Raw genomic sequence first — 60,948 nt, forward strand, 5'->3', positions numbered from 1 at the left:
GAGAAAGATACCGTATGTTTTCACTCATATGTGGATCTTGAGAAACTTAACAGAAGACCTTGTGTAAGGGTTAAATTGTAGTGTAGGGCTAACCTGTAGCCTTAAGAAATAACAGCTTTGTTTTAACACTGTAGATTAAGAGATAACAACCTTGTCCTATCAATCAAGGGAACAAAAGTTCAAGCAAAATCAACTGGATTAGTGTTTGATTGGATTGGGGCTGTTTCCACCCCCATCTGGGAACTATTTCTTTGTTCTGTTACCAGGTGATGATAAGACGATGTGGTCGGCTATAAAAACTCTGTACCCCGGCTGTTCGAGACCGCACTCTGGTCAAGAGTGTCGGGTCCCAATCGGTTGGCCTTGCCTCTCATTGCAATAAACTTTGTTGTGACTGTCACTGGTGCCCATAGCATTGGGAAAAATGCTATGAGAGGAAGGGAAAAAAAAGTTACAGAAAGGGAGGGAGGCAAACCATAAGAGACTCTTGGATACTGAGAACAAACTGAGGGTTGAGGGGGGTGGGGGAGTGGGGAAAGTGGGTGATGGGCATTGAGGAGGGCACTTGGGATGAGCACTAGGTATTGTATGGAAACCAATTTGACAGTAAATTATATTATTTAAAAAAAAGACAGCTTTTCAGGCACAGAGGTTAAAGCTTCTCTGTCTTATCCCTACTTTTAATAAAAAATAAAACAAAAAAAACCTCTTCCCTTTATGGAACTAAAGTCTGCCTCACATTGTCCTGGAGTTACACAACACTTTCCATAAGACAGGAGGGAACTAAGCCTTACATGCCTGAATTGAGCCTGTCTACAGCTCTTCAGGCAGTGGAATGTGCATTCAGCAGTGGGTTCTTCAGCCAATTTACCTTGGGTGCAGTGACCTTGGGTAAGTCCTTTCACTTCCCTGAGACTCAGATACCTATAAATATCTGGTACCTATATGACCTCGATTTTGAGCTCTGCACCTAAATGTACAACTGCTTTCCTAGATACCTCCACTTGTGTCTTCTACTGACCCCTCAAGATCAATGTAAGCAAAACAAGGTCCCTCCTGTGAACAGGACCAACTGATACTAAGAATAAAGGCAAAAGAAATGTAGAAAAAACTAAATCTCCTTACAATTTGCAGTCTATTGACAAGTACTTGGGACAGGCAGAGTAACCTTCCTCCAGGAACTCAACTGCCTAGATGTTAATATTTCACTAGAGACAGAGGCAACCTTAGCTTGACATTAGCTGACCTCCAGGATCCTGTAAGTCTTCTTTAACATATGAAAATCCCCTTGGAAACTTCCTTTATCTCTAACCACCCAAGATACAGGTTAGCAATCATCCTCCAAGCCCACTGATTACCTCTGAAGGGTCTCATGACTTAAGAGTTTACTAGACAGTAGTAAATGACCTTACTTAATAGCAGCTAGCCCCTCAAGGTGCTGGAAGCTTTGCTTCCGAATTCCTTAGAGACTTACACTATCCCTAACTCCTAGTAACTAAAAAGTATATAATCAGTCACTCCTCACAATCCCAGTGCAGCTCTTTCTACCCATGGGTCCTGTCCCCATGCTTTAATAAAAAAACCTTTTTTGTACCAAAGATGTCTCAAGAATTCTTTACTGACTGTTCACTCCTGACCCCCATAACATCACATCACCAGCTACATGATTTATCAGGGGCAGTGTGAAATGAAAATGCAGGGTGCCTTGTTAAAAAATTGTTAAGAATTTCAAGACAGTGGGACTACCGGGTGGCTCAATCAGTTGATTGTCCAACTCTTGATTTCAGCTCAGGTCATGATCCCAGGGTCGTGGGATCAAGCTCAGTGTCAGGCTCTGTGCTGAGCATGGAGCCTGCTTAAGAATTTCTCTTTCTCCCTCTGCCCTTCTCCCCCACTCGCATGCTCTCTCTCAAAAAGAGAGAGAGAAGATTTCAAGATAGCAATGGAGAGAGTACTGGATCAAGCACAGGGCCAGGAACAACTGCCCAGGTCACATGTCTCATACAGGTCTCACTCCCATCTTCCTTTTAGGAACCAGCCACTACTGACCTCTTGTGTCCATCATCTCCTTTTGTCCAGTCACACCCTCCAGGCTCCAGTCATAATGGACTTCTGCAATCTGTCATTCTTCAAATCACCCAAACTTTTGCCTCTGGCCTGGGCAGTCTCTTTCTCCTTCATCCTTGCTCCACTCCTATTGTCCTCATATTCTTTGTGAAACACTCCTCAGTCTTCTGCTGTTAACATCACATGCCCCTGGTTTTCCTCACACTTCTCTCTGGCAAGTTTCTTCAAAGTCTTTGCCAGCACACTCTGCCCTACCTGGTTTTTATTTCATTTTTCATTGTTTGTGAAATTGCTGGATCTTTATTTTAGCTTTAGTTTAAGGTCGATAATAGACTTCACATAGTTCAAAACAAGCATCAGCCAGTGTTTAACGTCTGTCTCTACCTCTAAAGGATGAACTCTGTGACCATGACTTTGGGCTAGGTCAGATTCACAAAAGCATCAAAGTTAAACTTTCAAGGCAATATCTAAATGGGAGTTTGGAGGCCTTAAAATTTTTATCTACTTCCCAAGACCACACTGATGTGGAGAAAAAAGGCAAAAGGAAAAAAAATTAAATTTCCTTATAATTTAGAGCCCATTGACAAGTACATGGGACAGGCAGAGTGACCTTCCTCCAGGAACTCAACTGCCTTAATGTTTTGCTAGAGGCCAAAGGCAAACTTAGCTTGACATTAGTCCAACCTCCAGGATCCTATAAGTCTTTTTTAACATATAAAAATCCCTATGGAAACTTCCTTTATCTCTACCACTCCTCCCAAGATATATGTTAGCAATCATCCTCCAAGCATATGGCCCACTGATATATATCTGAAGTGTCTCATGACTAAGGGTTTACTAGACAGTAGTAAATGACCTTACTTAACAACAGCTAGCCCCTCAAGGTCCTGGAAACCTTGCTTCCAAACTCCTTAGAGACATACACTATCCCTAACTGCCTCCCAACTTGAAAGTATGTAATCAGTCACTCCTCACAAACCCAGTGCAGCCCTTTCTGCCCATGAGTCCTGTCCACATGCTTTAATAAAACCACCTTTTTGCACTAAAAATATCTCAAGAATTCTTTCTTGACCATTTGCTCCCAGACCCCAACATTTCACATCTTTCAGGGCCCAACGTGGGGCCTGAGTCTTCTCATCTGGACTCTGAGAGTAGGTGCAAGATTCATGAGTATCTCCTCTTCTATTCCTTTACTTTCATTCCAGGAGCTTTTCAAGGAGTATGGTCTTATCGGAACACTTTCATGTCAATTGTTCAGGCTGCAATGCTCTAGCCCCTGGCTGCTTTATGGGGAGGAATTAAAAGCCTGCCTTTTGACTCGAAGTTAGTACCATGGCCAGAATGATAATAAGACCCAGAAACTTGTTCCCCTCTCTTCATTCATGTCCTTATACAAAGGTGTCTGTCTTGGGCACAGGACAGCCACCTAAGTCACAAGGACAGCTGCAAATCTTGACTCCCATGTGAGGTTTCCTCCTAATTGGTCTAATGTGATCCCCTCCACATCTCTGGTTTAGCCACTTCTGGCCACAAGACCTCCACTCGGAGCCAGCCCAAACTAGTACCCAATTGAATTAAAACCCAACCAGGAACCATTTCTTAGGGAACGTGGCTTTAAGGATTACATGTGTTAGAAAGTTTTTCAGACCATAATGGATTTCTACCTTTACTGTTTCCCATCAATGCTCCCTATTAACTACTTAAATTACAAAATTGGGTAATTTCCCCTTTTAAAACTTTTCTAGTGTTTTCCATGGGTTAAAAAGGGTAGGTTCTTTAAGGCATGGCATGGCATGGCATGGTGCAGTGTGTCACAGTATCTCGGCCCATACACCAGCACCCATTTGTAGTCTAGAATGCAATAGGGAAGCAGGGGACTGCTGGCATCCCTCCTACAGGTCAGGGCACTGATCATAGTGATTTCATTTGAGGGACACCTCAGGTCACTTTGACACCAGGAACTTCTGACATATCCTGCATGGGATGCCACCTGGGAGTTGGAGGTGATTTTTTGGGTAATGGACCTTCTCTACTTTTCTAGGATCTTCTTCAGTTCCCAAGGACTCTTCCTTTTAATGCACTGGAAACAATTCAGATTGCAAAATTTAAGAAAAGCCTGATCTTCTTCTGTAACATTAGATGGCTTTAACACTCCTTAGGAGACAAGGAAAAATGGTTCATTAAAGGAACATTAAGCTTCAATAAATCAGTTAGATTTCTTCTGCAGGAAATAGAGTAAATGGATGGAATGTACTCTATGTCCAGCCCTGCATGGCCCCAAATCAGAACCCTGATCTAAGGGCATTTTGCAGAATGTGTTTGGCCACTAACCAGGCTGGTAAACTCCCTCCTGACAATGGATAATAACTATCCAAATAGGTTTCCTCCTAAACCCAGGTTGCTGGAGGAAACACAGACCATCCCTAACGAAGAGGATGCTGACCCTCTCTCACTGTTCATCCTAGTAGATGTGGGAGCTTCTTCTTCATTCATTTCCTGGGTTAATGGCTATGATCATTGGAGCCAACTGTGGTTAGTCTACCTTGGGATGGGGACTTTAAAGAATATTCCCAAGCAGCTGCTAAAACTCCTTGTAACAGGGAAGTTTTCTGTTTTCTCTGGTCTGACATAGACTGCCTACTTTTACTTGTTGGAAGAAAAAACATGGCATCTGCTCATCTGTCTGAGATGATAAGCTTTAGAACCAGGAGTCCTCTTTCTAGCCCTCAGGCAGCCCCTCACTTCTTCTGCCTCCCTCTCCCCCTCTTCCTGTTTCTGTACCACGTTGGGTGTAGTCTGCATCACTGGCTCCTGTACCATTCTGCGTGCCTCTGGCACCATGGGCTCCTCCTCCTACCCTCACTGTCAAGGAGTGAAGAGCACCCCCTTGAAGTGGGTGAACTCCACCCACTTCAGATTTCCCCACTGGTGCCCCAGGTAAAATTGACATTGGGGAACAAATTGACTGACTTTTAAGGAGACCCAGGTGGAACATATTTGGTATTTAAACTAATTTAAGTTTGTTGGTTTAATTAATATAGACATGTCTTTGGAGTTATCAGCATTAAATTTGAAACTTTTATTCTACCCTGGTTTACTGAAGGTCAAATTAGCTCATGTTACCTGTTGCAATTTGTCAGCAAAACAGTGACTTAAAATGGTTAATTTTGTCTGTCTCAATGTTTTCATGGGTAATTAAGATAGTCTTTGGCAACCTGAAACTTTAAAGTTTTCCTTGGATGATAAATTGGATTGAATTCATTGGACATCTAGACCTTTTCCAAATAGGAGGGAGTGCTAAAGCACTGATTCCTGCATGTAGGTTTGTGCTTTTGGCTTCTTATTGCAAAGAAACTAAGGATATTTGGGTCTGTTGGAAAACATGCTTTGTGCTTAAATGTATTCATAAATTTGCTCTCTAAAGAATTCTGGCACAACAGACAGTTCACAATTGATTAGTACTTAGTTTTCACTGGAGACTAAGATTTCTAAGAGTTAAAATTCTGCTAAATGTAATTAAGACTGATAGATATAAGGGAAGCAACTCTGTATGTAGGGAAAGTAGGAGATGTATGAGAAAGATATAAGGAACAGGAATACATTTTTGTTGAAGGAAAAAGAAAGTAATTTTGTCCTAAAATGAGACTGGCTGTTTGGAGAGAAATGGATTGGGGCAAAATCTGAATACAAAAGCAACTTGTAGAAGGTTTGTGAAGGCAAACCTTTGGAAAGGAATTTTATGTGTGGTCAGGATGGACTAGATTGAAATGAATGGATTTAAAAAACAATTTTTTTAAATCTTTATTTACCTTTGAGAGAGAGAGAGAGAGAGAGCGCAAGAGGGGGAGGAACAGAGAGAGAGGGAGACACAGAATCCAAAGCAGGCTCCAGGCTGTCATCACAGAGCCCAACACGGGGCTTGAACCCACAAACCGGGAGATCATGACCTGAGCCAAAGTTGGACATCCAACGGACTGAGCCACCCAGGCTCCCCTGAAATGAATGGATTTTAAAAGTACACTTGTATAAGACTGAAAATCTGCTTTCTCCTGTTAAAAAGACAAGGTTTTCTTGGATTGCTGATCTGCTCTTGGCAAGAAAATGTAAACAAAGTTGTTTTTTCTTTGGCTGCCCAGAAAAACCAGTTTCTATGTTTTGTTTTTATCAGGTCTTTGATGATTCCTAATCCTACTTAGGCTTGTGCTTTAAAACTTTCTGAGATTTTTAAACAAACTTCCCCAAGATTTAAATCTTAAGCTCAGTCTCTGACTAATTAGGCTTGTTTATTTGGTATGTTATGTTCTGGTATAAGGTCAGCACTTGATATTCTGATTATTGAAGTGTTATGTGTCACAGAAATAACTGAATTTCCTTGTCAATTGCATTATAGCCCTTTTGTCATTTGTGAAACGTGTTTAATCTCCAAGGAGATTCATAAAAAGGTCTTTTGACAAATACAGGTATTTGGTATCTTTACAATCCTAAAACTGAAGTGGGGAATAATTTCCAGAACTAACTAAAAAGCTGCATTCAAACTGAACAAGAATTAGTAACATGGGACTAAATGAATTGAGGAAGAGGATTACAGTTGTTGTGACTCTTGTTTGAAACACTGCTGGTTCTCTAATGTTGGCTCCTCCTGATTAAGGAAACTTTCTCTTAACTATGACTTACAAAAATGTAATGAAAGTATTCATTTGTGAACAAATGGAAGCATTTTTTCTCCCTACCTGAACCCTCTGAAATTCAAAAAGTCTCAGTATTTTTCCCCCATGGCAATTATAATCCTTTGCATAAGTTCAGTAAGAAGCTGTTCTCCTTGTAACAAGACACCACTGGAAACACTGTTTTGTTGTTGTTGTTGTTGTTGTTGTTGTTGTTGTTGTTGTTGTTCTTCTTCTTCTTGTTTTTATACCAAGACTTTGACTGAAATGTCATATTTGAGAGAGACATGCATAGACTCAGATATGACCAGATGGCTTTAAGGAATTAAGGTTGGCTTTATGGAGTCAATAAAGCCCTTAGAAATGTTGGCCTGATACCTTGCTTATAGAGTTCCCAGCAGACTTACCAGGTAAGTAAAGAATGTCACTTCCTGGCAGGTACAGAAACCTCAGGATATTGTGGGGATCTTGAGAAGAGGAATTTGCCCAAATCTACAGCTCTTTCAAGTATGTCTGATGGCAAGTGTTTGACTTGGCTATTGGCCTAGAGGGGCTACTAAAAGTTTAATCTAGATTCCTTATTAAAGCTCCAGCCAGGGGCGCCTGGGTGGCTCAGTTGGTTAAGTGTCTGACTTCAGCTCAGGTCATGATCTCATAGTTCATGAGTTTGAGCCCCATGTTGGGCTCACTGCTGTCAGCACAGAGCCTTCTTTGGATCCTCTGTCCCTCTCTCTCTCTCTGCCCCTTCCCTGCTCATGCACGCACTGTCACTCTCTCTCAAAAATAAATATACTGTAAAAAATAGAAAATAAGAAACGTTGATTAATAAAAAAAAGGAAAAAAAGAAAAAGAAAAAAAGTTCCAGCCAAACGGATTTTGAAAGATCTGTACGATCAATCACTATTCTTGCCGAACTTATGTAAACAATTAGGCCAAGTTGGTTAAAATTGCTCTTGTTTTACAAACAAATTAGTCTTGATTTGGCTATCTCTGGAAACAAGGGTGAATTTAAAGAAAAATTATGTTTCAGGAACACACCTTTGCAGATGTTAAATTCTAGTTTTGATTGTCTTTGAATATTTGTTAGTTGTCTAAGGTAGACAACTTGAGGTAAACTTCCAAAAAATTGCCACAATAGCTCATGTATAGACAATCTTCATGTTTGTTATTCTGTGGGGATAATCACAGGACCCCGTGGGCATATGATTATTTGAATAGCCAGAAAATGGGAGGGATTCCTCAACAATTGTATAACTCAACTATCATCTTGACCAATTCTGTGTGGCTGGGATGAAAAAATCACTTCTTAAAAGCTGTTGTAGACTCTGGGTCTAAAATTCTCTCTTGTCTAGCAAGAGAGCAGAACACAGGATTAAAAGTGAGAGATGGCTAATGTCCTGGAAAAGACAAGAGCCCCAAATAAGGGTCCTTGTCCTCTATTTATTAAGATCAAAAGGCTTACAAACGTGATGGATGTGCACAAAGAGACAAAGAAACTAGGAACATTAACTTGGGGATGTGAGGGGAAAGGGGGTTTTGAAGATATATGGTGTTTGGGGGTTGGGTCAATATAAAACAAAATCCTGGCACCAGGCAGATGGGCAGATTGTTGTTAACAGCAGACAGGAGGCACCCTGTCTGTTTATCTTAGTTAGCCTAGGGGATAAGGCAGATAGGGGTAATAACCTGAGGGTTAACAAGACAACTTTTCTTTTGTTAACTATTTCCACTCTGGGCTGCTTCACCTGCAGTGCAGAGGTCTGTAGCTCAATTTATCAGTTTACCTAACTTCGTCCTTTCCTCCTGTGAAAGCAGCTTTTTGCTATAGTACTAAATTGGGGGATGCTTCCACCCTGAACACCTAATCTTGTTTACCTCATATACCTTTGTATTGGGTGCCTTTGTGCCCCTCCCTCTCTATTCTGGGGGCTCTGTACCTCCTCTATTTGGGGGTGCCTTTGCACCTCCCTATTCCAGGTTGCCAATCTTATTTACCCAAACTCGGGTGTAAGCATCCTATGGCTTTGTATTTCTTTATGCCTTGTTAACCTACTGGTGAAGCCCAGGGGATTCCTATGTTTATTCCCCACAAAAAGCCAGAGTGCACCTCACTCCATGGGGTTAACTATGGACTTGTGGAGATAATGGATGGCCCCACTTTCCTTATGACTGTATTGGATATTGCACTTGGGGATGCCCATATCCCCAGACAAGTTTTCTCCTACTTGCCAGTGATTCCTCATAATTAGGATATTGTTAAAGTTAGACATCAAAGAGGGTTTCTTGATGATTTTATCCCTTAGCCATATTTGTCTCAGGAGTTGCCTCTAATGATATAAAATTGCAAGTAGAGGCTTCAGCCAAGCATACAACAGCTGCCTTTAACCAGACCCAACTCATTGTCAACCACAAATTCAAAAGGTGGCCCTCTAAAACCGAATGACCCTTGATATCCTGACTGCATCCCAAGGAGGCCCAGAATTAGATGGCTGGCTCCTAATGAGACCCAATGTCTATGCAGCTCTAACCTGTGGTCATGGTTTCCCCCAAGCTGGATAGATTGCTGTACTCTGGGTTTTGCCTGGATGCACAGATGCACTATTAACACCATTACCAACCCAGCCAACCTTCCAAATTAAAAACAACCATGGACACATTCTGTGGCAACAAAAATGTTACCGGGTTTCTAACTGGCATGAATACTCAAATGGTCACTTTATTATTTTTTAAGTTTATTTTGAGAGAGAGCAAGCACGTGCCCAGAAAAGGGGCAGAGAGAGGAAGAGAGAATTTCCTTTCAGTGCAGAGCCGGATGTGGGGCTCAGAGTCACACTGAGATTGTGACCTGAGCTGAAATCAAGAGCCAGATGTTCAACCAGCTAAGCTACCCAGATGCCCCTCAAATGGGCACTTACAAATGATCCCTCTCTTTCCTTTAATGATTGGTTAAACTCCTAGACTGGAGATGATTTTTGTCAACTACCAAAGGACTCTTATTTGGGCTTCTTCTTCTTTTTGTTATTCTAATCATATTTTGCTGTTTTCTCCCATACCGCCCACCTGGTGACCAGACTCCTTCACTGCCATATCGTCAAGTTGGCAGATGATCCCTTCCACTCAGGGAGATCCATATATGCAGTCTCCCTTAGATTCAGCTGTCTCTACTTTTCGTAACTCCTATATATATGTCTCCAAGTGACCATAGGTAGGGACATCTCTACACCCCTATTCAGCAAGAAGTTACAGAAGATAAGACCTTCCAACCTCAGCAACCTTAAAGATTTTAGGGTCAAGATTATTCGGAGGGGCTGGGCAATGATTTGGAGAACAAAGGCAAAAGAAAAAAAATTAAACTTCCTTATGACTTACAGCCTACTGACAAGTACTTGAGACAGGCAGAGTGACCATTCTCCAGGAACTCAACTGCCTCGATGTTAATACTTTGCTAGAGGCAAAAGGCAACCTTATCTTAACATTAGCCCAAAATCTCCAGGATCCTGTAAGTCTTCTTTAATATGTAAACATCTCTATGGAAACTGCCTTTTTCTCTACCCTCTCCCCCAAGATATATGTTAGCAATCATCCTCCAAGCATATGGCCCACTGATACACATCTGAAGGGTCTCATGACTAAGGGTTTACTAGACAGTAGTAAATGACCTTGTCTTAACAGCAGCTAGCCCCTCAAAGTCCTAGAAACCTTGCATCCAAATTCCTTAGAGACTTACACTATCCCTGCCTCCAACTTGAAAGTATATAATCAGTCACTCCTCACAAACCCAGTGCAGCTCTTTCTGCCCATGGGTCCTAGCCCAGTGCTTTAATAAAACCACCTATTTGCACCAGAGACATCTCAAGAATTCTTTCTTGACTGTTGGCTCCCAGATCCCAACATTTCACATCACACACCATCTGAAGGTGGTGTGAATATTTGTATAAACCTTGTAATTATCCTTTGAGGAACACATACGGAAGACATATGTACATTTAAAAAGCTCAAATGTGCTGAATGTACATTTAAAATACCACAAGTTCCATAACTCTACTTGGCCTTTTGTCATTTTTCAATCCACCACTAAGGCTCGGTATATATGAGTGGCTTCTCAAGTCACTATACTTCTGTGAGGAAAAGTCTGCTTTTGATCTACTTTATCCCCACTAAGAGCCAAAGAACCAAAGGAAAACCCACACAGGCCAGCGGGGAACAGAGTCCAGCTTCACTCAGCGCCCCTGGCGGTGGTTTTTCCTCCACAGAGGCCAAATTCCCAAGTTCCCACGACGCCTAGCAACCGTTACCGGGACAACGCCACTGCCGCTCACGCACCTCAGAGTGTAGCCGTCCTTGGAATCCCAGAAGGTACTGCGCTGCAGCCGCAGGGCCTTCCGCCTCCCTCCATCCCAACATGCAACGGGGCTCATAAAGTCAAGCCATCGTCATCAGGATGTCTATAGAAACGCCTGAAAATCTGCGTTCGCTGAAACATTAAAACTGTCTAAAATAGGTCCACAGATGGAAAAGAACTCTAAAGAGAGGTCTCAGTGAATTTTTTTTCCAGAAAGTTCAGTAGTAAATTTCGAGGAGGAAAGTCAAATAATTCCCCAGACTCGCTCAGGCACCTCATCGGGCAGCCCGCGCAGACCCGCGGCGTAGGGGCCTCGGGACCCTAAGCGGGCACGTTGCGGGAGGAAGTGGCGCCGTCTGCCCACGGGGCGCTAGTAGACCCTTCAACGTGGAGCCATGGGAGGCCTAGAGAAGAAGAAGGTAAGTGGGGCATATGACCGGACGGGGTGGCGCTGGGGGGGGGGGGGTCGGAGGTGGGAGCGACGGAGCCAGGGGACTGCGCCTTTCCCGGCCTCAGCCCTTCATGCGTACAGAAACGGCTGGGATCAGTGCAGTGAGAAACAGCCACGAGATGGGGTCCGAGAATGGGCGAGGACGGCTATTCGTCCGATGAAGTTCAGGAAAGAACCTTGGAGTAGGGCTGTAAAACAAAGTTGGGGTTGCCAAGCAAAGCTTCACCCCAAGTGCAGCCCCAGTCGAAAGGCAACTGTTTACTGAAACAGTAATAAACATTATGAGAAGTTTATCGTTAGGTCAAGTTTATCATTTCCAAAACTTGTTATTCTCTTTTCTGTTAGACTTGCCCTTGACATTGGAGAGGGAAACGTAAACAAATGGATGTGGACACCTAACAAAACGATCACAGATTGTTAAATGTGATGTGAAAGATAAGGCTGGTGGATAGAAAAAGCTAATTACTTCAGTTGGTGTTGTCTTGGAAGGTCTCTCCTATTCAACATTTAAGCCGCAATCAGAAAGTTCAGAAGATCTCACATGGGTTCTGGGCCATGGGAGTGCTTAGCGAGCAAACCTGGCAGGGGAAACTCAGTGCCAAGACCCTCAGGTGGGAAAAGCTTTCTGTGCGCGAGGAATTAAGACATCAAGATGGCTTAGGGTATAGTAAACCAAGGGAAGGGAAGAATGGCATTTGGTGAGGTTGAGGTTAGACAGGGACCAGATGTATAAGGCCTGTGAGCCACAGTGAGGAGCTTGGATTTTATTCCAAGTGCAGTACAACTCAGCTAAAGGGAAAGTACCACGATACAGTTTTTCAAGGGTTTCTTGTTGCCGTATGGAGAATCACCTTAGTGGTATGAAAAGATGGGGGAAGGGATGAAGGTGAGGAAGATGTAGTTGTCTTGTGTTTTCTTCAGATTGAAAGTTTCTGTTGCCAGTTTATATTTAACCCAATACACTGTTGAACAACCAGTAAGTGCTAGTGTTTAGAATCACAAAGATTTAAGATAGAAAATTTTTACTTGCAGCACAGGTGCAGATATGTAAACAAGTCACGACAGTTGTTAAAGCTGGGTTTCACAACCATTTTGAGCCACATAATGCTTTGTTGTAGAAAGACCTGTCCTGTGCATTGTAGGATGTTTAGTATCATCCTGACTTCTTACACACTAGATGCCAGTGCCACTCAACAACCCAAAATGCCTAATTCCCTTCCCTCCATCTCACACACACCCAGGGAGTAAAATCATCCCAGTTGAGAACTATTTATCCACTTGCTATTTAAAAGGATAAGCATAATGACAGACATATATGTAATGGAAAACACTTTTAAACCCAACTTTCTGAGACAGTCTGAAGCTCATCTTTGTATCCCCCGTGGACAATGTCTGGAAAGAATAAATGAAGGTGTGTTTTATGATGGGGGGTGATCATAAACCTCTTGAGGGGCTATAGGTTTATCTCTTTAGAGCTGGACCTGGCCGTCAGGTCCCTGCTGTTTTACTGCAGAGGATGATCTTGTTTGGAAAGGACACGCTTGGTACCTTGAACTGCTACTCTTTATCAGGAATACAGAGATATGAGCATGAGGCAGCATCTTGGCACTACAGACATCCACATGATTGCATCAGACAGTATGCTCCTTAGGGGCAGGTAGAGACCAGGCCTTTTTTGTCTTCCTTGCCCTCATAGCATCTTGCTTAATATTTGGAACATAGTAGAGATCCTCTTATTTTCTGTTAAGTGAGTGAATGATGGAGGGGAGAGGTTTTTTGGCTTAGGGCATGCATTTTCAACCAGATATCACCCCCAAAGGAACAAAAATTAGTTGAAGGGATCTTAGATATTTCCATGGTTTGTGGCCCTCTAAAAGACCACATTAAACAGATCTTTGGTATGTCTGTAGTATTAACATTTCGTGGGGCTGTGAGAGGGGATGATTAAGGGGGAGGTCTAAAAAACCTTCTGGTGGTAAGGGTTGGTTATAGTGAAAAAGTTAAAAAAACCAGTTTAGGGGATTAGGCACTGAGGCTCAGGACTCAGACCTACATTTGAATTCTAGCCCTTAAAAATCTGTGTGACCTGGACACAAGCCATGGTTGTTGTGAGGATTAAATAAAATAATTGCTGATCAAAGTAGCCAATACTTAGAGCCACTACTAAGTGCTTTTGGTATAGCACCTGATCCATAACAACCTCATGGTCCCCAGCATCATGCAGATGTGTGTGTCCTTTATGCTGAGTACTGCAAGGACAGTACAGGAGAGCTTGTTCAGGTAGGTGGACTCCCTCCCTATAGCATTTCCTGTCCCAGAAGCCTATCAGCTGGTTATGCACAGTGATAGTTGCCCCTAGCATGAGGCATGCCCAGAGATTGATGCCATCACTGCAATCATTGCTAATGGTCACTTGGGTTTTTTTCTCCCCAAGTATGAACGAGGCTCTGCCACCAACTACATCACCCGAAACAAGGCCCGGAAGAAGCTGCAGCTGAGCCTGGCCGACTTCAGGTGAGGTTGGAGAGGAGTGGCATAAGGGGGCCACGGGGGGTCCTGAGCAATGAATCATGCTCAGTAACGGTGAAAACTCAGCCACATCCCTATCTTCCCTGTGCCACCACAAACTCTGTACAGAATTCTGAAATTTCTCATTCTCTTCCTCATCTGGCTTTGCTGTAAGTGAGCTGTGCTTTGCCAGGTGTGGTCTCTAGGGAAGCTGGAGAATGGGTCATGCCACCCTTAATCATCAGAATAGGTCCACTGGTACAAGGCATTGCTACTCTCTGACTGGGTCTTTGTCACCCATTCCCTCCATTCTGGCAGAAGAGACCCCTGATCCTGCAGCTAGGGGTTCTCAACTCCTCATAGAGTCAAATCATATCTTTCCACAGCCTGGGGGCCCTGCCACATGGCCCACTTTTAGTCACACAGCACTTTTCGCTCCTACAGCCTCTGTCCTTCCTAGGATGCCTTTCCCTCTACCTTTTATATGGCTGAAGTGTGAGTTTCTCAGCAAGGCCTTTCCTGACTCCCTTTGTGAAAAAAGGATACCTGCCATCTGGCCCCTGTTAGCATTCTGATTGTTTCCTTTCTGGTGCTTGTGACAGTCTACGTTAGGTGGTTTTGGGGGAACTTGGGATTGTCAGATCCTGCACTAAGATGTGAATTCTCTAAGGGCAAGGCCCCCATTTTCATTGTTCACTGCTGTTTTGCTGGCCTGATGTGGCCAGTGCTTAGTACATTTACCTACAGAAGGAATAATTTTTATCTTCCAGGCGGCTGTGCATCCTGAAGGGCATTTATCCCCATGAACCCAAACATAAGAAGAAGGTTAACAAGGGCTCCACAGCAGCCCGAACTTTTTACCTTCTCAAAGACATCAAGTTCCTCCTCCACGAACCTATTGTCAACAAGTTCCGGGAGTACAAGGTAAGGCCTAGGCTCTAGTGTCTGGATGGGGTCCATCGCTGCTCTGTGACCCACCACCCGTGACCTTGGGCAGATTGTTTAACCTCTCTGAGCAAGCCTATGGAAGGGTGAAGTAATTCTACCTCAAAGGAATGTCTTGAGGATTAACCAAATGAGATCACATGGGTGGAAATCATTTGCACAGAACCTGGCAAATGATTAATGCTTTACCTGTTGTACCTTTCCCCTGGGTCTTTTGGAAGAATAAATTTATTGCCTTTGAAGCAAAGGTGGTACTATTTGAGGGGCTTTTTTGTGTATTCTTTGCCCAAAGAAACCACTGCTTTTTGAATTCGTTCTGGAATTGCTCCCAGGAGACCAAACTTTTTATTTCACGAATAGAAACTATTAAATGCTTAAATACCACAGGGAAAGTAGAACCCTCATAGACCAAATGGAGGTAATTGAGAGTAGACTACTGTTACTGAAGCCTTCACTGAGCTGCAGGGCCAGGCTGAGGCCCTGTGCTAGGAAGGGTGAGGCGCCGCCTGGTGGCCACAGGAGACTGGCCAGCGCCTGCTGCTGGCCCTCTTGTGGAAAATGGCTGTCTTGGAGCTGCTGTTCACGACACTAGCAGAGGCAGCTTTAGAGCCTTTGAAGAGCACCAAGGGCAGGCCTGACCAAAAGTACTTATAGGGAAGAAATCAGTTGGCTTGGAGGACCTTCTGGGCCCATGCCTGGCCTCAAGTGCATTTTCCTGTGTGACCTAGCCCCATATGTGGGCCCGTGGCTTGCTTCATGCCTGTGCAGACTGGTGCTGAGAATGAAGGCCAGCCTTCCTGGCCCTGGGCTGCTTTGCTGGCGAGTCACTTGGCCTCAGTTGGAAAATAGAGCTGAAAACATGTTTTCATGTAAATGTGAGGAGTCAGCCTTCTAAGTGGTTATCTCTGGTCATCCATCATGGGTGCAGAAAGCTGGCTCTGATTATCAGTGTGGGTCAGTTTTGATGTTTTTTGGAGTTTGCTGTTTTATACATCCTGGGCTTGAGGGGGTCAGATGGCACAATCAGACAGCTGTGGTCAGCTTCAGAAGGCCTTGAGAGTCCTTCTGCCCCATGTATCCCTCTTCGATGAAAGAGGGGTCTCTAGGAGCCTTTGGTCCCAGCATCAGTGATCTTCTCTCACCCAGGTGTTCGTCCGGAAGCTCCGGAAGGCCTATGGGAAGAGTGAGTGGAACACGGTAGAGCGTCTGAAGGACAACAAACCAAACTACAAACTTGATCACATTGTCAAGGAGCGGTGAGTTGGGGACTCAGTCTAAGCACTGGGATTAAGATGAGGACCCTACTTATGTTGCTGGCATCCTTTTGGAGGAAGCCGACCAAAAAAAAAAAAACCAAACAAATTGCTATAATGATTGCAAGTCACAGCAAGAGCCATGTGGGATGCTAACAGTGTAAAGGGATCTGGGGGACATATGTTAGTTACAGGTTTGTCAGATAAGTCTTTGGGGGCAGACGTTTCAGCCAGCCAAAGGAAAGCCTGGTCAAAGCAGAGGAAACAGCAGGTGTATAGGCCCTATGGTGATTGAGAGCCAGAGTTCTGGGAGTGCACACCAGGCACATGGTCACACCTGGCAGACATGGCTGGCTGCCTCTGATCTTAAGTGTTTTTTGCCCAGCCTACTCAGCAGTCCCACTCATCCATTGGCAAAGTCAGTGGTTCTTAACCAAGCAGTTTGGGCCCCTAGGAGACATTTGGCAATGTCTGGAGGCACTTGTGGTTCTTGTGACTTGGGCTTGGGGGGCGGGGGAGGAGTCTTACTGGTGTTTAATGGGTAAAGGTCAGGGATGCTGCTAAACAGTCCCCACCACACAGAACAACCTGGCCCAAATTGTCAGTAGTGGTAAGGTTCTGAAATTCTGGGCTAGTGAATGTCTGCTTTCTCTTGGGGGCTGATGGCCTGGGAACACTTAGTTCCAGGCCGGATGGACTTGGCTCATTGAGTTAGGCCAGCCATGGGCTAGCATGGGAAGAGCCCTGGTTTAGGAGCCCGACATGTGTCCTCACCATAGCTCTGCAGCCTGGGTAGCCTGAGAACAGTTCCTGCTCTAAGCAAGTTCTCTCAGAGAGAGACGATAGCTCCTATCCTGCCTGTGACACACAGCTGTTGTGTGGAGCAAATGTAAAATTACACACAAAAAAAATCAAGTGTCTGGATTCATGCCCACACCAGGTGGCTGTGTGGTTGTGGTGTTCCAAGTGTGTGTCACCCCCATTTCCTTAGCCATCCGTTTAAAAAAAAAAAAAGCAGGTGGCTCAGGTGCTATTTCTACAAAGGCCCTGGATTGGTGGGTTTGTCAATGAGGTATAGAGAGGAAAACTTTGAGGCACCAGAGGGGTCAGTTGAGGTTCCCACCTCCACACAAGAAAACCAGATGCCTCTCTTCCTGTTGTCTTTGGAGAGGCCCCTGCAGCCTTTCTTCCATCTTGGTATGGTTCGAAGACTGGCAGGTTCCTCCTGAGGCATTGCAAGGAGTGTTGCCCTGGAAGGACTATGGCCACCTCTGGTCTCGTGGCTTTCAGAGTTCCTTTTTGAAGCAGCAGAACCCTTTCTTCAAAAGAAAACTTCCTGGAAGGCAGTTAGGGTGCCAGAGGCCCTGACAACCACTCTGGCTGGGGGAGGGAGACCTGAGGCCCTGTCTGTCCACTTGTCCCCAAGTGTTTCCAGGGAGCTGCAGGAGCCCAGTTTTAAACCAATAGTCTGTTCCAACAATGTCATTTTCCAAATGATATCACTAGGGTTGGGTGAGGCAAAGTGACCCATTCTGGGTCACAGCTGGGGCGAATCCAGGTGTCCTTACATGTACTCCAGTGTCCTCTCCATGACCCAGGCCCCCATCCCTGAGCAGGGCAGATGTGCAGTAGTGGATCCTCCACCGCCATGGATGGCTCATTCTCGTCAGCTTCCTAATTTACCACAGGATTCCTGGAGGCACTTTCTTGCTCTGACTTTTCCTGCCCCAGGACTGAAAAAATTCCAGCATTTTTATCATCTGGTTCTAATTGGTTCTGCAAACTTAGAGGTCTGGGTGGTGAGGCACAAGACATAACCCACTCTGGTGACCTGTGGCTGGGCCAAGCTGTAAGTGCTGCTGAGTGTGGGCAGGCCCCACCCTCCCCCTTGGTCCACTAGGTCAGCATCACATTTTTCTGCTTTCTGTTTTGGACATCCAGATATATTTGCTTTGAACTGCAGTTTCCACCTTGAAAAAGAGTTAGCGAGCCACTGACTCGGTCTACCCTCTTTGGCCACAAATAGAAATGGGTCCAGGCGGAGACTGGTGAGCAGTGGGTGTCTTCAGAACCTTCATTGGGATTTCTCTGATCCTCAGAACTAAGTGGGCATTTCCTCATTCCATGGTTCCTCCCAAGGCTATAGGGAAGCTGGCACTGCCAGGCCCCTGGGCTTTGCCCAACTTTGTGGTCAGGAGATGAGAGTGGCAAAGCCTGATTGGGAATGGGGCCTCTGGGGTGACTAACAGGGTGGGCAAGGGATTCAGGGTCCCCCTTGAAACCCAGACTGACCAAGCCTCTGGGCACTGTCCTCTTGGTCCTGCAGGTACCCCACATTCATAGACGCTCTACGGGACCTGGACGACGCCCTCTCCATGTGCTTCCTCTTCTCCACCTTCCCACGTACTGGCAAGTGCCACGTGCAGACCATTCATCTGTGCCGCCGGCTCACTGTGGAGTTTATGCACTATGTCATTGCTGCCCGTGCCCTGCGCAAGGTAAGCCCAGGGCCTCCTGGGGAAGGGGGGGACCGCCCAGCTCCCTCCTTTGCCTGCCCTTTTCACCACACTGTCTCTCCCCATAGGTCTTCCTGTCCATCAAGGGCATTTACTACCAGGCTGAAGTGCTGGGGCAGCCCATCGTGTGGATCACCCCGTATGCCTTCTCCCATGACGTGAGTATGCTCATGGGGAAGGCAGGGGCCTGTGCTGGGCCATTGCTCCTTCTCTGGCTCCTACACAGAGATGAGGACTTGGGCAGAGTGGGGGATTTTGTTGTCCTGCATAGTCCAGCATGTGCTGGGTTCCTGCGTGTGGCCGGGGCTAGGATATGGGGTGAGGAGTGTACTGCACAGCATCATAGTAAGAACTGGAGTCAGCCTGTCTCCAGCATCCTCCAGCTGGGTGACCTTGGACATGTTCTTGCACCTCTCTGTGCCTCAGTTGATGTGCTTCCACTTTCTAAGCCTTGTCCTGAGGATTTAAGAAAAAATAAAATCTTTCAAAGTGCCTGGTGCCTGGCCCTTTGGGGTTGCTGAGTGAACAGTGAGCAACTGCCAAGGCTTGGATGAGCCTAACCCTACCCTCAGACCCATGGGGTCATCATCTCACTCTGCCGCTAGTGGCTGCCAGACCTTGGCCAGGCTGCTTTGCGTAACTCCTCAGCTTCCCCTGACCGCTACCCAGGGCTGGGGGGACTGGGAGAGATGGAGGAGGATGAGCACATGAGAAGGTTTTAGCACATGATACTACTTATTTATTTTGGTTTAAACTGGGAATTTTTGGCAGGGATCCACAGAGAGAAATCCTGGTTTTGCCTCCTCGTGGGACAGCATTAGCCTCTATTCCCCTCCACAGTCTCGGCCAGGCTGTCCCTCTGCCTGACTTGTCATCTTGTGGGCCTGCATTTGACCCAGTTTCCTGCCTGTGCCTTGAGCAGCAAATGCACCAGCCTGGCTGGACAGTGTGTTCACCCGCCAAGTTATCGGGTGCTCCAGGTTGAGCTGGGGGTCTGGGCCCCTCCCCTTTTCTCTGGGTTGGCAGGGGTCCGAGGCCAGAACCCATTCTGACCACAGGGCAGTGGAGGTGTTTGGGGGTAGGCTGCAGTCTGTGGGTAAGAGGTAGCTTGGTCCTCAGCAATCCCCTCTTCCCACTCTTCAAGGCACTTGTGTGCCAAAGCCTTTGGCCCTTCCCTCTTCCTTGTTCCTTCCCTTCTGTCCTCCTCCTTCCTTCCTGTCTTCCTGCCATGCTTCCTTCCTCTCTGGCCCTCTCTCTCCTTCCTTCTCTCTGATGTCCCACCCCCGTGCTGCTCAGACTGGTCTTTGTATGTCCTCTGGGTAGTGAATAGGGCCCTGTGGAGGCCAGCCTCCACACAGCTGACCCTGGGGGAAGGGAACAGACTGCCCATTCCTCCTTCCTCCCTGCCAGCTTACTGCTACTTCCTCTCAGCAGGAGAATGGGGGACCAGTCCTGGGTCATAGCTAAGGCCCTTGTGTCCTCTTTCCCTGAGCAGCCAGTGCTGTGCTCTTCAAAGTACGACCCAGGCAGGCAGTAGGGGGGGGGGGGGGGGGGGTTGGAGGGACTCTGCTCAGCACTATGCGGTTCAGAATGGAGTTGTCCTCAGATGCTCTTGGAAAGATGGAGGTGTGAGTAGGGGGACACGTGGGGTACCTCTTGGTCCCTGCATCCTCACACTCACACTGCCCAGTGGCAAGATACAGAAACAGTTCAAAGTCACAGGCATGGCCAGCATAAAAAGGGACGTTGTGATCACTACTAACTTTGTTATTGCTCGGTATATCCTGCCATCCAGGTCCTGGAGGTCAGCAGAGCTGGGCTAGCCTCCCGGGTTGTTGGGGGCAGTGCTGCTCAAGAGACGAGGCTGTTTTTCTGGCTTTCAGATCCTTTCTGTATTTTGCTTTATCAACTCCTCAAGGGCAAAGATGAGTCCTTTGATGTTCCCTACTTGCTGGGTTGGCTGCTCTTGAGGGTAGCTGTGTGCCTTTGCCCCAAGCAAGCAGCTTTTCTCCCACCATTTCTCCAGAGCTTCCTGGGGCTGAGCCAGGCAGCTGTTCCACCCTATCTTGGATCCTTAAGTTGTGCCTTTGTCTCTGTCTTGGGGCTGGGGCTGAGTTGCTGAATTGAGTCTCCATCCTTCCTGCCAAGGCTTGAGGATGCTGAGTTCTGTCCACCCAGGGTGACAGACTGCTTGCTGCAGGGCCGCCTCTCCCAGCTGGACTGGCAATGGGGTGGGGCTCTGGGAGGCTAGCAGCCTAGGCCTGGAGAAGACATTTAATGAAGATTATGGGATGACTGATGCATAGGAATGAGCTGTGACCAGACTGGCCCTGGAAGGCCACCTCTGTGACCGAAGTCTGGTCTGAGCTGGGATTTATAGGATGATTGGGGAGCTTGGGCAGGGGCAGGGGAGCTCCATCCAGTCCTGGGAGCAGCATGACAGAACTTTCCCTTTTCTCCTTTTCATCTCCCCCTTTCTGGCTCAGGGATTTGGACTGACCTCAGGATGCCCCTAACCTTTGGGACCCCTGTCCAGAGCCTCAGCCAAAATGCTCCCGGGTAGGACATGCCACATGGCTCCTTCTCATGGAACAGAGCTCTGAAGGCAGAGCTACCATGGTAGAGCTTCAGGCAGGCTGGAGTCCCCTGCCTCATGTGGGTTGTCCGTGCTGTCTTTCCCCTGTACCTGCACCTGCACTGCCAACGGGTCTTGTGTGCCCCCCAGCACCCAACAGATGTTGACTACAGGGTCATGGCCACCTTCACCGAGTTCTACACCACCCTACTGGGCTTCGTTAACTTCCGCCTCTACCAGTCGATCAACCTGCACTACCCGCCCAAGGTAGGGTCCCAGCCTGGGTCTTTCTCAGTGTGCAGGGGCTGTGGCCCTTCTCCCCACATGGATGTAGGGGGCTGTGGCATCTTCTCCCTCTGATCTTCCCCCTGCCTTGCAGCTGGAGGGTCAGGCCCATGCAGAGGTGAAGGCCAGTGAGGACACCTATGCCTTGGACTCTGAGAGCTCTATGGAGGTGAGAGAAGCTTCCAGAGCACTGGCCCTGAATCCCCTCAGAAGGGTGGGTCCTGGCCTGGGGGTGGGACTGTGCATGGCTAGATGAGTGGGCTCGGGGCTTGCCCTTGCAACGCAAGCCCACTGATGTCCCAGAACTGTTGCTGCTCCACCTTCTCCACCCTGACCGTGCACCCAGACGATCTCCCACCTGCAAGCAACAGCCCTGCTTCTTTCCTATAGAAACTGGCGGCCCTCGGTGCCAGTCTGGCCCGCATGGTAGTGCCTGTGGAGGAGGAGGCCGAGGTGGACGAGTTTCCTGCTGATGGGGTGAGGACTGCGTGCTGGGGTAGTGGCGGGCGTTGGGACTGAGGGACCTAGATGGAAGCTGAGGACCATCTCTGCCCTCTGCCCTCCAGTGCGGGTGTGGGCAGGTCTGATGGTGCCATGGCCCCTTTTGTGGCAGGAGATGACGACACAGGAGGAGGACCGCAGGAAGGAGCTGGAGGCGCAGGAAAAGCACAAGAAGCTCTTTGAGGGCCTGAAGTTCTTCCTGAACCGTGAGGTGCCCCGCGAGGCCCTGGCTTTTGTCATCAGGTGGGAAGCTGATGACATTGGCTCTGCCACACTCTGGGCTGCGTCCCGCCCCAGATGCCCGACAGTAATATCAGGGTGGTGTCAGCATCCACCCCTCGGGGCGCTTGTGCAGATACACCTGTGTGGGCTTGGAGAGTGCTTGGCTCGCTCTGGAGTATGCGGCAAGCACTTGTCAGAGGGCAGCTGGCACCACTTTCTCACCGGCTTAGGGCAGGCCTCCACTGAGCTGGCACTGGATATGTTAGCCTGACGACAGGGCTGATCCTGGTGTGGAGTGGGGACAGGAGTGTCCCGGGAGGGTGAGCTTGTGGGCCAGTGGGTCCCAGGACAGCCACTTCATACTGAATACTCTTGTGGGCTCTTCCTGTGCCTGTAGGAGTTTTGGGGGGGATGTGTCCTGGGACAAGTCTCTGTGCATTGGGGCCACATATGATGTCACAGACTCCTGCATCACCCACCAGATTGTGGACCGGCCTGGGCAGCAGACACCTGTTATTGGCAGGTAAGCCCCCAAGGCTCTCATCTTCCTCCTCCTGTTTGGGTTTCTGGGTGTAGAGGTCTGTCTCAAGCGCAGATGCAGTGGGGCTTCAGGTTGCTTCCATGACCTGTCTCCACCACCAGGTATTATGTGCAGCCCCAGTGGGTGTTTGACTGTGTAAATGCTCGGCTCCTCCTCCCCGTGGCAGACTACTTCCCTGGAGTGCAGTTGCCTCCACACCTCTCACCCTTCGTATCAGAGAAGGAAGGAGATTATATCCCTCCTGAGAAGCTGAAGCTGCTGGCCCTGCAGCGGGGAGAGCACCCAGGTGAGTGGGCCAGGCGATGGGGTGGATGGGTGCCTCCAGGCTGGTTTTGGCCTCGGCCCCACCTGGTTGTTTCCCTTCTTGGCTACAAAGACAGCAAACTCCTGAGAGTGGGCAGCAGGGTCACAAAGCCCTTTAAGCCTACCTTTGGAGTAAGGCTTAGGAGAAGGCAACGTTTGTATTCTATGATCACCTGTTGATGTTGAGAGTAACTGAGCACGAGTGGTCTGGAAGTTGTCATCAGTATTTACATAGGAGGTGGCAGAGCTCGGAGGAGGCGCCTTGAGTTTCCTCTGAAGGTGTTGGGGGCTGTGGGGAGAGGTGCCGGAAGGAGCTGTGGTTGGGGCAGCCCTGCACCGTCTCTGGAATGTCTTCGTGGCTGAGGAATGTGGTGCCTGGCCCCAGTTCTCACCCTGCAAGGAGAAGAGCAGGCTCAGAAGTCGTTGGTTATTTACAGGAAGTATGGATGAATCTGAGGAGAAGGATGAAGAGGAAGACAATGATAGTGATGGTGATGAAGGGGGAGAAAACGAAGAGGAGGAGGAAGAAGATGTGGAGGCCGTTTCAGAAAAGGAAGAAGAGGCCCGACTGACAGCCCTGGAGGAGGAGAGGATGGAGGGGAAGGTACTGGGAAGCTGACTGGGGGTGCAGTCTGGAAAGCAGCTCCACTGGCCATCTTTGGTACCAGCCCTGGGCCAGAAGGGCAAGAGCCAGGGGACTGGTGGGGGTGGGGCATCCGCAAGTGTTGACCCTGTGTCCCCAGAAGCCCAGAGTGATGGCAGGCACTGTGAAGCTGGAGGACAAGCAGCAGCTGGCCCAGGAGGAGGAGAATGAAGCCAAGCGCCTGGCCATCATGATGATGAAGAAGCGGGAGAAGTATCTTTATAACAAGATCATGTTTGGCAAGAGGCGCAAAATCCGAGAGGTGAGTCCCTGCCATCTGCCTGAGACTCCAGGTATGGCCACCAGATGTGGCTGCACATGTGAACTCTGGGGCCAGCTTGCTCTCCTCTGTGCTGATTCCATCCCTTTTGTAGCTTATACAAGTGGCCTGTTACCTGCTGATAGGATTGGATTGTTTTTCATTTTGAGGCATTCTTAGAAAATATCCTTGAGCACATCCCTTTGAAGTGTCTGCAGGGTAAATTCTTAGGCATGTCATTGCCAGGTTGAGAGGCCTATGTGTGTTTTGTAGTAGGTATTGCCAAATGTTCCCCAGGGGAAAAGACTTCTGTTCCAGGTTGACACCTCCCCAGCAGCCTGGTGAAGGTTTGATTGGCACTCAGCTTTCCCAAGGAGAAGGGTAAATGGGGCAGTTGCCTCTGGCTCTAGGAACGTGGGATCCTACTAACTTGCTGTGGGCCCATAACATAATAGAGTCATAAAGGCAAAGGTAAAGGCATGTTTAATGACCTGAGGTGGTTCAAATAATTGTTTTTTCTCCTGGTAATTTGCTTTTTTAGTTTCTGCGGAAGCTCTGCTTTTAAGGGATGGCCTTGAGTAGGAGAAGTACCCTACAATCACAGCTTGATCCCCCTTTCCTCCTCACAGGCCACCAAATTGGCAGCGAAGCGGAAAGCCCACGACGACGCTGTGAGGTCTCAGAAGAAAGCCAAGAAGGCCAGGCCCGTGTGAGTGGTAGCAGCCTCTTGATGGGCGAGGCCCGCTCCTGGCAGCTGGACTTGGCACAGGCAGGCCAGAGGACCCAGGCTTGGTGGCAGACCAGAGTCTCTTCTCTTTTCATCCCCTTCCTCCCCCTGCCAGCCCTGGCTTCCTCTCAAGCTCTCTGGCTGGATCCCCAGCCTCCCTTGGATGGAGCTCCCTGCTGGTGGCTGGGCAGAGGAGAGGCCTTTGTGCCCAGCCCAACTTGATGCTCCCAGGAATCCGTGACATGGGGGGCAGGACCAGCCCCTCACCAGTTGCTCCCTGTTCTCTGGTTTTCTGCAGCGCACCCCTCCCTCCAAGGTTGGACTGGTGATTTTCCTGCTGCTGTGATGGGGTGAGGGTGAGGAAGCATTTGTTATTAAACAGCTGGAGTTTTGGAACGATTGAATTCTGTGTCCCATTAGCCTTCTTGGGGTTGGAGAAGGGACACCTAGTGACGTGGAGTCTACCCTTTGTTCACATTCCAGCCCAGGTACTTTTCCCCTATAAACATTGCTTCCTTGTGTGTAAATTAGGGGTAGAAATTCTGGAGCCTCTCTGGGGAGCCAGGAGTGCTGTAGGTGAGGAAGGTTCAGTGATAATGTTATGCAGACTTAGTATCAAGGTCTAGAAAGTAAGGTACTCTATAAATACCAACTGTGATTGTCATAGCTTTCTGCTGGAGTAAGACCAGAGGTGAAAGCCAGTGCCTAAAGGATTTGTGAGGCTTGAGTTGAGGGGTACCTAGCTTTACCTTGTTGGCTCATGGTCAGAACTACCCAGTAACCCCCAGTGTGGGCATTGCCACCAGTCTGACTTGTGACTTTTGCTGGGACAGCCTTACAGCTTCCCACCTGACCCTGACAGTGCCCTTGCTGAGACCTGGAGAAACATGCCTTTGCCTAGACTGCTAGGACCCCACAGCAGAGCCAGGGCCAGAAACCAGGGCTCAGGACGGTGCTCAAGGCTATCAGGAGCTGGGGCCAGGGTGGTGGAATGTGGCTTTGGACTGGGGTTCCATGTCCCCCCAATCGGCACCTGAGGGCCTTGGCCTGTGCCCAGGCTCTCTCAAAGTGTTTTGGGCAGTGGCTGCAGGCTCACCGTGTGCAGGGGGGAAGACCAGAGTTTGGCAGGCTCTGGCAGAGGGACCAGAGAACCCAGGGCCCCCCTCTTGGCTGGGTCTTGCTGTGGGTGGGGAGGGTTATGTTCTGCTCTGGCATGCTCATGGGGATAGGGTGGTATATGTCCGTGCAGAGGCAGGGATGGGGTCAGGGCCTCTGGAGCCAAAGCCTGCTGCCCTAGGGAATGCCTTGGGCCTGCCTCGGTGCATGTGCATCCCAGGACCATGGCAAGAGTGCCAGGGCAAGGCTGGAAAGCCAGCCCATCAGATATGGAAAAATCCCCGGCAGCCATGATGATGTGGAATTTTCCCCATTCCAGAGTCGCCCATAATGGTGGGGGCAGTGGGGCTCTGACGTGGCCCATGCCCCACTGAGTGGCCAGCTGGTTTTGCACTGCCCACAGCTGGAGCTGTGCATTCCCAACTCAGGCGGGCATTACTTCCTATCCTTGGTCCTCTAGGGTGAGGAGGGAAGCCAGGAACTGAAAAAAGGTGGATGGGGATGGGGCACCTGCAGCCTGTGCTATGCTCAATCCTTATGGGCACCCTGGAGAGGTGTGGCAGCTGAGACCTCCTAGTGGCATGACTGGTTGCAGATAGGTCCCTTGTCTGAGCTTCCCTCAAGGGATTCTGGCATGACCCCCACCCCTCTCATCCACATTTAGGACCCCAAAAATATGTCCCCAGCTTGCCCTGACTCTTGAACCAGGAGCCCATACCTTACATTGGATCTTTAGGGCTCCGGAACCCCCAATAAAAGTTCACCAATTGGTCTAGCCACCTCCCTTTTCCCAGAGCTGGGCTGCCCTCATCACCACCACCACGCCACCCCGTTTCCCAGGCACCCTCGAATCCCCTTCCGGGGCTGGGAGCTCAGCCCAGCCTCAGGGTCCGGCGGTGGGACAATGGCCCCGTTGGCGCTTCCGAGACAAACGCGCCTTGTTGAGCCGGCGGCGGGGGCGCGGCGCTGCGCTCGGGGACGCTGAATGCGGCTTCTGTGCGTTCCGGGCGGGCGCGGAGGGGCCGGGAGGGGGCCGGGGCCAGGGCGCCTATTGGCCGCAGCACCGGGGGACGGGCCAGGCGGCCGCACCTGGCCGGAGTAAGTGCGGCGGCGGCGGAGGCGGAGGCGGGAGCATGGTCCAGGCCCGGTGGAGTCGGGGGCCCGGGCGGGTACGCCCCGCCGCCTAGTAAGGGCCCGGGCGGCGCGGCCCGGGACGAACCAGCCACGCCAAGCCCGAGGAGAACGGGGCCAAGGTATGTTCTGGGGGCCCAGGACCCACCGCCAGCTTGTGCCCTGCCGGGGGTCTCGGCCGGTACTCCCCAAACCTCCAAACTGGGACCGCAGTCAGACTCAGACTCAGAGCTGAGTGTTTGGGCAGTGCTGCACAACTGCTCCAGGGTCCCAGTGCCCCTGCCGGCTGACAGAGGGTGGGCAGGTGGGGGCAGGGAGGGGGCAGGTTGGTGTGTGCCCTGCCCTTGATTTCTTCCTCGTAGACCCCTGTCCAGGGTTTTCCCAGTCCTTGGATGTGGGGTGGGTGGAGCTGGGTTGGAGCTGGAAGTCCATTAATGATTAATCTTGGACACAGCAGCCTGAGCTCTGGAGGAGGAAGGGCAGGGATCTCCCCTGTTCCCACCAGCGCTCTCCCCAAGGAGGAGGGGCATCCGACCAGGGGCTAGGGGCCAGGAGAAGGGATGGGTCCCCTCTGCTTGGGGAAGGCCCTGTCCTAAACCACAGAGGGGGCAAGGCCACCAAAGAGAGGCATGTGGGAGTAGGACAAACCTTGATATCCAGGAAGGGCCCACAGGAAATCCAGCCAGTTGAGTTTCCAGCACCAGTGCCCAGGAGGGGGTCCAGCTTGGTCTGTCCCCTCAGTATCAAGCCAGTATTTGGTCACAGCACAGAGCAAGACTGTGGTCTCTTCCCAGTGGAGCCCTTCTCCCCACCTGTCTTGAGCAGGAGAGGGTATGATCACACATCTGGCTGCAGTAACCCACACCAGTGGGGGGGAGGGAGAGAGGGCTGCAGACCTGACACCTGATCGCCTGTGTTGCCAAGGTGACAGGTGCCATGAAAATCCTCAGGAGGACAATCCCGTTGGGAGAATCCAACCTCTTCCTTTACCAAGGGGGTGACCCAAGGTCCAGGGAGGGTAAGGCACGAGCAGGCCTGGGCCAGAGCAGCCCCAATACTGCTGCACTGTATTTCGCCCTGCAGCGGAGGCATTGCTACCATCCCCATTATCCTTATGGAGAAACTGAGGCTCCAGGCAATTCAGTGACTTGCCCAAGGTCACACAGTTCAAAGGTGGCTGAGTTGACTACAGATCACAGGAGTCCTGTCCCAGCCTGCATCTCAGGACCAAAGCCCTGCTCAAGACCTCTCTGCTGCTCTGGGGTCCTGGGCTCTTGGATCTGCCTGTGCTGCCCCAAACCCCTAGCTCAGGACCCCTCCCCCTCCTTGCCTTCCTAGCTCCCAGCTCTGCCTGACACTCAGGGGGTGGGCAGGCTGCTACCCTGGGAGCAGAGACAACAGAGCCCTGTTCCCAGCTGCCACCTCGGGCTGCTTCATTCCCTGCTTCTCACTCAGGCAGAGCCCTGCCTGAAGGAAGCTCCCTGTGGACAAAGAAGCCTGCCTGCTTCCCACATATCCCCTTGTCCAATGGACATGGGTCTGCTGTTTGAGAGCATGGGTTGGAGGCCCTCTTGTCACCCTGCAAGAAAGGGGTGTATCCCTGACAGTCCCCACTCTGGGCCCTAACAGACTGTGTCACCCCAGTGAGAGGCAGTGATTAACCTGGGAGAATGAGACACAGATGGTAGAATTCCAGGCATGGCAGCAGGCTTGTGAAGGGCTTCTTGCTTCACTTGGAGTGAGGAATATGAAGAACAACCCCTTTTGTGAGCCTTATTCTACTCCAGACGGGAAGGGCAGGATTGAGCAGAGGTGCCCATGGGGATCAGTGGGCTGGGGGCTGAAGGAATCCCCAGGTGAGGAGTGATGGTTGGAAAGAACTGGCATCCCAGACAATACCTTCTTTCCCACCTGCCAGTTCCAGGTGGCTTGGGCACTCCCAGGCCTGGTCCCAACAGTGCCCTGACTTGTCATGGGACCTTAGGCAAGTCTTTTCTTATCTGTGCCTCAGCTTCCCCCGATGTGAAACCTGGGGGTTAGGGAACTTGGGTGTGGAGCATGGGAAGTACGGGTGTTTGGATGAGGAGGGTAGCCTCCCAGAAGTCTGCACTGGTGGGTTCTGTTTTTCCTGCCAAGTGGGTCTAGAAGGGTCATGATAATAATCTGAGGTATGAGCAAAGGGCTCTGCGTGCCTCGTCTCATTTGATCCTCACAGCAAGCCCTTGAGAGGGTCAAAGTATTCCCATTTTTAAGAGGTGAGGCTCAGAGAGGGGAAGTCACCTGCCCAAGACTGCCCAGCTGGGGAGTGATGGAGCCAGACTTCATAGCCAGAGCATCTCAGCCTCTCCAGGAGGGGAGAGGCAGGTGGGCGGGCCTAGGACGTGGTGCAGAGCAACTGCTCAGCACTTTGGAAAAACCTTTATATTGTTACATATTTTTATGCAAACAAGTGCATGGCATTCCTTTAAAAAACATTTCAGTCAGGGTGCCTGGGTGGCTCATTCAGTTGAGCGTCCCACTTTGGCTCAGGTCGTGATCTTGTGGTTGCTGAGGTCGAGTCCCAAATCAGTCTCACTGTTGTCAACACAGAGCCCGCTTCGGATCCTCTGGCCCCCTCTCTCTCCCTGTCCCTCCCCTGTTCATGCTCTCTCTCTCTCTCTCTCAAATATTAAAAAAAATAAGTAAGTGAAAACAGTTCAGTCATGCTAGAAGATACAGAGAATGATATTACCAACCTCCACATACTCACCTCTGGTGTTCTCAGTAATTTTGGTGCCAATAAAGAAATGACTGACTTCTTGGTTAACCTGTTCTTTGCCACTCTGAAGCTACTTTGGGGCAACTCCAGTCTGGTGGTGATTTTGCCCAGGCAAGGCAGTGTAGCAGGAAGAGCTTGCCTGTAGTTCTGACTTTGCCCATTTAGCCCCTCCACAAGTTTCTGGGCCTCAGTTTTCCTACCTGTCACATGGGCCAGCAGGTGACACTGGGAAACCTGTTGAGGTCCCAGGTATGGGTGCCATTTGAAACAGTAAAGACAGGTGACCCTGCAGGTTCAAAAAGTGCTTTCCAAGTCATCAAAGACATTGCCCTCTTTCCAGTCAGCTGCCAGGCCTGGTACCCAACTGGCAGCCATTCCCCCAGCCAAGGGGGCAGTAGGAGCAAGATGTCAGGGCTGACAGTTTGGGGGGGATCCTGCAAGCCAGCAAGTTGGGGTTCAGCTTAAGTGCCTCTCTGGGCGATCCTACCCATCTCTACTCCAGCACCCCACTCCAGAGGGACAGAGTGAGGAAGCTTCTGGGTCCTTGCAGGTCACTGCCCCAGGACTCCCGGGTGGAGGGCCAACCTCTCCCATCTGCACCTTTAACTGTGCAGCCCACACTTCCCAGATTCTCTGTCCCATGCCCCTGCTGCCTTTTCCCCACTGTAGGACACTGAGGCTTAGAGAGGGCTATGGTCACACAGCAAGGTGGGGTATGGTTCAGACTAGCCACTTCTCCCTCCTTCACCAGTCAGACTAGTTTTTCAAAATGGAAATATCTTTATTTTTCATTTTAGTTTTTTTCCCCAAGTAATACAGACTCTTGGTAAAACAAAATTATATATGTGTGTATATATATTTTCACTTCATTATGTGTTGTGGACACCACTTAAATGAATACATAACAAACCATGGGGTTAATGGCACGTAATGTTTTTAACCATCCCCTATCATTGGACATTTAAGTTGTTTCTCTCCTCTTTGCTAAACTTTTGCACCCGTCTCAGATCTCCTGTTAGATTGTCTTCTGTGAACAAATTACCACAGATGGTATTGCTGGGTCTGAGATTGGACACTTTTAGAACTGTAATAAGTTGCTGTCAAACCTGCAGTCCAAGCACTGTAGGGAGAGTTTTTTTGCTCCACTTTTGAAGTGTCCTCCCCATGAGATTCCCTTCCAGCTACAAGAAACAACCCTAGGACACCCTCACCCGTTCAGCTTCTCTGCCAGAGCCATGTGGCTATGCATACTGAGCAAACAGCATTGATGACCAACAGTCAGGGAATGGTTCATGGGGAGCAGTGTTCCACAGAATGTTCTACAGGGAGTGGCTCTAGAGGCAACCTTTATCTTTATCTCCTTGGGGGGCTCTTCCCCTCCCTGCTCTCTTAAGCTCAGGGCTCTTCACCTTCCTCACCCTTTCTTTGATGATCCCATCTGCTCCTCCGACCTCAGTCCCCACCTCTGTGCCCATGACCCCCAACCTCTTTCTCCTGAGGTCTCCCTCTTATGCTCCAGGCAAGGGATCCTATTGCTGTTTGCACATTCTACAAGCATCCCCCACACACCCCAGACTTAACTGGTCCTAAATGGAAACTGAAAATTGAAATACAACTCCAATAGTAAACATACGGCTCTCTTATCTGCCCCCCACTCAGGGACTAGCTCCACCCCCAGCCAGCCAGTCACCCAACAGGAGTTCTTCCTTCCCCTCTTCCACACCCTATCACTCACCAAATGTTGTCTATTCCATGGCCTACAGATGGTTCCAGTTCATTCCCAGTGCTTTCCTTGGTCCAGGTCATTTCACACCTGGACAGCTATAACAACCACTGTCAAGGTCTGCTGGCTTCTCCCAGTCCTTCCCCACCTCTACTGTTTGTTTTCCATCCAGCAGCCTGATGGGAATCCCATCTCCTCACTCCTCTGCTGAAGACCTTCCCAGGGTTCCCCATTGCCCACAGGATCCAGCCCAGATTCCTTAGCATGCCTCCCAAAGTCTTGCATCTCCTGCCTGCCCCTCCCCCCTTTCTGGCTGTGCCTCCAGTCTCCCCTGTACACCCAACCTCTGACATACACACATACTGGACAGGCCAGCCAAGCTGAACATTTGTTAGTTTCTCAAGTCCCCTGGGTCTTTGCACATGCTTTTCTGTCTGCCTCCTGGCTCATTCTAGGGTAACAAGTGCATTAATTAATGCTAGCTGCTGTAACAGACAAGCCCCAAGTTCCAAAAGGCTTGACACACTAGAAGTTTAGTTGTCATTTTGAAATGGGTGTTAGGAGAGTGGTCAAGCGAATACCAGGCTCCTCCCATTCGTAGCCCTGCCCACTTCCAGATCCTTAAAGACCACCTCATTCATCCAGCCTATGGGAAAGGAGACCACAGAGAAGGCCTGCCCGCTTAACATCAACAGTTATTATTCTGCTTACATTCCATTGGCCAGAATTCCGTCACATAAGGACACTGAACTGCAAGGGAGGATGGGAGATGTAGTTTGGCCATGTACTCCAGGAGAAAAGGGAACTAACTGCCTTTAAATTGGAAAACATGCAGCAGCTTCTGCTACCAGGGCCCTGTAAGCCCAGGAAGCTTCCCTGACGATGCTTTTCCTGCTCCCCAGGCTGGATCAGGTGTTTGTGTTCCAGCAAGGCCCACCAATGTGTCCTCCATCACAACCTGCAGCTGTCTGTTCCTCTCACCCCCAGGAATGTGAGCCCAGAGCTCTGGCACAGGACAACATGAACCCCAGCACTGGGCATGGTGCAGGTGCTCCCTAAGTATCTGTGGAACAGATCAATTTAAAACTCATTGTGGTCATGAAAAAGATATCCCCAATCTATTGATATGTGGGAGGGGCCTGGGGAGCAAGTTAAAAACAAAATGTGCTTCCCTGAAGAGACCCTTCTGTCATCTGTATGGGTTAATATAGACAGAAAAAATACGGGGAGGCTTGTGCCTCCTTTAATGGTCTTCTTTACATTTTTCTGTAATTGTCTGTTTTTTTTCTTTCAGTGAGCATGCACTGCTTTTATGATTAAAATAAATTTTGCCAGGGTTTAGGGGTTGAACTGGCCAGAGATGGTGTCACTATCAATATTCTGAGAAGAGAAGCCTCTGGCAGGGCTGGAAGCATAGGTTCTGCTATCAATGCTTCCTACTCTAGAAAGCTTTCCTTCACGAGGCTCTTCTTTACTGGCCTTCCCACCCCACCCATGACCTCACCTTTGGTTCAGGAGCCTGAGCTCCACTCCCACCTGCCTGAGGTCCTTAACCTTGTGTGTCGTATCTGGTCCTCGAGACTCAGCTCCCTCCTCTATAAACTAGAGGTGGTAACAGGGCCTCCCAGTGGCAAGGATTAGGGGTGTGTGTGATGCATGGGAAGTCCCAGGCACCAGACTGTGTTTGGTCAAAAGTCCACACTCATAAACCACCTCTCTGCTGTTTGATGCCCGCTCTGCCCTGACTCACGCCCATACATTTATCTGTCTTCAGACTAGCTTGGTCCAGGACAGATAAAACGACTCTACTCCATGCCCTGGACCAATCCAGCACTCACAGATATAAGGGCTCTCAGCCTCCCCAGTGGCTGTTTAAACTCTGGTATTTCATGGGTACTTGAGGGTTGCTCCCAGGCTGTGTGGGGCTCTGGGGGAAAGAGCAAAATGTCAGAGCAGTGTCAGATGCCTGCTGTTCCCTGGGAGGAGCTGGCAGCCACTCAACTTATGACAGTGCTCAGTGTGGGATACATGATTGTCACAATAATGGTTACTATTAGCTGAGAGTGACACCTTGGTCCCTAGAGCCCCCCATGCCTGAAGGAAGGGTGTGAGGTGCTTTTCTGGGCATCCTCTGTTCATGGGCAAGGCTGAATCCAGACCTGAAGACAGACCTGAACCCAGCTAAGAGCGAGGTATAAGAGATTTCAGTGCCTGGGCTGAGCCTGAGGGCCACTGGGGTTTGGGACTAGGGCTCCTAGAACTGCCTCTTCCTGTCAAGACCTTGGGAAGCATTGGCAACTGCAGTCAGGACAGGCATGATCCATACTGCCTCTTTGATGAAGGACTTGGAGCTCAGAGAGGTGAAATCTCATCAGATACCTCCTCCCAGAGCTGGTCAGGTTTTCCGCCTCCAGGAGGCCTCCCAGGCTGGGTTACTTGCTCTCTGGGCTCCCAGAGATTTTAGACAAACCTTGGTCTCTGGTTGTGTCTTAGAATCTTGAAGCCTTGGAGTTTGGCAAGTCTGCATTTGGACTCTGGCTCTGACTGCCCCCTGCTAACTGTGTGACCATGGACAGATGAGTTCACCTCTCTGAGCCTTGGTTTCTTCACCTTGTGAGTGGGCTAATCCTGGTGCTTCCTGCCTAGGGCAGGCGTGCAACTTAAATGAGGTGCAGCTTGAGGAGCAATTAACCTCCCTGCCCCACTTGCCTCCCTGTCCCTCCCATGGCCTTTGAGCCTATCCCAGACTCTCTGCAGGGCTCTGCGGCTGCTTGTGTCCTTTATCCAAGGACACCTGAGACCTTGCTGAGCCCTTGGATGAAGGAGCTGCCTGGCTGCTGAGGTCTAGAGACAGTCAGGGACCACCCAGAGGGTGCTCCTGGCAGAGGGCCAAGGCAGCACCTGCAAGGTATAGACACATGCCACCTGCTATCCCCAGGGAGGGAGCTCATGAATATTCACACCCGCTGGAGCGTGAGGGAGCCAGCCAGAATACTGCTGGGTGTCATTGGAGCGTTCCTGTTTCCCAGTGACCGCAGAGGCAGCCTGAGAGTCAGACGTGGCTCATACAGGGAGAGGAAAGGGGCAACCAGCTACGGCCCGAGGTGAGTGTGTCTTCCTCCACTCCTGCATTTAGGTCCCTGGGAGAGCAGGACACCTGGAACCAAGGCCTGCCAGTAGTGATGCTGTAGGACAGAAGGTTTACCATCCTGGGCTCGGTTTCCCTATGTGCACACTGTGGGGATGAGTCCTGTTTCTCCTTCATTCTCTAGAGGATGCTGGTCCAACCAAACAGGAGGATTGCTGGGCCTGGCCTGGAGCCAGCTGTCAGCACAGATGGAAGGTGATGTGGCTAGGGTAACCAAGAAGGACAGGAATAGATGGGGTGGACTAGGGAGGGGGTGCCATCTACCCTGAGTGCCTGGAACTGTCACGACCATAGGCAGAGGAAGAGAGACCCAGGTTCTAGTTCTGTCTCTGCTATGGCTATGCTGTGTGACCTTGAGGGTGGCCCTGTCCTCTCTGAGCCTTAGCCTCTCTGCCGTCTGTCTTCCAGATTGGAAGCTGTGAGGCTTGGGCCACACTGAAATTGTGCCTGGTACCCCATGGCCTTGGACCTGGGGCTTTTAGCTGACTGCAAGCCTCCATCACGGGCCAGTGAGCACACACCTTGAAGCACCTGTGACTGGGACCTGGGAGGGTAATAATAATGATGCTAATAATAATAATGGTGGCAGCTCCTGCACAGGGAGTGTCTGCTCTGTGCCAGCCCTGAGCTGGGCACTTTCCTTGTGGGATGCTTTCTGCAGAGCACCCTGTGATGGAGAGTTGGTGGCATCATTTTGGAGGAGAAACTGAGAACCAGAGAGAGACACAGCCTTGCATAGGGCACACACACAGAAAGGAAGCAGCACAACTGGGTTTCAAATCCAGGACCTTGGCCCCAAGGTGCTGGCTCCAGGTGCCTCTCATATGTGTGACTCACATATGTGGCTCTCACACTTGTATTAGCCCTGGCCATGCTCTGCTCTGAAGGTCAGGGGGGTCATTCATCAAACATTTACCAGGTGCCAGGCTCCAAGAGCTCAGGGATGAGTTAGCTTCAGGCTTGCGTGTGGCTGGGCACAGAGGAGATCTCTCCTTCCATAAGCCTGGGACTGCGAACCAGGACTGGGCCCTGGTCAATAGTGATAATAATAATTAACATGGATTGATCTCCATTCGTGTGCATGCATTCTCTCATTCAAATCTCAGTCTCATGACTATTTCCTTTCTGCCAGGCTCCTGGCTGCCAGCCAGCCCCTCTCTGGGCCTCGGTCTACCCAGGGGCTCTGCCTATGATTACCAAGGGCCCTGTTTGCCCCTATCTTGCTGTTGTGTGTCCATTGTACATGTGAGGAGACTGAGACTCTTGAGAGGGTGAGCGACATGCCTAAGTTCACAGAGGCCAGGCAGGAAGGAAACCACTAGCCTTGAATGCTTCAGGCTGACACAGTAGGAACCAGCCACCAAGGCCCCCCGTCTGTCCACTCTTCATCCTGGCTGCCCTAGCCCAGCCCACAGAGGCCAGAATCTGCTGTGCTGCTGAGAGAGAGCCCCATTAGCCACACTGTGGCCTCCTGCAGTGGATCTTCTGGCTGCACACACCCTTCCTGCAGGCTTGGGACCAGGCCTGGGACGTGCCAGGCAGAGGCTGTCATGGACAGAGCTGGAAACTGCATATTGGAGGCCGACAGACTTGGGCTTCAATCCCGGCCCTGCCCCCTGCCTTACCTGGGCAAGTCACATCACCTCCTGGAGCCCCAGTTTCCCCATCTGCAAAATGGGAGTGACAGTGGGGTCTGCCTGGCAGGATAGCTGAGCAGAACCCATGAGATGCTCTAGAGAAACCCCTGTCCAGGGCCTGCCTCATAGCAGGGTTTCAAAAGTGAAACCTGAGGGCCGGCATGGTTTGAGGAAGCCCAAGTGGTGGAGTGAAGTAGTGACGCAGTGATGGGAGGGTTGGGGGCGCTGTCCTGGGCAAGTCTAGGCAGTGCCTGATTGGTGGTTTTGGGAAGCTGGTCTGCCCCCTACTGCTGGGCCTCCACCCCAGAGCCTGTGCCTTCAGCTTCCAGATTTCTGGAAAGTGCCCTGGTGAGTTGCGCTGCTGGGACAAGGGTGGGCCCTTGGGATCTAGGGAGGGCAAGAATTTTACCCTTCCCTGTTTTAAAGTCAGAGAACCTGAGGCCTAGGGCCTCATTCAGGGTTTGGGCCCGAGTCTGAGGCTCTGGCCTGGCCCAAGGTTCTGCCCTGTTCCCCCCTAACCACCTCCTCGCTGGGCCCCCAGGGAGCGGGAGGCCAAATGGGGCACTTGATGCATGGGGCCAGTTTGTGCTTGGTGGGGGACAGGGAAAGGGGGGGGGAGACGGCGGGGGGCTAGCAGCCACTCCTTGTTCAGGAGAGCTCACCCTGACAGAGACCAGGAGCAGGTCCCCAGGAGCTCAGGAGGGAAACAGCTAATACTCTTTGAGAGAGACCTATGTGCTAATTGCTTTGCCTACTCCCATCTCTGGAAGAGCCAGTGAGGGGGTCTATCAGCTTCCCAATTTCAGAGATGAGAAACTGAGGCTCTCAGGTACCTGTGATTGAAACACAGGCCTGGGGCTTCCAGAGCCTGAGGTTGGCACCTCCCCCTCCATTACCATACTGTCTAGTCACCTTACCCCACCTGGCAAGCTTTATGACCTATTATTTAAACATATTAACTATATTTTATTGCCTTTTTATTAAAAAATCCATATTCCCTTTTGGGGCACCTGGGTGGCTCAGTCAGTTAAGCGTCTGACTCTTGATTTCGGGTCAGGTCATGGTCTCATGGTTTGTGGAGTCAACCTCCATCCCCCAACCACTGGTTGCCTGCTTGGGATTCTCTCTCTCCCTTTCTGCCCCTCCCCTGCACATGTGTGCTCTCCCTCTCAAAATAAACTTAAAAAAAATATGTAACTCCTTTTTAAAAAAGTAATTGTTACAGAAACGCATAATATTGAAAAATATTCCATTATGTACCCTTTCCAAGCTATGTAGAGGATACTACGGCTCAAATTTAGAATACTGCCCTCCAGTTGTTTCTGGGCCTGCATGTATATTTACCTATATATGCATATGGATGTGGGGGCATAAAGTTCTGGAACTTTCTGTTTTCACATTAATAGATCATGTGCTTTTTTTTTTTTTCTAGGATTAAAAAAAAAATTTATTTATTTTGAGAAAGAGAGAGAGAGAATCCCAAGCAGGCCCTGTGCTGTCAGTGCAGAGCCCAACTTGGGGCTCAATCTCACGTGAGATCGTGACCTGAGCTGAGATCAAGAGTCGGTCACTTAACTGACTGAGCCACCCAGGCGCCCCAGATCATGATGTTTTTTGAGTCAGTCCACTTAGCTCTGCTTTGTTTTGTTATTTGGTACAGATGACTCCATCTGGGAAAAGGCCTTGGTTTGTGTAACAGTCCTCCCCGCCCCCCCCCCCCCCCGATGGACACAGATTGTTTCTAGTTTTTCAAATTTCTGACTAAGCTTCTATGAACACCATTACATGTGTGACTTTGTCCAAGTGTTTCTGTAGAATAGTTGGAATTTGGAGAGCTTATACCTTCTTCCTTTGATAGAATAAACGGCTCTCTGGAAACATTCTCCCCCATTCTCATTTACTCCTGACCTGTCCACCTTGCCCACCTAAGAGTGAACAGGGATATGTCATTGTCATGAGGGAAGCCAAATTCCCTCTCGCATATTTCTTCCTCTGCAACTTGTTTCTTCATGTCCTTTCTGGTGATGAGAAATTTCTAGATAAGCAGAAGACTCAGGGATGGGTGCTGGCTGGTGGGGTTGGCCTGGAGTGCTCCTTCTCTGAGAAGCGTTTATGGGTGCCTTGGGTAACTTTCCCAGAGGGGAGTGTGGGGTCCTCCTCCAGGCTGGTTATTTAGCCTCTGCCCCAGGGATGGTGGGAACGTGCCATGCGTGTGGTCACGGGGCAGCATGCATGACTTCTTGTGGCCTCAGGGGCCCAAGGCCCCCATGCAGCTTGTGTCAGAACAGGAGTGGAAAGTTTCGTGCCCTGGTCTTATAGCTAAAGGGAGGTAGGAAGGCATCCTGAGCCCCAGCTCTCTCCTGGACTCCCATCCCTCAGCATGAACTACCTCCATTACAGTCCATGCCTCATTCCTCTGCTATTAGGGTTGCCACAATTAGACTAAAACTAGACTGAAAACTTTCCCCAAGCCCGCCCCCCCCCAAAAAAACCAGGACACCAAACTAAATTTAATTTTCAGATAGACATTGAATAATTTTTATTATGTCCTGTATAATATTAAAATTAAATTTTATTCATTGTTTATCTGAAATTCAGGATTACCTGGGCAAACCTGCCTGCTAGAAATTGGAGAAGAGGTAGGCATGTGGGCAGAGCCTGTGCTGTGTGACTTGAACCCTCTCCTTCCTCGCTCTGAGCCTCAGTTTCTCCATCTGCCTGCCCTACAGATGCAGGGACATAGGGGCCAGCGAAAGGAGCGGAAGAGCCTCAACCCTTCACCAGGCAGCTGGGAAGGGTGGCACGGGGAACAGGTGGGACTGGTTAGGTCCTTTGAAAGGTGAGACATCCAGGCCCTGGGAGGTCCCTGGCCCCAGGCCTGGGGGGACAGGGCGTTGGGAGAGGGTCTTCTTCTCCATCTTAGAAAATGATTTCATTATGAAGCACAAAAATGTATAAGAAATACACTGATGAACACCCAGGTATCCACCCTACCCCTCAGCTTAAAAATTAAAACCAAGGGGCACCTTGGTGGCTCAGTCAGTTAAGCATCCGACTTCAGCTCAGGTCATGATCTTGCAGTTCACGAGTTCAAGTCCCACATCAGGTGAGCTCGAGCCCTCCTTCAGGCTCCTCACTGACAGTGTGGAGCCTGTGTGGGATTCTCTCTCTCGACCCCTTGCTTACTCTCACCCTCTCTCTCCCCCCCAAAAATGAAAATTAATTAATTAATCAATTAAAATATTTATTTTATTAAAAATTTTTAATGTTTAATTTTGAGAGAGAGAGAGAGAGAGAGAGAGAGAGAGAGAGACAGAGCAGGAGTGGGGGAGGGGCAGAGAGAGAGGGAGACACAGATCCGAAGCAGGCTTCAGGCTCTGAGCTGTCAGCACAGAGCCCGATATGGGGCTCGAACCCACAAACTGGGAGAACATGACTTGAGCTGAAGTCTGCCACTTAACCAACTGAGCCACCCAGGCACTCATCAATTTAAAAAAAAATTTTTTTCTTAAAAATTTTTTTTAACGCTTATTTATTTTTGAGACAGAGAGAGACAGAGCATGAACGGGGGAGGGGCAGAGAAAGAGGGAGACACAGAATCGGAAGCAGGCTCCAGGCTCTGAGCTGTCTGCACAGAGCCCGACGCGGGGTTCAAACTTATGGACCGCCGCGAGATCGTGACCTGAGCTGAAGTTGGACGCTTGACCGACTGAGCCACCCAGGCGCCCCTAAAAAATTTTTTAAAACCAAACCAGACAGTAGAACCTTCTCCCTGTCCCATTCCCGGGTCTCTGTCTGCATTGGCTTTGCCCACTGTCTCTGTCTGCAACCCTGTTTCTCCCTCTCCATGTGTTTGTCACTCTGTCCCTGTATAGACCTTGCTGGGGCCACAGAGCTGGCAGAGGCCAGTCCCAATGTCAAAGGCTTCCCCTCAACCCAGCCAGGCCTGGGGTAGCAGTGGAGGCTCCCTGGGGCCGGCCTCCTAATGCTTGCCCTGTTCTCTGCTCCCTCAGTTGTCTGAGATGCCGCTGCCGCAGAAGAAGCGCTGGGTGTCCATGGCCAAGGGGCTGGTGCTAGGAGCACTCTTCACTAGCTTCCTGCTGCTGCTGTACTCCTATGCTGTCCCCCCGCTGCACGCTGGCCTGGCCTCCACGTGAGTGGCCCTCCTGGAGGGCCAAGGGGTGGGAGGGTTGGGGTGAGGGGGCACCCTGTACCCTGCACCATGCTGTGCTGGGCAGAAATTGTACTGAGGGCAGAGCTTGCTGTGTAATCCTGGGCCTCAGTGTCCTCATCTGTGAAGTGGGCATAATAGAGCCTGCCTCGTGGATCATGTGAAGAAAATAACACTGTCTGTGTACAGGGCTGGGATTATCATCTGAGGTTGCAATGGGGCTGGGAGGCGGGGGTGACTTGTCCAAGAGAACTCACTGGCACAGGGCCGAGATTCAGACTGCGGTCTGTCTGCCTCCAAGCCTGGCTCCTAGCCATGAGGCTCTCCCACCTCCTCGTGGGGCTGCTCAGCCAGGCCTGGCATGGCTTGTGCTCTTAGTTGGTGGTATTAAGTTGAACTAGAGGAAATTACCGATTATTGACTTTCTGGTCAAAAACTGACCTACAAAATATGTGGTTCAGCCTAATCCTAGTTCATGATAAATGTAGGATGTGGTGGCCATGGATGAGACAAGAACCAGCAAGCTTGACCTCACACCAACACCGCAAATGGGAACTGTTATTTTCCCCATTTCATAGATAAGGAAAGTGAGGCCCAAGAGACCACACCACCTGCCCACACATCACAGCCTGGACACAGGCCTGTCTGGTCCCCTGGCCTGCCTCTCCTGCTATCACCATCCTCAACAACCCTGATCTTTAGATACCAGTGGGCAGGGGGTGCTGAGTCCTGAGGGCCCCAGCAGACCCTGAGGCTCTCCCCACCATTTCATCCACAGCAGGACCCCAGAGGGCGCAGCACCCTGCTCCCCGGCCCCGGGTGAGCCAGAGGTGCCCACCCTCGCCAACGGCTCTGCAGGAGGGTGCCAGCCTCGGCGCGACATCGTGTTCATGAAGACGCACAAGACGGCCAGCAGCACGCTGCTCAATATCCTGTTCCGCTTTGGCCAGAAGCACGGACTCAAGTTCGCCTTCCCCAACGGCCGCAACGACTTCGACTACCCGGCTTTCTTCGCCCGCAGCCTGGTGCAGGACTACCGGCCCGGGGCCTGCTTCAACATCATCTGCAACCACATGCGCTTCCACTACGATGAGGTCCGGGGCCTGGTGCCCCCCAACGCCACCTTCATCACCGTGCTCCGTGACCCAGCCCGCCTCTTCGAGTCCTCCTTCCACTACTTCGGCTCAGTGGTGCCCTTCACGTGGAAGCTCTCGGGCCACGACAAGCTGGCTGAGTTCCTGCAGGACCCAGACCGCTACTATGACCCCAACGGCTACAACGCCCACTACCTCCGCAACCTGCTCTTCTTCGACCTGGGCTACGACAGTGGCCTGGACCCGGGCAACCCGCAGGTGCAGGAGCACATCCTGGAGGTGGAGCGCCGCTTCCACCTGGTGCTCCTGCAGGAGTACTTCGACGAGTCCCTGGTGCTGCTCAAGGACCTGCTGTGCTGGGAGCTGGAGGACGTGCTCTACTTCAAGCTCAATGCCCGCCGCGCCTCAGCCGTGCCGCGCCTTTCCGGGGAGCTGTACCAGCGCGCCACGGCCTGGAATGTGCTGGACGCCCGCCTCTACCGCCACTTCAACGCCAGCTTCTGGCGCAAGGTGGAGGCGTTCGGGAGGGAGCGCATGGCCCGCGAGGTGGCCGCCCTGCGGCGCGCCAACGAGCGCATGCGGCACATCTGTATCGACGGGGGCCGAGCTGTGGATGCCGCCGCCATCCAGGACTCGGCCATGCAACCCTGGCAGCCGCTGGGCGCCAAGTCCATCCTGGGCTACAACCTCAAGAAGAGCATCGGGCAGCGGCACGCGGAGCTTTGCCGTCGCATGCTCACGCCTGAGATCCAGTACCTGATGGACCTCGGTGTCAACCTGTGGGTCACTAAGCTCTGGAAGCTCATCCGGGACTTTCTCAAGTGGTGACATCCGGCCCACCGGCAGCCCCCTCTGCCCGCTGCATCGCTGAGGAGGGGCCGGGCAGGGGCCTGCTGGCCTCCCCTATGCCCTCCTGGTGCCACCCCGGCTCTGGGGGTAAGGTGGGGCTGCTGCAGGGGCGCAGCCAGCCAGGACTGGGCCCAGGCACACAGGGCCTGAGATCAGTATTTGACTAGTTATAGCTTTTTTAAAAGTTAAATCTCCTCCCCTCCAAAAACGAATGTTCTGTTTCCTGCCTCCTCTTAAAGGGGAGACTTGAGAAGTAAAAGAATTTGATGTTGTGTTTTTTGTTAATCAGCCTCAGTGGTGCTGACTGATGGGGCCCTGGGTGGGAGGTGACTGAGGATGGGGGGACCCGCAAGAGAGCATGGCGGGTACCTGAGAGTGTCTGTGGGACAGAGCCCAGTTGACGTGATGGGGTTTGATGTGCACCTGTTACATGCTGAAGCCCTGAGTGGTTGAAGGACTCCCATGATTTACCAAGACCTGGAAGAGCGTGTGTGTGTGATCATCCTGGGACTATTCCAGTCACTTACTCCAATTGAACATTGGTTATGTGCCCAGCGTTGGGCTAAGTGGGTTGGTTATCTCAGTTCATCTTCGTCAAAACTTAGCAATGTGGGAACTGTTATTTTCTCATGCCAGAGATGAGGAAGGGAGCTCAGAGAGAGAAAGTCGTTTGGCCAAGATCACACAGCAAGTAAGTGGTAGGACTGGAACAGAGGCCGGGAAGGATGGTGTGTGCAGCCAGATTTGAGACCGTCCAAGTGGTGTGTGTGTGTGTGTGTGTGTGTGTGTGTGTGTGTGTGTGACAGGGAGTACTTGGTGTAGCGCTGAGCAGCAAGCCCCGGGCCCAGGCTGAGTTCCTTGTGTAATCTCATTAATCCTCACAATCACCCTTTGCAGTAGGCACAGTTACCATCCCATGTTACAGATGTGGGAATTGACATTCTGAGTGACAGCAAAAGGGACTTTCCCGAGATCTTGCAGGTACACATTAGACCCAAAACTAAACCTTCTTCTCCCTGGGAGCCCAGATGCCTTGCCTCAATGCCTGTGCACCCTGTCCCTGTTTACCCCATCTCTCCACTGACCACTCCAGGCTGCCTCACCATCTGCTTGTACTCCACCCTGCCCAGGCTCTGGGTTTCCCCCTTCCACCCTGGGGTTCAGTTTAATTAATCCAAAAAAATTTGGTATTTATCAGATAGCTGCTGTGCCCCCCAGCCCTGAGCTGGCCCTGAGCATACAACAGTCAGCAAGTTGATCCCTGCCCTCCTGGAGCTCAGGTCCAGAGACAAAGATAGAGGCCAAGCAATCAAGTCACATTGAGTATGACCAACCAAGGTGGGGATGCATCAGTTCTAACCATCTGTCTCCCTCGGCCTCCCCAGGGGGACAACAGCCCTTTCTGGGGCACGGGACTCTTAGATCTCTAACTAAGAGCCAGCAGTCAGACACAAAAGGCAGAAACCACAGCCAAGTGACTTTATTGGAGACCTGTCTGTACCAGGCTCCAAACCACATGCTTGCACACCTTATCTGAATATCTACAACATCCCAGCTTTATAAACCAAAGCTCAGAGAGGTTAAGTGACCTACCCAAGGCCACACATCTAATTAGTGCCAGTACCACATTTCAAAGCCAGATTAGTCAGCTCTTATCTTAACCCCTCCCTGAGTTTGAGTCACTGTTTCTCCTGGGAGCAAGTTTCTGGCCCAAACAGGCTGGGAAGAAGTTAGGGTGACCAGCTGTCTCAATTTCCTCGGACTGTCCCAGTTTTTGCACCAAAAGGTCTCACATCCCAGGAAACTCCTCAGTCCTGGGCAACCAGGATGGTTGCTCAGCCTGGAACAGTTTTGACCCCACCAGCCCCCAGGAGCTACTGTCTATACCTTCTTAAAGTTTCTTTGCAGCAAGCAATAAGCACATCTTTGAGGGCTTTAAATCATATGGAGAAAACTAAGCAGAAGAAAAAAAGAAAGAAAGAAAGAAAGAAAGAAAGAAAGAAAGAAAGAAAGAAAGAAAGAAAGAAAGAGTAAGTTATTATTGACTCCAAATTCATGAGATAATCCCCCTCCCTTTTTAGTAATCAAAAAGAGATGTGACTTAGTGCAATATGATAGTATCTTGGGTTTGTGGAACCCCATAATTTTATTTCATTGGACCTTTAGGGGCCTAAAACTGCCAATAATAATATTATATGTCATCAAATTATTTATTATTAATACTGGCACTTCTAAGCCCTTAGGGATCCAAGGAGAATAAATCTGGCAAATAATAGATGCCAAGAATATAAATTGTCCCATTAGCATTTACTATCTGCCTGATTTGTTTACGAACATTATAGTTATTAACTCATTTATTAACATAATTAATATTTAACAACACGTAGTTGCGTGGTACTGAACAAGCACTCTGCACCATACAGGAACATGGACAATTCCCTTTGCTCTCCTGAGGAGGCAGCCAAGACTCAGAGAAGCTGAGTAACAAGCCCTACGGTCACTCAGCCAGGCAGCCATAGAGGCAGGATGCAAACCCAGGTCTGTCAGACACCAAGGCTGGTGTTTGCAGGCTCCAGACCTTCAGTGCCATTCCAGCCGGCCATCTCAGCCTCAGGACCGAGGTTTTTTCCATGGTTGAAAATGTATGAGGTCTCCGAGGGGCTCTGCAGCTCGTAGCTCGCAGGAACCAGCCTGCTCTAGCCACACCTGGCAGCAGAGGGCGCCATGGTGCCAAATTTGGTCTCAGCCTGTCAAGACATTCCCAGCAGTGGGGGCTGAGGGCACCCACAGTTAGGGCTGAGCCTACAAGCGAAAGCCAGGGTGAGGGTCATGCTGTTCCCTGGGAGAAATTCAGTGGAACTCCCTGTTCCTCTCTGTTATGGGATGAATTGTATCCCCTAAAAAGATATGTTGAAGTCCTAACCCCCAGTTCTCTATGACTGATCTTATTTGGAAATAAGGTCTTTGTACATGTAATCAAGTTAAGATGAAGTCATTAGGGTGAGGGGCTAATCCAATATGGCCATAGCTGGTGTCCTTAAAAGAAGTGGCAATGTCATGTGAAGATACAGACACACAGGGACAGTGCCACGTGAAGACAGGCAGAGATTGGCATGATGCAGTTATAAGCCAAAGGCTGATGGTGACCTCCAGAAGCTACGAAGAGGCAATGAAGGATTCTACCCAGAGTCTCAGAGGGAACAAGGCCCTGCTGACACTTTGATTTTGGACTTCCAGCCTGCGGAACTGTGCAAGAATAAATTTCTGTTGTTCTAAGCCATCCAGTTTGTGTACTTTGTTACAGCAGCCTCAGGACACAAACACATTCTCTGTGCCCAGGGCCCTGCTCTGGGTCAAGCCTCTGCCCCTTACCTGGACTCCCTCCCCGGCTCCCTCCCCCAGGCTTGCTCCTGTGATCCACCCTTCACCTGCAACCAGAGGCCATCCTCTGCTCCGAGAGCCCTCCATGGTCCCCCTTTCCCTCGGGGAGAAGCCATGCAACTGCAAGCATCTACGGCTTTGCACGTGCTGTTCCCTCTACTATAAGGCCCCTTTCCCATTGCAGGTCTAACACTGCTGAGTGTTTTCAAAGCAAGCTCTGCTGCCTCCTCTGGACATTCTCTGACAGCCTAGCCCTCAAGCTAGCCTGGGGCTTCTGGGCTCCCCCATCTCAGTCCTGCTCACTCAGGGCCACAACTGTGGATACGTTTGTCTGCGAGGCCCCGATGGTATGCTCCTCCAGGACAGGATCTTTGTTTGTCTTAACACAATCAGCCTCTAGTGCCCAGTCCATTGCCTGGGCCAACCACACAGTTGGTTTTCAATAAATATTGAAAGAGGAAAGAAAGAAAGAAAGAAAGAAAGAAAGAAAGAAAGAAAGAAAGAAAGAGAAAGAAAGAAAGAAAGAGAAAGAAAGAAAGAAAGAAAGAAAGAAAGAAAGAAAGAAAGAACATAGCGATAAAGGAAAGAAGGAAGGAAGGAAGAGAGGAAAGAAGGAAAGAAGGGAAGGTGGAAGAAGCAGAAAAGGGAGGGCAGGGAGTGCCTGGGTGGCTCAGTTGGTTAAGTGTCTGACTTTGGCACAGGTCATAATCTCATGATTTTGTGAGTTCAAGCCCCGCTTCAGGAGAGCTCCGCTCCAAGCTCCTCACTCTCTCTCCCTCTCTCTCTGCCCCTCACTCATGTTAGTCCCTGCTGGGACTGAGCTCTGCTTTATATCCTTGGTTACCCTCCCTGTATAACTGCCTCCCATGTTTGGTCTCACTACCCCCACTGCCCTACTTGGGTTTTCCAGGATCACCTCTGAAATAAACTCCCTACACTGGAACCCTTGTCTCAGGGTCTGCCTCTGGGTGAACAAGACTAAGACAAGTACCTACTGTGTGCAAGACCCCCTGCACACAGCATGATCTTTTTACCTGACCGAAGTAGGTCCGCTCCTTGGTGAGCTATAGGAAGAGACTACACCAGGTGGCCTTGCTTCTCAAAGTTTTTTTTTTTTTAATTTTTTTTTCAACGTTTATTTATTTTTGAGACAGAGCATGAACAGGGGAGGGGCAGAGACAGAGGGAGACACAGAATCCGAAACAGACTGCAGGCTCTGAGTGGTCAGCACAGAGCCCGACACGGGGCTCAAACTCACGGGCCGTGAGATCATGACCTGAGCCGAAGTCCCGAAGTTGGACGCTTAACCGACCAAGCCACCCAGGCGCCCCTCAAAGTTATTTTTAATAAGAAGATCACAGGGAATAATTCCCAAAGCAGTGACTCCCTGAACAGGAGTAAACAGGCTCCTTTTATTAGGGTTTGGGGTGAATATTCAGAAAGAGATTTTAACATTATAATGAAGCTGTTGGGCATTTAATCACCTGCATAGGCATGGTCCTCAGATGTGTCTTTTCCTGTTCCAGAAATTTGTCAGTTTCCAAAAGATGAAATTGACAGTTAGGCAGAAGCTTCCAGGAATTTCCTGAGTTTAAGGAGTCAGGGGGTCTTGCCAGTAACAGTCTCATGTGTCCTTGTCTTGGGCTCTGGGTTTCTGCTTGTCCAGAGGGTATGGAGGCAGACTATAGCCAGGAGTCCCCCATCACCCCTCACCCAAAGGTCAGGCTGTACATTCACCTGCTGGGTCTGGACCTGGGACGTCTCTCCTCACCCTGAAGCCACGTGCCCTAACAGCTGTTTGAATCATGGACAGTTGCACCTGACACATCAGGGGGTAGATGTAGCCTGGGACAATTTGGGACACAATGACAATGGGTTCCAGGCCTTTGTTGGGGGTGAGCAGAGGCCAACCCAGCTCAAGGAGGCATCTGATGGGACCACAGGAGTAGAGAGTGGGGAACTGAGGCAGGATGGACAGCAGCCCCTATGTATGTGTGTGACAACAGATGGTGTCCTTCCAACACACCCACATCAACACCGTGGGGAAAGCACCACTGTCCTCATTTTACAAATGACTTTTTGAACCCAGGGCAGCAAGTCTAGGGGCCAGTGCCTCAGGCATCTAGCAAGGAATGGGCCCTACAAGTCACCTTGAAGCAGAGAATAGAGGCCCGGCAGGAAGGGGCTGTCTCTCTGGGGAGGGGTAGGCATGGCGGGCTGCCACTGGGTAAAAGACAGGAGGTCTGGAGGAGGTCACAGGGCAGGACCTGGACCCCAGACCAGAGACTCAGACGCCAGCCTGGCCACCTTGTGTTACGGGAGAAGACTTTAGGCCAGGTAAGTTGGTTTCTTCTTCTGGCTTACACTGTCCTCAGTTTCTTCTTGTGTCCCAGAAAAGGCAGCACCCAAGGCCCCTGAAGTCACTCTGAGCTCTATAGCTCTGGGTTTCTTCCCAACTCTGAGAGTCTTGGTGGCCAGAGGCCACACCAGTGCTATCCATTAGAAATATAACACAAATCACAAATGCAAGACAAATGTGTCATTTCAAATTTTCTAGTAGCCACATTCAAAAAAGTAAAAAGAAACCAGTGACATAAATTCAATAATATATTTTATTTAACCTGATACAGTCAAATTATTATCATTTCAATATGTAATCAATATAGAAATTATTACTGAGATTTTTTGGGGGGTGGGTACCAAGTGTTTGGAATCCTATGTGTATTTTGTGTATGTCATACTCACAGCAGATTTCAGTTTGGACCAGCCACATCGAGTGGCTCATATTGGATGGCACAGGTAAGGACTGCTAGCCCTGTGAGGGGAGCCTGGCATGGCAGGTCACGACCTTTAGCTGTGACTAGGAAGCAGGAGCAGGTGTGAGTTTTCGTCTCTAGACTGGGAGGAGTATCTCATAGGATCTTAGGGTCCTTCCCTTGTGGTTGCTAATGGCAAGTGTGGGCTCCAGTGAAATTCACACACTTTCATGAACATTGAGGGAGTGACTGGGCAGTGGAGGTCCCGACTCCTGCCCTCGAAGTGTTCCATCAGAAAGAGGGCATATTCCTCCCAGGCCAGGAATAAATCCTGTTACAAGACAGCTGGGGTCAAGAATTGGGTCCAGATCTCATCTGAGCAAATCAAGTCACAAGTTCAAGCCTCAGTTTCCTCACCTGGGGAACAGGTACAAAAGCAGTATCATGTCAGGGTTAATTTAATGCTTAGTCCAGAGCCAAACACTCCTTTGTGTCCTTGAAGACAAAGGTTAACAGCTCATTTGGGGTAGGGGGCCCAGAGAAAGTCCTTTGAACCCTCTTTTAGAAGCTGAGGAAACTGGGACCCAGAGAGAGAGGAAGTGACCCAATCAAGGCCACACTGGAGCTGCTGACTTCTTGTCCAGTGCTCTTTCGCCACCAGATTCATCACTATTGAAGTTTGTCTTTGGCCCATAGTCAGCAACCAACTCTTGGGCTTGCCTGTGGAAGATCCTCTCCCAGGCTAGGTCAAACTGCCCTTCACTCAGGCCTGGACAATAGGCTCTGGGCCAGATGTGTGATCTGGCTCCCAACTCTGCTACTTGCTGGCTGTGTGATGATGGCCGTGCAAATTGCATGACCTCTCTGAGCCTCAGATTCCATGTAGCACCACAATCTGCTCTGAAGATGGGGATTACAGGTGTAAAGAGGGCCCCTCCCTGCCCCTATAGACCTGAGGGAAGAGTCTGTCACATAACCCCAAACTGCATTTAATCCACATTTAATCCTTTCTGAAGCTTTGGGAAACTGGTTTGTTATTATCCCATTTCACAGAAGGAGAAAGCTAATGCCTGACTTGACCCAAGCCTTGGCTCCTCCAGCAGGAATGGGTCCTCTCCTAAGGGCAGGTGAGATCTGAAGGCCTGAGGGGTGCTGGCACTACAGAGCCCCTCTGACCTTGGTCTTTCCCAATCTGTCCCTCATTCTGGGATAATATCCAGGATGTGCTATCTGTCCTGCCCACCCTGATGACTACTCCTTCCTACTCTGGCTCAAAGTGAGGATGGAGGGTGGAGTGGGATGAGGTCAAGGGTAAAAAGAGGAGTGTATTGTGTATCTATTGCTATATCTACATCTGTTATGACAAGTTACTCCAAAACATAGCCATTTATTTAAAACAACCATAAACATTTCTTATCTCCCAGTGTCTGTGGTCAGGAATTATGGTAGAGCTGACTTGTTCCGGCTCAGGGTCTCCATTGTTACAAGTGAGATGTCAGCCAGCAATGCAGTCGTCTGAAGGGTCAACATCATTCCTGCAATATCCTCTTGATTACACAGGTCAGCCCTGCTTGGTGTCAGAAGGGGTTGAACAAGGCCATGAAAACCAGGAGTTGTGGATCATTGGGAACCATTTTGGAGGTGGCTACCGCAAGGAGTAATAATAATTACTGCTATCTTTTGAGGACTTATTCTGTGCCAGGCACTGAGGAAGATAATTTTTGTTTATTGTCATATTGTTGTTTTGTATTGTTTTGGTTCTGGTTTTGGTTTTGTTTGTTTGTTGTTTTTTTTTGCACAACAACCCAGTGAGGAAGATACTATTATCAGCCCCATTTTTCATTGGAGGTAACTGGCTCAGAGAGGTTAAACCACTTGATTAAAGTCACTCAGCCAGCAAGTGGCAAAGCCAGGTCAGTCTGATGTTAGAGGCCAATTGTTTAACATCCTCCCAGAGAAAGAGTTTGGAGAAAAGGATAGGGAAGAGGTTTGCTCTTGAGATATACATTGGAATCCCAGGAATCTGAATGCACACAAAGGAAACCCCTTGTCCATGGCCCTGAGAATGTGGCAGGAGTTCTTGGACTCCTTCTCCATAGGATAGGGCTGGAATCACTTTTGGCTGCTGCGAGGAAGCCAATATAAGCCATGTTGATGGTCACACATACCCCAACTATTGCTGAGTACACAAAAATTCCCATCCCCTAATGGAGCAAGCATGCATGGAATATTTAATATGTGATGAACAGCTTTTGTAAATCTTTGAGGGCCACTTGCCTCTGAATGTAGTCTAGTTTATCCAAGTTATGACACTTTCTCAGCGCAAAGCCTTTGCTCGGACAGTTCCCTCCACCCACAATGCCCCTCAGACGGCCACCAAATCAGAAAAGAATCCCTCCTGGAGTCCTAAAGACCCAGTCTAATCCCATCCATGCCTCTTACTAGCTGGGTGGAACCCAGGACAGGTGACTGAGGCCTCAGTTTCCTTGTCTGTTCATGAGAAACTAGACTCTCTTGTCTGCCCACCAGGTCCATGTGAAGTCAATGCAGTGATCAATGCTGGGGCTCTGCAGACCAAGTGAAACCACTCAGTTCTCATCAGCCAGGGGCACTTAGCGGAAGTGCTGCAGAAGAAGGAGTGTGAGCCCAGAGGAACAATTCTGGCTCCAAGAGAGCCAGGGGATCACTGCAGCATCTGGGGTTGGCTCTGGAGCAAAGGCCTGGGTTGCCAGCCTATAGGGACTGCTAAGTAAGACCTGATTTGCATTTGTTTCTAACATCCATGTTTTTCTGATTATAATATCAGGGCACCCTTCTATCATGGAAAATCTGGAAAGTGTAGATAAAGACAAGCACCATGAGGGTTATAGAAATAACCTGTAATCCCACCATCACCATGAGGTAGCTTTACATATAATTATTTTTTCACACAATTGAGCTCCTACATTATATACTGTTTTGTTCACTGCTAATTTCAGGAACCTCTCTCCAAGTCATTAAAAAATTTCTTCTTTCCAGGGCACCTGGGTGGCTCAGTCTGTTGAGAGTCTGACTCTTGATTTCAGCTAAGGTCATGATCTCAAGGTTTGTGAGATCAAGCCCTGCATCGGGCTCTGCGTCTGCCAGCGTGGAGCCTGCTTGGGATTCTCTCTCTCTCTCCTCCCCTCCCTCCCTCTTTCTCTCTCTCTCTCTCTTAAAAAAAACCTTTGTTTTGATCTTAAAAAAGATTTCTTCTCTAGTATAGTTGTAAGGCTGCAGAATGTTCCAGTGGGTGACTCTATGTGATTGATTTAAATACTCCCTTCCTGGAAGCCCGACTTTCAGTTGGACAGAACTGGTTCCATCTGCTCCATGAACCTCTTGAATTATAAATTTGAGGACTGAAGAGTGGCTGGCAATGGTGAAGTGCTCTATTGTCACGTTATTATTATTTTTTTTAAGTTTATGGGGCACCTGGGTGGCTCAGTTGGTTGAGCGTCTGACTTCGGCTCAGGTCATGATCTCGCAGTCTGTGAGTTCGAGCCCTGTGTCGGGCTCTGTGCTGCCAGCTCAGAGCCTGGAGCCTGCTTCGGATTCTGTGTCTCCCTCTCTCTCTGCCCCTCCCCCGCTCATGCTCTGTCTCTCTGTCAAAAATAAACATTTAAAAAAAACATTTTTAAAAAAATAAAGTTTAATTATACAGGGGATATCTGAAAATATTCTCATTATAAAAAATCCAAACCTTTCTGATAACATTTTTTTTTAAATTTTTTTTTTCAACGTTTATTTTTGGGACAGAGAGAGACAGAGCATGAACAGGGGAGGGGCAGAGAGAGAGGGAGACACAGAATCGGAAACAGGCTTCAGGCTCTGAGCCATCAGCCCAGAGCCCGACGCGGGGCTTGAACTCACGGACCGCGAGATCGTGACCTGGCTGAAGTCGGACGCTTAACCGACTGCGCCACCCAGGCGCCCCAAACCTTTCTGATAACATTGAAGCCTCCTGAGCCCCCAAAATAACCATTGTCACCAGTTTCTGTGTATCTTGCAGACTCTTTCAATACATTTCCATGCATACACACAGGAATATGCATATAAATATACAAAATATAATATAGAATAGGAGTACCTGGGTGGTTCAGTTGGTTAAGCATCTGATTTCAGCTCAGGTCATGATCTCGTGGTTCATGAGTTTGAGTCCCATGTCAGGCTCTGTGCTGACAGCTCAGAGCCTGGAGCCTGCCTCTAATCTGTGTCTCCCTCTCTCTCTGCCCCTCCCCCACTCGCACTCTATCTCTCTTTCAAAAAAAAAAAAATAAACATTAAAAAAATTTTTAAGAGTATAGATAGAATATAAACAATATAATAAAATAGAAATACCAAGAACACATGATTTAATATATTATAAGAATTATTCTGCAACTTGCTCTTTTTATTAGATAATACATATGATTTGCAGATTTGTCCATCTGAGAATGTTTTAATACACTTCGTCCTTTTTAATGATTGTATAGTATTTCACAGGGTAGAGGGGTCAGCATTTACATAACCAGCCCACTAGGGGTGGACATTCAGGTTGTTTCCAATGTTTCATTATTATGAACTCTTCAATGTGGAAAACCTACACACTTTCCTTACACGAATGTGTGAGTGTTTTTCTCAGGTGGATCTCAAGAGGTGGGGCCACTGGGTCATGGGCTGCCTTAACTGAGAGGCAAGAAAACTGCACTCTAACAGAGAAGGGAATGGCTCAAAGTCACAGGTTGGTGACAGTGTGGAGATGTGACCTTTTGGGTTATCCACCTTATGTTTTTTTTTTTTTAAGTTTATTTATTAATGTTAGAGAGAGAGTGTGTGTGCATGCACAAGTAGGGGAGGGGCAGAGAGAGAGGGAGAGAGAGAATCCCAAGCAAGATCTGTGTTGCTGTCAACGCAGAGTCCAGCGAGGGGCTCGATCACATGAACCATGAGATCATGACCTGAGCCGAAATCAAGAGTCAGACCCTTAACCAACTGAGCTACCCAGGTGTCCCTCCTCCTTATGTATTTTAAGTCATTCACAGTCTGAACCAGTAGTTCTCAAAGTGTGGTCCTGGAACCCTGAGGGCTCCCAAGACCCTTTCAGGGGGCCCTCAAGGTCTAAACTATTTTCATAATAATATCTAGATGTTATTTGCCTTTTTCACTCTCATCCTCTCATGTGTATACACCAGAGTTTCCCAGAGGCTACATGATGTGTGATGACATTCTTGCTCTGAATCTAAGGGACTGCATTGGGTTTCTTTTATCACTGGTGTGGTAAGAATTTTTCTTTATGCTAATTGATGTTTTAATTTTTTGTTTATTTATTGCCTCCTGGTATCTCTTGCCCATTTTCTAGAAAAGTATTTTTGCTATTGATTTATAAGTGCTCTTTACATATTAAGTGCATTGGCCTTTTCTGTCATATTTGTGGCATGTTCCCCAGTTTGTAGTTTTCCTGCTATCTTTGGCTTTTGACTTTGTGTTATGTTACATTCATGGGGCTTTTCCTTTGGTTTCTCCATTGCTTTTATGTTTCAGTAGTTCATACCTATTGTAGGTACATTAGATATTTTCCTCTGCTTTTTTTTAAGTTTGTTTGTTTTGAGAGAGAGAGACCACATGAGCATGAGGGAGGGGCAGAGAGGGAGGGAGAGAGAGAGAATCCCAAGCAGGCTCTGAACTGTCAGCGAGGTGCCCAGTGTGGGACTTGAACTCATGAACCATGAGATGATGACCTGAGCCGAAATCAAGAGTCAGATGCTTAACTGACTGTGCCACCCAGGTGACCCTACCTCTGCTTTCTTCTACTTTGTTCCTACAATAACATTCCTTTGTCTATGGACCACCATTGGCTATCTCAGAGCAGCTTGTGGGAAAACTGACACAAGCTTGCCCCCAGTTCTGGGGGTGCTGGAGCTGTAGATGCCGAGGGGAGAGGCTGATTGGAAGTTCAGTCTCTAAGGGAAAGGAAGTCCAGGTCAGAGATAGCCCCTCCTCGGCTTTGGGTTCCACGAGGCGCTAGTCTGAGTCCCTACTAAGATGGCCAAGGGGCCAACACCTGGACAGATGAGGGCAGGGTGCTGGGTCTAGAGGGGCAAGCCTGGGGCAGGAACTGGTCAACACAGGTGCATATAGTAAACCCCCAGCCTAGATTTACAGTCTCTTAGCTTCTTCCCCTAGGGGCACCAGAAGCATGCCAGGGATAGGAAGCAGTATGCCACAGGAAAGCACTGGGCTTGGCGTCTCTTGCCACTTTCAAGCCTTCCTGAGACCCCACAGGTCCCCTCTCCTCCTCCCACAGGCAATGGAAGCAGGAGCTGCCAAAGTTCATCAGCCCTGAGCAGCTGCCCATGGAGTTTGGGGGGACCATGACTGATCCTGATGGCAACCCCAAGTGTCTGACCAAGGTACCAGGTGCCCAGAGGGTGAGAAGGGAGGGCTGATGGCTGGGGTCAGTGCTCACTCAGCAGCTCTCACCCCCAGATCAACTATGGGGGTGAGGTGCCCAAGAGCTACTACCTGCACAACCAGGTGAGGATGCAGTATGAGCACAAGATGACCGTGGCCCGAGGCTCCTTCGTGCAGGTGAAGAACGAAATCCTGTTCCCGGGCTGTGTGCTCAGGTAGGGATGGTGGCCACTCCACACCTGGGCCCAGCTGGGAGCGGCCCGGAGCCCCAGCGGGTGGTCATTAGTAGGGCCCTGTCCCCTGCAGGTGGCAGTTCGCATCACATGGGCACACATCGGCTTCGGGGTTTTCCTGAAGACCAAGACGTGTGAGCAGAAGCGGGCGGGGGAGATGGTGGAGGTGCTCCCCATCCGGCGCTACAAAGCCCACCTGGTACCTGAGGACGGGAGCCTCGCCTGCCTCGAGGCTGGCATCTGTCAGTATTGGCAGCGAACAGCTCCACTAGGAGCTGGGGGGCTGGAGGCAGGCGCCTCAAGGTGCATCCAGGCTTTGCCACGTGGGGGCCCCTGGCTCCGGTAGACACAATGTATAGCCGGCTTCAGGCTCTCAGGCATGACAATGGCTCCCTGGTCTGGGTCCTGGTACAAGGATTTACACCATGGAGGATGAGGTCCTGGGTGGGTCACCCTGTCTGAATGTCTGTCCCTCAATGTAGATGTCTTGAGGTTTGATAACACTTATAGCCTAGTTCATTCCAAACACATCAACTCCACTGTGGAGGTGCTGCTCACTGACCAAACCTTTGTGGAGAAGACAGAGATCCTGGGCAAACCTTGTGGCTCCCACAGCCTCCCCTTTGATCTCTGGGTCCACAGTGAATTCACAGCCTTCCCTGGCCAGACCCCCTCCAACCTCCCCAGGGATGGGAATCCTACAACAGCTGCTCCCAGCCCATCTGTCACAGTGGGTCTGCGTCTTAGGACCGTGTCACTGCTGGGACCATGTCCCGGTGGCCAGACAGCCACAGCGAAGCAACCAAAACACTCCATCCTCCTGGGACCTCAGGCTCAGTGAAAACTCTAGGCTCTTTTCTATGAGCCAATACCAAGTGATGAGTTACTGTTCTAACACTTGAGGTATAGTAAGACCAACAGATCTGGAAACAATTGCCGTTGAAAAGATAATTTATTACTCACAGTTCCCAAGAGGAGGAGATGGAGATGCCAAGCTACAGAGAGCCACATGGAGAAATCGACAAATGGAAGAAACATCAGGGTTCCTCGTGAGGTAGAGGGGGAGAGGAACTGGGCGGGAGTTTTGGTTATGGTTTTCCCTGGAAGGAATGGGTGCGGCGGGGAAATCATTAGGATTAGCTAGTTTGCATCATGTCAGCAGGCTCTGGGGCATAGGGACTGCCCCAGGTAATAGGGTGATCAGGGCAAGGAAATAGTGTGGCCCTAAGTGCTAGAGCCAGCACTGGAGGTGGTTGGAGTGTAGGCTCTGTATTAGTTGGTTTGCATTTGAAAAGCGCAATCCTGGGTCAGTTGTTTGCTATCTCTAGGAACTGGCTATCCCTGGGAGACACAGTTCCTCCCAGGGTCAGCAAGGCCCCAGATGTCAGAGCATCAGAATATAGAAAATAGAAGACAAGGTTGATACAGTTAATACAGAAGACAAGGCAATACAGCAATCACCACTCTGAATTGAAATTCAGCCTCAGGGGCACCTGGGTGGCTCAGTGGGCTGAGCTTCCAACTTTGGCTCAGGTCATGATCTCATGGTTCCTGAGTTCGGGCCCCACATAGGGCTGACTGCTGTCAACCTGTCAACGTTAGAGCCCGCTTCAGATCCTCTGTCCCCCTCTCTCTGCCTCTCCCCCACTGGCATTTTGCCCAAAATAAATAAATATTTTTAAAAAAGGAATTCAACCTTAGAGCTTTCCCCATCTAGAAAGAAATTTTGACTCATAAACTTTCCATTCCAGTGTTAGGGCATCTGAGAATGTCTTCATTGTCTGGTTCTCCATCTAAACTCTCCATTAAGATTTTATTTTATTTTATTTTCAGTTTATGTATTTATTTTGAGAGAGCACAAATGCACAAATAGGGGAGGGGCAGAGAGAGAGAGAGGGAGAGAGAGAGAATCCCAAGCAGGCTCTGCACTGTCAGCGCACAGCCCGACACAGGGCTCAGACTCACCAACCGTGAGATTGTGACCCAAGCTGAAGTCGGAGGCTTAACTGACTGAGCCACGCAGGCGCCCCTTCATTAAGGTTTTAGACTCAGCCTCGGACTGAGCTGATGTCAGGTCCCACAGGCGCATTAGGTTAGATCTCAACAGAGATTCTGGCCTAAGCATTCCACTACTCACACACATTGTCCCCGCTTGCTGTCAGTATGGTAGCCAGCCAAACTACTTCTTTCATTGGCCACTTGGCAAACATGGCCAAATATGGCCACCTGTGCAAATATGGAAATGTGGGCATTCAACAGGTCTTTCTTAGTGACCCCACATAGGCTCCTAGGGGTCATTGCCTTCATTTTTAAGGGCTCACCATAATCCACCCCTACTCAACAATCTGTCCCAGAATTTTGGTAACAAGTTTACTCAACTGATTCCTGATTGGCTGGTTCCTACCATCCTCCATGATTCTACCATGTTATCTCGCACAGACGGCACCAAGGAACTGGGGTTGGCAGGGAGGGGAGGTGGTTGAGGGAGGTTAGCTGGAGGTGCCATGTGGGCTGCAGCTCAGTGGGGGAGGGGAGGGCACTGGGGAGCCAAGGCAAGGGTCGAGGGGTTTCCCATGATCTGCCATATCCCACCCATCACCCCATCTGCTTCTAGCATCTGCCCTTGCTACAGTCTTCTTGAAACGTGGGCCGAAGGCCGGAGCCATTGACCAGATAATGGACATGTCCACAGCTGTCCCCACCTGCCTCCTCTCCCACTGTCCCCCCACCCAAAGCCTCCACTCCAGGCTCACCCTCCCCTGCCCCAAATCTCTGTCTTTGTTCAAGCTGTCTCCTCACCTAGAAGGCCTGCCTTTCTCCCCCTGTACAAATTTTCTCTCCAGCAGGCAGTGCTGAGTCACAGTGAGGGCATGTACTTAGTAATTTATACCTGTGAGACTCTTTCTTTTTATCATACAATCCTGGGAGCTTTGACAAACGCATACAGTCCCATAACCACTGCCACAATCAGGACACATAGCAGCTCCATCACCCCCAAATTCCCTCCTGCTATCCCTTTGATGAGGTTTTGGAGTGGTGGGGGTCTGGAGCTGATGGCCAAGAAAGAATTCTTGAGACATCTTTGGTGCAAAAAGGTGATTTTTATTGAAGCACAGGGACAGGACCCCTGGGCAGAAAGGGCTTCACTGGGGTTGTGAGGAGTGACTGATCACATACTATGGAGTTGGGGGAGGTAAAGGCAAAAGGGAGGCCTGTAAAAGGACTTTCATATGCTTCTAAGATAATGGAGGCTTTGTTATTGTCCCGGTAAAGTTGTTTTCCCTCTAGTACGACATTAACATTAAGACAGTGGGCAGTTGGGGCACCTGGGTGGCTCAGTCAGTTAAGCAAGCGGCTGACTTCAGTTGAGGTCATGATCTCATGGTTTGTGAGTTGGAGTCCTGCCTTGGGCTCCGGCTAGAGTTCCAGCCTCATATCAGGCTCTCTGCCCCACACAGGGCTCTGCATGCTGACAGTGCCTGCTTGGGATTCTCTCCCTCTCTCTCTGCCCCTCCCCAACTTGTTCTCTTCCTCTCTCTCTCTCTCTCTCTCTCTGTCTCTCAAAAAAAAGAAATGAACTTAAAAAAGAGAAAGACAGTAGGGAATTGCTGGAGAAATGTTATACTCTGTATATGCCTTAAGTCAATGAGCAACAGGTTATAAAGAAATTTAATTTTACCTACCATTTCCTTCTTGTCTTTGTTCCCCACAACACTATGGAGGGGAGGGTGATGTTGGGGCTCCAGGAAACTGAGTCTATAGGTTTCTGGAGATGAGGCTATTGATAAGATAGCCTTTTTCTTGTAATTTACTAAGACATTTGTAAACTGACGGAGACTCAGGTCCTATGTGACTGTGATCTCGATCAGTTAACCATTTGTTTTCGCCTCTTAGCTTTAGGGCAGCCAGGAGTGCCTGAGGAACATCACACATATCTCATGGGGTGGGGGAGAAGGGGGTGGTGTTCACTAGCTTGTGTTTTGTCCTCAGCTTGCCTTATGTTCCCTCATCACCTTTGTGGTCAACCCTTCCCCCAGCCCAGCCCTGACAACTGCTGATCCCCTCCCCCAGCCCAGCCCTGACAACTGCTGATCCCCTCCCCCAGCCCAGCCCTGACAACTGCTGATCTGTTCTGTAATGCTGCAGTTGACTTTTCCGAAATGCCATGCGGATGGCATCATACAGTATGTGGCCTTTTGGAGCTGGCTTTCTTCACTCGGCATACTGCCCAGAGATTCATCTGTGTTGTTGCATGTGGTTGGTTCCTTTTTGTGGCTGAGTAATATTCTGTTGTGCCGATGCACCACAGAGTGTTTATCCATTTCCCAGTTGAAGACTAGCTGCGCTTCCAGTTTGGAGCAATGACTAATGAAACTGCTAGGTGCATTTGCGTCAGGTTTTTGTGTGATCCTGTCTTCATCGATCCAGGGTAAATGCCCAGGGGTGGGATCACCGCTGAGCTGCTGGTTGGGGTATGTTTAATGTTGTAGGAAACTGGCCAACTGTTTTGCATCACTTTGCATTCCCACCAGAGTGTTTGAGTGCTCCGTTTGCTCCACATCCAGGGCCTTGGTATTACTAGTTATTCTGGTGTAGCTACTCTAGAAGGTACGTGGTTATGTTTCTGTGGTTTTAATTTACATTGCTAATGACTAGTGATGTTGAGCATCTTTTCGAAAATAGGGCACAGTCTGTGAGATAAGGCAGACCCAAGTTCAAGTCCTTTTTCTGGCACTTGTCTGACCTTAACCAGATCTCTCTGAGGCTGTTTCCTCACTGGAAAGTGGGGAAGCCAACAGTACTTAGAGTGGCTGCTATGAGGAGAAATGAGAGCCACAGGCACAGAGCAAGTGGGTGGGGAACAGCAGCTACTAATGGGTGCTGATAACAAGTGTTAGAGACCTACCTGCCCCTGTCCCACAAGCCTTGCCCAGACAGCTTCATCTCTCCTGCTGTTCTCCCCCTGGCTAGCCCAAAAGTCCCTCTGTTATTTACCCCGGCTCTGATCTCCCAGTGCACTCCGGTGCCTTCCACCATCTCCCCCCCAGCTGGCTGCTGGCGTCCTAGTGTGGCCAACCCTGACCCTGATCTCTTGCACATAGGACTCAGTGACCCCCTTATATCTGCCCCTGAATTTTACCTTCTCACTTACCCTGTTCCTGGACTTTCTTCTCTTAATTCAGCCAATAGCTCAAAACACCTGCTCTTCTCAGGCCATTAGAGAGCTGTCCCCCATTCCCCCCTGCAGGGACTGCTTGACCAGATCCGGGGCATGTGTCTTATGTTCTCTGTGGCCCCGTCCAGCCTGTGCTAATTCAGTGCCCATTGGCTTCCACTGCCATTAGCTTGTGAACTTACACATCTTTCCATAGACTCTTTGCTCTGGATGGTGAGTGCCCCTCCAGACCTGGGAGAATCATCCTTAGTAAATGATCTTGCATCTATTCCAACTCAACAAATTTCATGGAGTGGTAACGCAAGACTGCAGCCACCCACTTGGGCTCTGGATGCTGGGCATTAGGCCTGTGAACTATCCGGCTCTCAGAATATCCCCCATTCTGGGGTCAGTGCAATCTTGGCCATGAGGCAATGACTCTGGCAGCAGGGTAAGAAGCCCCCTTGTGCAGTGCATGCCCCCCCCCCATCCCTGCTGCCCTGGCCAGGCCTGGGATTGTCCACTCACCCCAGGCCTCCAGGACACCACCACCCTGCAGCCATATAAGAGGCTGCTAGTGTAC

General features: G+C 49.8%; 3 protein-coding genes across 7 annotated transcripts; all 3 read left to right on the plus strand.

Annotated features, from left to right (window-relative positions):
• Positions 1–11,334: 11,334 nt before the first annotated feature.
• PES1 (pescadillo ribosomal biogenesis factor 1) lies at positions 11,335–25,206 on the plus strand. Of its 2 annotated transcripts, none has more exons than XM_003994796.6 (15): positions 11,335–11,492; positions 13,959–14,038; positions 14,803–14,956; positions 16,124–16,233; positions 18,557–18,728; positions 18,815–18,904; positions 21,472–21,588; positions 21,701–21,775; positions 21,997–22,083; positions 22,220–22,350; positions 22,727–22,852; positions 22,972–23,156; positions 23,611–23,777; positions 23,917–24,078; positions 24,705–25,206. In XM_003994796.6, exons 1-15 carry the CDS (start codon positions 11,469–11,471, stop codon positions 24,786–24,788), a joined length of 1,764 nt encoding a protein of 587 aa, XP_003994845.3. In that variant the 5' UTR covers positions 11,335–11,468; the 3' UTR covers positions 24,789–25,206. The 2 variants fall into 2 exon arrangements, with proteins under 2 accessions (XP_003994845.3, XP_019670330.3); XM_019814771.3 differs by having other exon boundaries at positions 23,920–24,078.
• A 1,791-nt stretch (positions 25,207–26,997) lies between these two features.
• On the plus strand, positions 26,998–45,709 carry GAL3ST1 (galactose-3-O-sulfotransferase 1). Of its 4 annotated transcripts, none has more exons than XM_019814774.3 (4): positions 26,998–27,171; positions 34,469–34,634; positions 40,329–40,468; positions 41,265–45,709. In XM_019814774.3, the coding sequence occupies exons 3-4, from the start codon at positions 40,338–40,340 to the stop codon at positions 42,406–42,408; spliced, it is 1,275 nt and encodes a 424-aa protein (XP_019670333.1). In that variant the 5' UTR covers positions 26,998–27,171; positions 34,469–34,634; positions 40,329–40,337; the 3' UTR covers positions 42,409–45,709. The 4 variants fall into 4 exon arrangements, with proteins under 4 accessions (XP_019670333.1, XP_044898097.1, XP_011286050.1 ...); XM_045042162.1 differs by having other exon boundaries at positions 41,268–45,709; XM_011287748.4 differs by lacking the exon at positions 34,469–34,634.
• On the plus strand, positions 42,788–60,524 carry LOC101095136 (putative SEC14-like protein 6). The gene is given in 7 exon segments (XM_045042067.1): positions 42,788–42,794; positions 54,849–54,976; positions 55,053–55,192; positions 55,284–55,303; positions 55,306–55,452; positions 55,693–55,940; positions 60,459–60,524. Coding segments are annotated over 7 exon segments (756 nt in total).
• The last annotated feature ends 424 nt before the right edge of the window (positions 60,525–60,948 follow it).

Source organism: Felis catus, chromosome D3, assembly GCF_018350175.1.
Source record: "Felis catus isolate Fca126 chromosome D3, F.catus_Fca126_mat1.0, whole genome shotgun sequence".
Lineage (NCBI taxonomy): Eukaryota > Metazoa > Chordata > Mammalia > Carnivora > Felidae > Felis > Felis catus.

Bases quoted from the DNA above. Each gene is read 5' to 3' on its own strand.
- PES1 (XM_003994796.6), top strand. From the start codon at position 11,469: ATGGGAGGCCTAGAGAAGAAGAAG. The intron at 22,853-22,971 runs GTAAGCCCCCAA...CTCCACCACCAG, and splicing joins CAGACACCTGTTATTGGCAG to GTATTATGTGCAGCCCCAGT. The intron at 23,778-23,916 runs GTACTGGGAAGC...CTGTGTCCCCAG, and splicing joins AGGAGAGGATGGAGGGGAAG to AAGCCCAGAGTGATGGCAGG.
- GAL3ST1 (XM_019814774.3), top strand. From the start codon at position 40,338: ATGCCGCTGCCGCAGAAGAAGCGCTGGGTGTCCATGGCCAAGGGGCTG. The intron at 40,469-41,264 runs GTGAGTGGCCCT...TTTCATCCACAG, and splicing joins CACGCTGGCCTGGCCTCCAC to CAGGACCCCAGAGGGCGCAG.